This window comes from Juglans microcarpa x Juglans regia, chromosome 1D (genome assembly GCF_004785595.1).
Source record: "Juglans microcarpa x Juglans regia isolate MS1-56 chromosome 1D, Jm3101_v1.0, whole genome shotgun sequence".
Taxonomy (NCBI): domain Eukaryota; kingdom Viridiplantae; phylum Streptophyta; class Magnoliopsida; order Fagales; family Juglandaceae; genus Juglans; species Juglans microcarpa x Juglans regia.
The window spans coordinates 28,748,115-28,820,203 of NC_054594.1; the positions used below are offsets into that span (position 1 = coordinate 28,748,115).

General features: G+C 35.4%; 2 protein-coding genes and 1 pseudogene across 2 annotated transcripts in view; all 3 read left to right on the forward strand.

Moving 5' to 3' along the window:
• The first annotated feature begins 31,634 nt into the window (after positions 1–31,634).
• LOC121246331 (plant cysteine oxidase 1-like) lies at positions 31,635–32,457 on the forward strand. Its single transcript, XM_041144450.1, has 3 exons — positions 31,635–31,788; positions 31,961–32,164; positions 32,351–32,457. Exons 1-3 carry the CDS (start codon positions 31,644–31,646, stop codon positions 32,455–32,457), a joined length of 456 nt encoding a protein of 151 aa, XP_041000384.1. The 5' UTR covers positions 31,635–31,643.
• Positions 32,458–32,645: 188 nt separating this feature from the next.
• LOC121246338 lies at positions 32,646–42,113 on the forward strand (annotated as a pseudogene).
• Positions 42,114–56,968: 14,855 nt separating this feature from the next.
• Positions 56,969–72,089, forward strand: part of LOC121265059 (probable E3 ubiquitin-protein ligase ARI7) — a 17,156-nt gene continuing 2,035 nt past the window's right edge. The window contains exons 1-13 of the mRNA XM_041168522.1: positions 56,969–57,386; positions 59,374–59,498; positions 59,629–59,734; positions 59,881–59,971; positions 62,325–62,497; positions 63,513–63,617; positions 63,720–63,808; positions 66,710–66,817; positions 66,939–67,029; positions 67,173–67,262; positions 68,757–68,804; positions 69,663–69,734; positions 71,958–72,057. Of these exons, the coding sequence (XP_041024456.1) occupies positions 57,168–57,386; positions 59,374–59,498; positions 59,629–59,734; positions 59,881–59,971; positions 62,325–62,497; positions 63,513–63,617; positions 63,720–63,808; positions 66,710–66,817; positions 66,939–67,029; positions 67,173–67,262; positions 68,757–68,804; positions 69,663–69,734; positions 71,958–72,057 (1,417 nt within the window). The 5' untranslated portion in view covers positions 56,969–57,167. The remainder of the gene's footprint in view (positions 57,387–59,373; positions 59,499–59,628; positions 59,735–59,880; positions 59,972–62,324; positions 62,498–63,512; positions 63,618–63,719; positions 63,809–66,709; positions 66,818–66,938; positions 67,030–67,172; positions 67,263–68,756; positions 68,805–69,662; positions 69,735–71,957; positions 72,058–72,089) is intronic.

A 72,089-nucleotide genomic window follows, 5' to 3' on the forward strand; every position in this document is an offset into this window, starting at 1 on the left:
ATTTGTGTTTGGATGATGTTTAGGAATGAGATAAGATGAGAATTTTAAAGTGTAAACTTTTTCTCAATCAAGCCCTTAACTTATAGAATGTGAGAGAGATAGGAGGAGAGAGAAAAAAAACTCTCAGCCCTCATATTTGGCCGTATAAATGAATGGAATTTGAGTGAGTAGTATGTGATCAAGTTTTGTTTATTTAGTTTTGGAAAAACTAGATAGTGAGTTGAAATGAAATTTGAATAAAATATTGTTAGAATATTATTTTTTTAATATTATTATTATTTTTATATTTGAGAAAGTTGAATTATTTATTATATTTTGTATTAAAATTTTAAAAAAACTATAATGATTGGATGAGATGAAATAAACTAAAAGGTTTTTGAAGTCCTAAGATTTGATTTTTTTTTTTTCAAAAGTAGCACCTCGTATTTAAAAAGTTTAGAACAAATACTTTTTAATAAAGGGTAATGCTACGGAGCCAACATTTTATACCGATAATCGATCGACTAAGTTTAACTGCAACACTTGACAATTTAAAATAAGGAAAAAACTACTTTATCCACCAATTATTATCGCTCTACTTGACCACTTCGGGAAAAAAAATACTTTTTTATTTTTTATTTTACTTAATGATTAAGAAAATGATTTTAAGTGTATTGATATATTTTTTTATTTTTTAAAAATATTTAAATATATTAAAAAATGTGAATAAAAAAATTAACAAAAAAAAGAGTTATAAAAACAACTAGCGGTCAAGTAGAGTGGGCTTCAGCAAAGTAGCCCGACTCTTTTCCTATTCTGTATCAGCATATTGACATTTGTTAAGATCATCATATTCAAGGCAATCACAATTAGCAGATTGCCACGTTCAAGACTAACACAGTTTGTCATTTTTTTGACTTAGATATGAACTATGATTTGGATAAAGGAAATGAGGGGCGCTTCTAGCCGGTCCGGCTGGTGTTAGTATAAAAACAACCGGACACTAATTATATGCCACATTAGATATTACACATAATAGAAACAAGGTACACCCACAGAGAATCACAACCTCACACAACCCTCTTTCACAATTCGATATCCAGTCTGTAGTTGTAGCTCACGTATAGACGACGCCCACAGTTCCGACTCCCATGGTTCCGATGCCCACCTGAGTCCTTAGTCCATCTCTTGCCGACGCCAACCTCTCATTCCGACGCCCATAGTTCTGACGCCTACCTCGACGCCCACAATTCCGACGCCCACACATCTCATCTTCAGAAGTTATTTCCATTCATAGCGATTTCTCATGGTAAATCGGCTGGATGAAACATGGGAATGAAGTAATGTAAGCTATTGTATTGTTAATCTTCATTGATTCGTTCTATTGAAATGCCCTGTTTTAATATTATCTATTGAAATGCTCTGTTTTGATACACACATAGAGAGACTCCCAGAAAATACTATCATAAAATCCCCAAGTTAAGAAAAATCAGACAGGCCCACATTCAAAGAAAAAACAATTTTTTTAGGTAGAGAATACCTTAGAAAATCATATACCAGTTAGCATTGACTGAAATAGTTTTTCCTAATATAAACGATTGGTCAATGCAATTGTATGAGTGAGGTTTTTTTTTTTTTTTTTTTTTTTGTATACTACAAATGAGTTACCACATAGATGAGGATATTTCATTTGAAAAACATCAGATGAGGAAATTTCAATAGGTTGGGGAGGATATTACATTGTGTGTTAGATGAGGATTTTTCTCATTATTTCGCGCAGTTCCAGATTTGCATATAAAGTAACTTGAAATAGAATATCTATCATTAGTGTGTATTAGAATAGTTAGTGTGTCAGTGTTAAAATCTCACATTGTTGGAGAATGTCTCTTGTATAAATAATGATTTTTTTTCTTTTTTTGTGTTTTGTATGGAATAAACAAATTTATTGATTCGATAGTGAACAACGTGAGGATGGGGTGAATGTTGAAGTTGGTATGAATGTTGAAGATGATAGTCAACAAGTTGAAGATGGTATTGATGTTGAAAATGGTATGAATGTTGAAGATGGAGTGAATGTGGATGGAGAAGTCAATCCAGTTAGTGGTCCGCTGGAGCCAGTCATTGGTATGTTATTTGACGATGTGGAAGATGTCCAAGCATTTTATAAGGCATATGCAAGACGAAAAGGTTTTACAATTCGGACGAATCATACTTGATTGTCGAAATATGATAAAAAATTATGTGCAGTAGACTATGTTTGTACAAGGGAAGGATTTCGACGGGTAACTCGGAAAGTAAAAGAATGAACTATGCTTGAACTTGCCGAGACTAAAATTGGATGTAAAGCTTTGATGAGTATAAAAAAAGATGGTGAAAAGTGGATAGTCAACAAGTTTGTGGTTGGGCATAACCATGTTCTACTTACACCGAGAAGTGCTAGTTTCCTCCGTGGACACAAGAGAGTTACTAAGATTAAAAAAAAACTTAACTTTGAATGAGTCTGGTGTACCGACAAGAAAGATTATGTCGGTGTTGAGTAAAGAATTAGGTGGTGACTTCAATATTGGTTATATTGGGAAGGATGTCGAAAATTACTTGGGAAATAAAAGGAGAAAAGTATTTAAAGAGGGGGATGCACAACGGTTATATTCTTTTTTTCTGGAACGACAACTCAAAGAACCTGGGTTTGTGTTCTCCATGGAAATAGATAAGGATGGGTGTATTGAAAGTTGTTTTTGGGCTGATGCTTGTTCAAGAGCGGCATACCAATATTTTGAAGATGTTGTCACGTTTGATGCCACCTACCTAACCAACATTTATAAAATGTCATTTATGTTGTTTTCCTGAGTTAACCATCATCATCAGACCATTATGTTTGGTTGTGCTTTGTTAGTTAATGAAACAGCCGAATCATATACATGTTACTGAGAACATGGTAAGAGGCAATGCTTGAGCGTGCCCCTTCAACCATAATTACCGACGATGACAAAGCGATGGCGACTGCCATTGCAGTGGTACTCCCTAATATAACTCATCGGTTGTGCTTATGGCATATTCTACAAAAGTTTCCTGGACACTTGGCTCATGTATATAACAAGTTTCCGGACTTTCAGAAATATTTTCGTCATTGCATCCATGAGACAATTACCACTAATGAATTCGAACAGGAATGAGCTTCGATATTAGTGAAGTATGAATTAGGAGAAAATATTTGGTTGCAAAATCTCTACATTCGACGAGATAAGTGGGTTCCGGCCTATTTGCGTTCAATATTTTGTGCTGGTATGTCAACAACTCAAATGAGTGAAAGCATGAACAAATTCTTTAAAGACTATGTCCGTTCAAGCACTATAATTAGTGACTTTGTTTATCAATATGAAAAAATTCTAGATGCACGTTACTTTAAAGAGAAAGAGAAGGATGTGCGAACAAAATCTACCCGTGTGATATTGAAGACACCTTTTAAAATTGAAGAGGAGGCAGCAAAAGTTTATACAAGAAAGTCTTTTATGGTCTTTTAGGATGAACTGTTCAATAGTCTATTGTTTGCTGCAAGAAAGTTGTCCAAAGAGAGTGATAGCAAGAAAGACATATGGAATCGCAACTTATGGTAAAGAAACACCTCTTTACCACGTGACATTGGAGGGTGATAAAGGACATGCCACATGTACATGCCATATGTGGGAATTTATGTGGATTCTCCATAGGCATATCTTGTGTGTTTTTGGCAAGAAAGCTAAGTTAAATAGATTATCACAGCATTATGTTCTGGAAAGATGGACTATTACTGCTAAGAGTCGACCCATTCATGACATACCATGTCCTCAAGGGCAATTTTAGCAATCACTAGATGATCCTATGCTGAGAAAAAACAAGATGATGATACAACTTTATGGCATTGTCGAGCTTGGATCGCAGTCAGAAGCAAAACACAATCACCTCACCCGTGCACTGGAGAAGGTTCACCAAAAATTACTTGCAATGGAAGATCACGTTGATACTCAGGAAACACATTTTTCAGATGGATGTGATACTTACAATGATGATCAAATGCTTAAAAGTTGTATCGAACTTTTCACAAACCGTCCAGGATCCTCCATGAGTACCAACAAAAGGTCGACCCAAAGCTTTGAGAGCGAAAAAACCCAAAGGAAACGCAAACATCAAAGAAAAGACGTTGTAGTATTTGCAAGAATGATGAGCATTCTAAAAACAATTGTCCTTCAATAAGGTATAGTTGTTTTGCAATTATTTTTGGTTTCTTGATTTTTAATTGAAGAAGTTAAAAAAGTTCGTGTTTTGTTGTTGTTTATGTAGAAATCTTGGGCCAACAACTGAGAACATTTCACAGCATTTGGATTCCTAGTGCAAATATTTATCTCACTGTATGTGCAATATTTATCTTTTCTCATGTCATAATGAAATAATTTATCCTCTAGTTTCATTCGTGTTAATTTAACTATGGTTATTTTTATTGTGACAGGGAGCAACGCAATGGATTGTGAGCTTTGAAGAGTAGCATTGAAGATTTTGCAGCCTTTATGTTGTTGTTTGAGTAGATGACATTGACTGTACTGAAATTATGAGATTTATTTTTGCAGAACAGCTACAGAGCGGTCAGTTCGATAAGTGTAATATAACAACCCTCCATTTAGCTCTTGACACCTTAGAAAATGCAACAATCTCAAGGTGGACTCGTTCACATAGGATAGAAGGGGCAAACTTCAACTCAGCCCAGCGTACGCGTTTGTGGTTCTTTCAGAAATTGCGACTATGTGCTTCCACGCTGAGGAGACTTCCACTGCCAGAAGCCAGCATCCACCGCCGTTAGGGGTGTCAAATCGTGTTAACAGGTGGTGGTCGTGTCTTGTCAAGGTATGTACATTATACTTAATGGGTCAACACGAACACGACCCATTAAGGATTTCATGTCAAAATTCCAAACCCGAACACGACATGATAAGATAACGGGCTGACACGACACGACCCGTTCCATTTCAACCCGTTTACGTTAATGGGTTGAACAGACACGATATGACACGACACCACCAGTTTGACTTAATTGATTTTATATAAATATTAAATATAAATAATATCTATAAAAAATAAAAAAACTAACTACAAGTCTAAAATTACAATCCAAACAAATATGATCCACACAATTTGTAATAATATTCATTATTAAAATTACATTCCAAATATAATAAACAATACATACAATGTAAATATATTAATGTTACAATTCCAAATATAATAAAAAATTTCAAACATAGATTTAAACAAATTTAGAACTTGAAGAAGGAAGTGGAGCGTCCTCCTTGCCCTTTAAGTCTAAGGGTATAAAGGTAAATTTAATTTTCTTAACGGGTCATAACGGGTTGACCCGTTAGTGACCCGTTAAGCAATCGTGTCTTAACGGGTCAACCCGTTTTGACCCGAACCCATTAAGGCTAAACCCTAACCCGCTTTTATCGTGTCGTGTTCGTATTGGGTTAACGGTTAACGGGTCGTGTCACATATTGTCACTCCTAACCATTGTCGGTCCGCCACCAGTCCACCACCACGTCCAGAGGCAACTGCCCAGCTCGATTTCTCCCAATTCTCCCAGCACTCCACTGCCGATTCCGCCCATCTCCATTTCTCCCAATTTCGGCCCACAAGTTATTTGCCCACTATACAAGCGCAGCTCCACCGCCCCACTCCACCAGTTGTTCATGGCTGAGTCCAATGGTTTTGGAGTTGCTGAGGTATTTCTCCTCTTTTACATTATATGCTTTGGTTGTTCATAGCTGAGTAGGGCTTTGATAAAATGTTTGAAAGGCACTGGATTTTAAGATTATTGCACAACTGAATTTTTCAAAGCAAGAAAACACTCAATCCCCAGGACCTACTTTATTTTATCTATTATATATTTGCACTAAAAAAAATTTTCATTTTCTTTTCAAGAAACATCATGAGTTTGCGTTAACAATAAATAGAACAGGGAAGATTTTTCATGATGGATTCATACCTCCATTTTGAAAATCTAATCCTTTCTTAGATTTGATGCGAGATTGACTAATTGGTAGAAGAACCCCATCATTGGAGATATTCAACCTTATATCTGAGTCAGAATGCACTAAAATCTTCTGAAAAGATGGCTTTACTGGCAACCCATAAGCAACAAAGACCTGCCCAGACGTAGGTTTGGTAATGGCTTGTAATGTTGTAGCAAATATTGTAGTTAATGCACCCTTATGATTTGTAGATGGAATATCCTCAAAAGATAATGAGACTTTTGTGGGCTTGTTATTGCGTAGCTCGTCAATGTTCTGACTGAACCAAAGATAACAAACCCCAACTTCTGAAATAGCCAAAACATATAGACCTGCATCACTGGCTTCCAAAAAAATTTTATTTTCTTTTAACCTTTCTTCTACTAAGAATAAAATAAACTCACAACCTGCTTACAAAAAAAAAAAAAAAAAAAGTTATGCTATTCATAAGTTTGCCCACTACACTTGCATATTAATGATAAGCTGCAATAATTTCTCCATTTGCTCCACTACACTTGCATGGGATTGAGCATTTAGATTCAAACGATATAATGTATTTTGGTGAAAAAGCATAACTAATGATTTTATAATCGTGTGATTTTGTATGGAAGGAATCAATTTATAATCTTGATAGCGATGAACTTGAGGCTGAATCTGATGTGAATGTCGAAGATGAGGTCAATGTCGAAGTAGAAGATGGAATGAATGTGATTCCCTCTTCGAGTAGTGGTCCGTTGGAGCCATATATTGGTATGGTATTTGAGGAAGTCGAAGACGCCTAAGCATTTTATAAGGCATATGCAAGGCGACAAGGATTCGCAATCTGGACGAAACTACTCGATTGTCGAAAGATGATAAAACTCTTTGTACAGTAGACTATGTTTCCACAAGGGAAGGATTTCGACGGAATCCTAGTTTGTGGTTGGACGTAATCATATTTTACTTAGACCGAGAAGTACTAGTTTCCTTCATAGACATAGGAGAGTTACTAAAGTACAAAAAAAACTTATTATGACCTTGAATGAGTCCGGTGTACCAACACGAAAGATAATGTCGGTGTTGAGTAAAGATTCAGGTGGTGACTTTAATGTCGGTTGTATTGATAAGGATGTAGAAAATTACATGGGAAGCCAAAGAAGAAAAGTATTTGAAGATGGGGATGCACAAAGGTTATATTTATACTTTCTTGATTGACAACTCAAAGAACCTATGTTTGTGTTCTCCATGCAAGTTGATAATGATGGGTGTATAAGAAGTTCTTTTTGGGCTGATGCGCGATCAAGAGCTGCATATCAATATTTTGGAGATGTTGTTACATTTGATGCCACTTACCTTACCAATATTTATAAAATGCCATTTATGCCATTTTCTGGACTTAATCATCATCATCAGACCATAATGTTTGGTTGTACCTTGTTAGTTAATGAAACGGTGGAATCATATACATGATTATTGAGAATATGGCAAGAGGCAATCCTTGGGCGTGCCCCTTCAACGATAATTACCGATGATGATAAGGCGATGGCTAAGGCAATTGTTGAAGTACTCCCGACTATAACTCATAGGTTGTGCTTGTGGCACATTTTAAAGAAGTTTCCCGAACACTTAGCCTTTGTATACAACAAATTTCCAGACTTTCAAAAAGATTTTTTTCATTGCATCCATGAGACAATTACTACCGATGAATTTGAGTAACAATGGACTTTGATTGTGGTGAAGTATGACCTATGAGAAAATATTTCGTTGCAAAATCTTTATAGCCAACAGGATAAGTGGGTACCGGCCTACTTGCGTTTGACATTCTGTGTTGGTATGTCAACAACTCAGAGGAGTGAAAGCATGAACAAATTTTTTAAAAATTATGTTCGTTTAAGCACTATGGTTAGTGACTTTGTGTATCAATATGAAAAATCAATAGATGCACAATACTTTAAAGAGAAAGAGAAGGATGTGCGGACAAAATCTACGTAGGCAATAATGAAGACACATTTTAAAATTGAAGAGGAGGCAGAAATGGTCTATACAAGAAAGTCTTTCATGATCTTTTAAGATGAATTGTTCAATAGTCTACGGTACCAAGCAAGAAAATTGTACCTGATTGGTGAGGCGAAGACATATGGAGTGACAGTTCATGATAAAGAAACACCTCTTTACCATGTGACATTGGATGGTGATGGAGAACATGCTACATGTACATGCCAGATGTGGGAGTTTATGGGGATTCTTTGTAGGCATATCTTGTGTGTTTTTTGCAAGAAAATGAAGTTAAATAGATTGCCACAGCAATATGTTCTAGACAGATAGACTATTAATGCTAAGAGTCAACCCATTCCCGACATACCGTGTTGTGATGACCAAGTGAGCCTGGAACAAGATGAGCCTATGATGAGAAAAAACAAGTCAATGATACAACTTTATGACATTGTCGAACTTGCATCACAGTTAGCAAAAAAACACAATCACTTCACACTTACATTGGAGAAGGTTCACAAAGAGTTGCTTGCAATGGATGAACTTGTAGAATGTTCACGAACAGTGCCTGGTAATGATGATCAAATATTAAAAAGTCAAGTTTTATCAAATTTTTCACAAACGGTGCAAGATTCTCCACGGGTGCCTACAAAAGGGGGTCCAAAATCTTTGAGAGTGAAGAATCCAAAGGAAACACAAACAATAAAGAAAACACGTTGTAGTATTTGTAAGAATGAGGGACATTCTAAAAATAATTGTCCTTCAATGAGATATAGTAACTTTGTAGTTATTTGTATTTTATTGGTTTGAAATTGAAGAGAAGCTAATAAAGTTTGTTGTTATTTATGTAGGGATTTTGGACCCACAACTGACAATATATCGGAACATTTGGATTGATAGTGAAACTTTTATTATATCTTGTATGTGATTTATTCACTCTTCTCTTTATTTATTTAAAATTAAATTGGTGGAAAAAAATTCTCTAATATTTATAATTTACTCTATTTTTGATGGAGCAGGAGGGCTTGGAGAAGATAAGAATTTTGACTCAACCGAGGAGAAGCTGAGGACGGTATTTGAGGAAGATGAAGAAAGCTTCATGGAGATATTATTAATTGTAACCATGTTATTTTAGGAGTGTAATTGTTATCTCATGTTCTAGAAACAAGAGAACTTGAGTGCATCTCAAAGTTTTAATACATTTTGTCTCTTTATTTGCTTTGTGCTTCGTGTCCAATGCATTCCTAATACAAGAATTTGATTTTTTCGTCTCTTTACTTGCTCGGTTGTAGCATTTGCTGCTAATGTACTCCTTTTATTCAGTTATAAGGGCAAGTGTCCCAACTGTGGTTACAATTTTCTACTATTAGAAGATAGTGCATGAACTGTTGTAAATAAGGTATACATTTGGATGTTGTCTTTGCGCAGATTTCATGTTCTAGACAAGTCACGTAATTTTTTATTATTAGAAGAGAGTGCATGAACTGATGTAAATAAGGTAGAACATTCAATTTCAAAACATCTTCAATACATTCAATTTGAAAACATATTCAAAACAACACAAACGATCATAACATTAAAGCGTTAAAAAAAGTACAAACGGGTTACATGAGTTGTAGCACTGACCGAGATACATTGGAATTGTTTGGATACATAAAAATTACACCACAAATTATAAAAAAAACACCATGACAAAATTAACAGTTTCAAGACTCCTTTGTACTTCTTATCCATTACTTTAAATTTGGATTCTTCTATGCACAGCCACTCATGAAGTACCCTGTCATTCTTCCGTTCAGCTAACTCCAACGCCATCTTACAACAACTGTTTTGCTCACTTTGAAGATCAATCCACTCAAAAAAACCACATTGTTTATTTGTCTTATAGTTTGGACAATTGTAAAATCTTCTACCAAAATTATTTGTTTTTCCATAAATTCATAGCTTCGCTTGGCAGCCACAATAGCAAAGTGATCTCTCCAAACTTGACCCAAAATGAGAAACCGAACTCATCATGCCCTATCATAAAATTGAAGCAAGTAAGTAGTAGCTGAAAATGACAAAACTAGCTAGCTACTATGACAGAGCATTTTTTAACTCCTGACAATGAAAAAGCAGTAAGCTAACCATGCAAAATGCGATTGCAGATAGAAGCATTGATAATGATGAAGTCTGTCATACTTATCCATTTGTATACACAATTGTGTAATCTCTATATATAGATTCAATAAATTATAATAACACGTTTGGAAAGTTTGAAGACTAGCACATTTATCATCATTTTGTGTTTTAATAATAATAATAAAAACATATATATATATATATATATTTATAAGAAAAGATAGGATTGTGTGATGCTGTTTAGATGAGCTTGTTAATGCTATTATCGTACAGTGCAAGCCGATCGAAACAAATGTTGTCTATCGATTCAGCATGCTAATCGTGCTGCTTGCTTAGCAGAAGTGGTTTTTGTTTTAAATATCACTTGGTGTTTGTCATCCATTTATCTGTGAGCTGCGTTTCTTCGTTACTGGTAGTTTCTATTAAAAAAAAAGGAATTACAACATCTTTTTTCAAGATTTTCATCTTATTTAAATTTGAAAATATGAAAATTATAAAACTCTACTAAGTACCGAATAATTATAGTTTTTACTTCTCATTTCCTGTAATAGTTAGCATTTAGTTGAGTTCTATCCATTTATTATTGGAAAAATCTTAAATGTAAGTTCAGACTGTAGAAAAATGATCTCCCTAATAGCTTACAAGTTATTGCTGCCTCTTGAAAAAATGACTCTACAATGATCAACTAATTTTGTCACGGAATTTGGTGAGAATAAATTGAAAAGACAAGTCTTTTGAGAAGTATAGGTTAGGTACCAACTAGACATTTTTTTTCTCTCAATTTTCCACCCTACCAAACGCAAAAGGTTAACAATAATTTCATAAAATATATTTTCAACCAAAACAAACACAACAAAATATTTGAGTTTTTTCAGCTTCACAGATGAATTTCACCTCTTGATATTTATTACAAACATTAGTTTCACGTTGACAATATATATTAGCAATCAGTTATATTGTGCCATTTTCAACTCACATTCTGTACAGTGGAATTTTATCAAACACGTAAAGTGCAAAGCAAAAACATCATTTGCATACCAGATGAGGAGAGGTGCCGGTTCTAATATTTTTTATACACGAATTGCTATTACAACCACAATTTTCCAAGAAAGCAGGAGAGAGTACGAAAACACACCAAAATCATATATTCCAGGAGACCTAGGGTACAGCATACCAAAGGAAAATATAATCCAGGAGCCGTGGCGTCGAGGGGAGTCAAGGGAGGTTGGAGATAGACAGAGCTTCAAGAGGGACATCAAGGAGTCGACAGTGTCTCGCGAGAGGGGCGTGCGACTCGGCTGTGAGAGGGGCGTGCGACTTGGCTGTGAAAGGGCGTGCGACTCGACTGTGAAAGGACGTGTGACTCGGTTGCTAGAAGGTGTGCGACGGAGGTGAGAGGGTGGTCAAGGCTTGCTGTAATGATGTTCATGAACCAGAGGAAAAGGGCTTGCTGAAATGTTTAGGGATTTCGGGAGGAGATGCAAACTCGCTCAGGATCTGATGCAACTCAGCTCTTCAATTCATCCATATAACTGCCTACATGTCACCACCTGATTGGTGGGTTGTTATCTCCAAATAAGCAGCCCGACCGGTCTGCAGGTTTTCTCTTATTTTTGCATGAATCTAGAGAATTAGAATGTAGTGGTGGTTTATTTGTATAGAAGTTGAATGCAGTGAAGAAGTATTTTTGTATGCATCTAGAGAACTTGAATACGGTGAAGATTTATTTTTGTATGAATCTAGAGAACTTGGATGTAACTAGGAAGTGATTCTGGGAAATGAAGATTTATGTAACTGAATTTTTAGCATTTCTGGGAACTTGGATGTTCCGACATGCAGATATTTGAACAAGTAACTGATTTATGTAACTGATTTATTGGAACATGAATCATTGATTTAGCAGTGATTGGATTGATCCATATATATATATATATATATATATATAACTGATTTATGTAAATTATTTTTCAATTGGAACTGTAAATGGGAATTCATGTTCCATTTACACACACATGCAAACACATAATGGCATCACCACCACACCCAACAACAACAAGAATTCATGTTCCATTGTAAAGCTGCACAATAACTCCAAACAGCAATTCATAAACTAAATTCATAAGCTTTTACCAATATATTCAATACATTCCAAACAGTCAATACATGTCCAAAACTTACCAATACATTATAAACAGTCAATACATGTCCAAAAGTTACCAATACATTAATCACATATTCAATACATTAGTTGTAGCATTGGCAGACACACATTGTCGTTCTTTGGCAACATAAAAAATACAGCACAAAATATGAAAAAAAAATAGCCATGATATGATCAACACTTTCAACATTCCCTTGTACTTATTTTCCATTGCTTGCAATTTGGATTGTTCGATGCCTACACGTTCATGAAGTACCCTCTCGTTCTTTCGTTCAGCTAACTCCAATATCATCTTACAGCAGTTGTTTTGGTTATTTTGAAGATCAATCCATTCAAAAAATCGATATTGTGTTTTGTTTTTAGAGTTTGGACAATTATAAAATCTTCTACCAAAACTGTTGGCTTTTCTAGAAATCCATAGTCTCTCCATTGGCACTCTGTCTTCCCCTCTTACAATCTAAGAACTTGAACTGAAATGAGAACCATAAGATGTTATTTTCTGTCATAATGTGGAAAAAAGTAAGCATTAATAGATTTTTCAGATAGTATTATCTACGGATTTCTAATGTACCTAATTGGAGACTGCTTGGTCAAAATTTAGAATGGTCTTTTTTATACTTGAGAGTATAAAAAGTTGTTTTTAAAACTATCTGATAGATAAATGTTCTGATAGTATATTGAGGGAGGTTGTTTTTAAAAGTTGATCAAGTGAATACAATTGATAGTATATCTACATACACAAGAGACAGTCATATTTGATCAAATCCCAGCAACTGGTACCCATAGCCCAAAACAATTCACACAAAGATTCCATGGCACCCATATGCCAAACAAATTATCAATACTTGTATGTGCTACTTACTTAGACCAAAACAATTCAATAACTAGGAACAACTGTGCAAACTATATATCAATATCACTGTGCAAACAATTCACATGGAAAGCATCCATTTTATTCATGGAAAAGCAGCAATCACGATAAAAAAGATCAATTTCTCTCCTACATAAAAGCAGCAATCACTAACATCCATCACTAACATCCTTACTAACGAAAAAAAAAACTACTTCCACACAATGGATTCATTCTTACTGATAAAAAAAAAAAAAGAAAAAACCACTAACATCCTTACAACTTATATAACTTAATCACTTTAAGTAAAAATGAAGAGTTCCATAAATGAATTACCTACTCATTCCGCACTGTATTTCCAAATTTTGTGGTATATTCAGCCAAAAGCTCAGCAGACGACAACACTAACAGATCGGTTAGCCTCTCTTCTTCAACAAAATCATGCTCAAAACTGCTCCACTCAATGAAAATCATGCTCAGCAGCCAAAATCATGCTCCACTCAATGAAAGGTAAAGAAGAAGATGAGAGAAATAAGAGAGATTACTTACTGTTCTGCCGCGAAATTATGGGGTCATTTCACCACCACTGTCGCGAGATGGGTTCTGTCGAGCTCACAGGGCCTCCATTGGGCGGGTCGTTTCACCACCACAGTCGCGAGATGGGTATCGGCCATCACAAAAAGGGGGTAGGCTGAGAGGGGCTTCGATTTATTTATTTATTTTTTGTAAGGTCAAACAGAAGAGAGGGGGGCACGGGGGGGAGACGACACAGAAGAGGGTATTGGCCGTCACATAAAGGGGGTGGGCTGAGAGGGGCTTCAATTTCTTTTTTTGGGAGTTAGGTCACACAGAAGAGAGGGGGCCACGGGGGGGAGACGAGAGGGATAGATAGATACTCTTCATCGTATGCATCTCGGTTACACAAGTGAATGTGTGTGCCTTATACGTGGCATCACAGGATTGACGGGCTGTTTTTATGCGTTTATTAGCCCGACTGGCTCTAAGGTATTTCCAAAGGAAATTACCTTGATGGTCTTATAAAAATAATTACTTTTTATAGTCTTATAAAAAATAATAAATTACCTTTATGGCAATTGCTAGTTGTGCTTTAGATGGAGGGAGGATGAGAACGTTCAGATTTGAAAAGGGTTTTCCTTGACACCAACTCAGTGATTCCGTACAAGATGGGAAAGTGGTATTCAGATTTGAAATGGGTTTTTCCTGACGCCAACTCAGTGATTCCGTACAAGATGGAGGGAGGGATGTGAATGAGAATGGAGGGAAGATGGAGGTATTCAGATCTAAAATAGGTTTTCCTCTAGAGTCGGGCTACTCTGGCATTCAGAGTAACCCGCTCTATTTAATTACTGTTGCTTTTGTAGTTTTTTTTTAATATATTCAAATATTTTTAAAAAATAAAAAATATACTAATACATTTAAAATCACCTCTTTATTTATTAAATAAAAAATAAATAAGATTTTTTTTTTCCTGAGCCATCAACTAAAGCGAAAATAATTGGTGGGTAAAGTAGGTTTTTCCATAAGAAAATGAAAATGAGTTCCTCCCGACAATCTTGTTCAATTAAGAAGAGATTGATCCGGTTCCAAACATGTGCTTTGGGCTAACGTTCAACTCTGTATTTTCCATTTGATTCCAAACCTCAACTCTGGCCAGTGGTCACTCTATTGGAAAACCCCCAAAAATATCCGAACTTTACTTTCTTTGTAGTTCTTCTCAGGTAACAAATAAGTGGTTGCGAAAGAAATTAAATTAGAAAAAAAAAAACAAAAATCCAGATAAATCTCGATAGTTTTTCAGTTTCAGCCGAGAGGTAGGTGTGAGAGGGACGGAGGAGTAGAAAGAAAGAAAGAGATAAGTTAGAGTGTGGTATTGAATTCATCAAAAGTATAGTTAAATATAAAATTTGATAAATTTTATTAAAATAAGACTGTGTTGGATTAGTCAAATAGATAAATATGAAATTTTGAGTTATAATAAATTTATAGATTTTTTCAAATTTAAAAATCTACTATTTATTCATTAAATCTATTTTTTATTCACTTTTAATCTCTAAAGATCTTTTTTATTCACATTTAATCTCCAACTGTCTTGTAATAATTATATAAAAATCAAATTTAATTATTAATCAACATATGATTAGTGTAATTGTAAAATATAAAAAAAATAAAAATATTTTTATTAAAAAAATAATATTATATTATTATTTTGATGAATTTAATGGTTAATTTAATATGGAGTTATGATTAGAGAAATTTTAGATTTATAAAAATTATGTATTTTTCATTAAATTTTAGAGATCACTTTGATGAAGTTAATGTCAATACTCTTATATCTGCATAGTTCTTAAAAAAAAATATATTATGTACGGACCATTCAAAAAAGGACATGTAACATCGGTCAAACTCTCGGTTCAAACTCTCGGTTCGTCTGCATTGTCATTTAATAAATGTTAAGTTCTGTTAGAATTTCATTAGTCTTTTGAAATAAGACACGATGAATACTGATACGACAGTTGACCGACCATATAGAAAAGAACACCTGGCTTGATATCTATAGTCAATATTTAAATTTTTTGAAAAAATCTCCTCCCTCTCTCTTTCATTTTCTTTCTCAGTTTGATCTTCCAGCACAGGCCATCCAGCTTGCCTCTTTTTTAAAAAATAAAAAAATAAAAAGTAGATACTTTTTAAGTTTGTTAAGATTTTTATTTTTATTTTAAGTTTTTATCAATATTTTTCCTTATAACATGTCTTTTAAGTTTTGAAAACTCTTAATATATTTTAAGTTTATTTTCGTTTAGGCTATATTTAGATGTTGAACTGAGTTAAATTAAATTAAGTTAAAATGATAAAAAATTATTAGAATATTATTTTTTAATATTATTATTATTTTAAGATTTAAAAAAATTAAATTATTTATTATATTTTATGTTAGAATTTGAAAAAATTATAATAATGAGTTAAACTTCTAAACGAAGCCTTAGTTTTCTAGCACATGACCTAGCACATTAGCATAGTTAACATTACAGTATTTATAAGAATTAGGAACCAAACTCAAAAAAAAAAAAAAAAACAAAAACAAAAAAAAACAAAAAAAAAAACAAATAGGAACCAATTTGATCGATAATATTAAAACATGCACTAGATAGTAAAAGGTTCAATTAAAAACCAAATGAAGCAACTAAAAAAATTCAATTAAAAAGAGCATAGATTTCTTTTTTATTTTTATTTTTATTTTTCTTTTTCTTTTTTAGCATGTTTTTAATAATTTCAAGTATTTTGTTTAGTATTCAGACAGATGATGGTATTTCATGTGGAATGCTACGTACGTTAATATAGTTAATAATTTATTAACAAATTTCTAACAAAATAACGAATTTTAAAGCCCCAAGCAACAATATATATGTTTCTAGAAAAAGATTCCCAAGTAACAACCAAATTCAACAAAAGAAATTGTTTGCTCGTAAAACAATTTATTGCATTAATTTTTTTTTTAACAAAACACTTTTTCTTATGTTTTAAACAAATGAAACCAAAATCGAAGAATATTTTCGATATAATGAAAGATATAGCTCTCAATCCATCTTAACTAATTATTACAATTTTTATAAATTTTTACAAAAAATATAATAAACAATTCAACTTTTTCAACTCTAAAAATAATAATAATATTAAAAAATAATATTATAACAATAATTTATTTAACTCTTAACTTTTATCTCAGTTCATCTCATCTTATGAAAATAACATATATATTTCATATGAATTCTTATGAAAAAAAGTCTTGCAAATTTAGATTGACCGATTCATATCTGTGTCACATTTGATTTTTGTGTTGTAACTAAATGTTAGTCAAATCTTGAACCCTCAATATTGAATCCCCAAGATGGAAATTCCAAAAAAAATTGAAGAACTACTACAAGAGAAGTATCAAAGTCCACTCAAGTCCGACGTCGTTCCACCTCAATCTACAAAAAAATAAAGAGCCGGCATATGCTATACTCCTTTTTTCTTATATTTTGCATAAATTTTCCTATTTTCCAAATTTGTAATAGCTGGCATATTATATATTAGGACAATGTTAAGGTGCACAGAAAATGTGCACGCTAGTGCAAATAATTTTTTTTTATTTTTTATTTTTAAGTATTTTTTAAACATTCTTAACTGTAGAGAAAAAAAATATAAATACACTAATAGTCACTTTCTTATCCGTTAAGAAAAAAAAATTAAAATATATGAGCGGGTATATTTGAGAGTCATACTAACAATATTTTCCTATATTATTATGGGTATTCTAATTTATACTTTAATTATGAAAAATCTAAACTTCTCAAATCTGTAATACTAATATATTCCTAGTTTTGTGGATGCTCTCATGTATTGATGCGTGTAGATATGATTGAGGAAGTGAAATTGCTAAATATTTCGCAAAGACAGATCACAACGGCCTAAGAATCAGGTAGCTAGGCAATCTCTTGGAGAATGAGATGATATAAGAATTTTGTGAATAATAGTAAAATAATTTGTGAATAGTAATGAGATAGTTTGAATTAATTATTTATAGGATTTTGAAAAATGAGAGAGAAAAAGTTAAAAAAAATAAAATATTATTATAATATTATTTTATTTTAGAATTAGAAAAACTTGAATTATTATTTTTTTTTTAGAAATTTGGAAAAGTTATAATGATAATTAATTTGAACAAGTTGTAATGATTAGTTTGAAAATATTTTTATTTTAATAATTTTTAGAAAGAAAATGAGATGAAATAAGATAAAGATTATTTTCAAACATCCAGTTAATTATCCCATCAAATAAGTGGAAGATTTAACTAGACACAAGCAAAAGCTCCATGATTCATGGAGATATAGAACAACATATCCATTATTGTACTTTTGCATATTCACCATTTGAGTGATCTCAACATTTAGGAGTAGTTTGAATTGAGAAACATTTTCAACTCATCTCATCTCATCCTATCATTATAACTTTCTTAAATTCTCACAAAAAATATAATAAACAGTATAACTTTTTCAAATTTCAAAATAATAATAATATTAAAAGATAATATTATAATAATATTTTACTTAATTTTTAACTTTCATCTAAAATCATCTCATTTTATCTCATCTCACTATCCAGAAACCTACTTATTCTATTTATTATCTATTGACTCATCATCCTTGAGATCATTATTCTCGGATATGTAATGATAAAGTAATGACTTATCTTCAATTTATGTGTAACATTTTAATAAAATATCATTTTTTTAAATAGTTAAATAAGTTCTTTTAAATACAATTCAGAGATTTAAAGAGAGAGATCAATACATTTATTTATGTCAAAAATTTCATGTCCCTATTACCATGCATATACAGTATAATGTACCACAAAGAAGTAGGAATAAGTTATTTCGCTTTGAAGCTATGTGGGTGGAAGATGCAGGATGTAAAAATGTTATAGCTAATGCATGGAGGGGGAGTGATGGAGGTAGAAGTATGGAGGGTGTGATGAGCCAAATTAAAAGATGGGGAGCAATTAGACTCTTGGAATAGAAGAAGTTTTGGCAACATCCAAAAGAATCTGAGTAAGGCAAAATTGCAGTTACATTTATTCCAAGAGTATGACCCAAGGGGACATAACCAAGAGGAGATAAAAAAGGCACGTGCAGAGGTGCATAAGTGGTTAGAAAGTGGTGAGATAATGTGGAAGTAAAGATCAAGAGTCTTATGGCTGACAGAAGGGGATAAAAATACTTATTTCTTTCACCATAAGGCTTCACAGAGAAGGGCAAGAAACCTGATTATGGGTATACGTGACTCCTTGGGGAATTGGCAGGTGGATGAAGCTAGAGATCAAGTGATTATTGATTATTTTCAAGATATCTTTACTGCTTCAGAAGATAGAGGCAACCTGCAATTTCTTGATAGTTTGAGGGGAAGGATGACTGCTGAAATGAAGGAAAAGCTTGAAATGGGTTATGCTGCTGAAGAAGTAGAAGTAGCCCTCAAGGAAATGCACCCCACCAAAGCCCCTGGACCAGATGGTATGAGCCCTTTGTTTTATCAAAAGTATTGGTCTGTTGTGGGTAGGAATGTTACAGCTACTGTTTTTAATAGTGGTACTTTCCTTGCTCAACTAAATCATACTTTTGTTACCTCAATACCAAAAAAAAAGAAAGCTGAATTGGTTTCTGAATTTAGACCAATAAGCCTCTGTAATGTGGTTTATAAATTAGTGTCTAAAGTACTAGCAAATCGACCAAAGAGCATTCTACCTGATCTAATATCCAAGTCTCAGTGTGCATTTGTCCCAAGCAGGTTGATTTCTGACAATGTTCTTATTGCATATGAGCTGGTGCATTTCATTAGCAGGAAGAGGTAAGGGAAGAATGGCTTTATGTCACTCAAACTTGATATGAGCAAAGCTTATGATCATATTGAGTGGGATTTTCTTGAGAAAGTGATGCTGAAAATGGGGTTTGGTGTGAAATGGATTGGCTTAATTATGCATTGTGTTGAGTCAGTTTCATTTTCTATTTTGGTGAATGGGGAATCGAAGGGGCCAATATTTCCTAGCAGAGGGATAAGGCAAGGGGATCCCATTTCCCCTTATCTATTCTTACTATGTACTGAGGACCTTATTTCACTATTAAAGCAAGCTGATGTGACTGGTGCAGTAGAATGAATTCGAGTATGCAGAGGGGCTCCAAGGGTTAATCACCTTATGTTTGCAGATGACAGTGTTTTATTTTGCAGGGCTAATCTACAAACAAACATGAATATTCTTCAATTATTGGAGAGATATGAACAAGCATCTGGCCAAAAAGTGAACAAGGAGAAGACTTCCATGGTTTTCAACAAGACAGTTCCTACAAGTTTGCAAACTGAAATTATGCAGTTTTGGAGAGTTCAAAGACACCAACAGTATGACAGATATTTGGGGCTTCCTTCTTTGATTGGTAGAAGAAAAAACCATACTTTTTCTGAGATAAAGGCAAAGGTTTGGCAGAAACTAAAAGGGTGGAAAGAAAAACTCTTATCACAAGGAGGGAAATAGGTACTTATTAAAGTTGTTGCACTATCTATTCCCACTTACTGAGCTGCTTTAAGCTTCCTATGTCTTTGTGTCATGAGCTGAAGAATTTGATTGCTAAGTTCTGGTGGGGTCAAAGGAATGAAGAAAATAAAATTAGATGGGTAAGTTGGAGAAAACTTTGCAAGTCAAAAGGCCATGGTGGTATGGGTTTTAAAGACTTGCACAATTTCAACATGGCTCTTCTAGCCAAACAGGGATGGAGGATTTTAAAGGAGGAAAACTCACTGTTGCATAATATCTTTAAAGCCAAGTATTTTCCAACAACAAGTTTTAAAGATGCTAAGATAGGTGCAACACATTCCTATGTATGGAGGGGTATATGGGAGGCAAAAAGCTTACTGTTACAAGGATGTCAATGGAGGGTAGGTGATGGTAAGGCCATAAACATTTGGACAGATTGCTGGCTACCTCATCACAAACTTATCTCAGTCCCAGAATCTGTCTCATAAGCACAAATGGACTGGACAGTTTCTGAACTTATTGATGACAACACTAAGAGATGGGATATGGATAAGATTACTAGACTTTTACCCCCAAGAGAAGCATATAAGGTCTTCAAGTTACCACTTCCTGATACTATAATATGGGAGCCTGAGAAGAATGAGTTATTTAGTGTTCGAAGTGCATACATGTTGCTTTCAGTATCTCAAGAAGAGAGGCAGTTAGGGGAGGTATCATATGGAGAGGAGCAAAGGAAGATGTCGAGACGAATCTAGTCATTGCAAGTACCAAATAGAGTCAAAATTTTTGTTTGGAGAGTTTATCATAATGGTTTGCCAACTTAAAAAACTTACAAGCAAAGAAAGTGCTGACAGATGCAAGGTGTAGATGGTGTTACAAGGAGGAAAAGGACATAAATCATGCTGTATTATATTGTTATAGACTTCAAGATGTTCTGCTTTCTCAGCTAACTTTTTAAAAATAAAATGTGGTGCAAACAGACTTTATACGTATTGTGGAGAGAGTAGTTTGAAGGAACAAAGCTGGGGAATTGGAAAGGCTATTCTTATGTGCTTGGGGTATTTGGTATAACAGAAACCAGTTAATTTTTGAGAATAAGCAGATAGGTCCAGAACAAGCAATAGATCATGCTCTCTCAGTTGCAAAGGAATATGAGTGTGCAGTAGCAGAAAAGCAGATGGGTTCTAAACCTCATTGTGGCTGGCTCTACCCACCTGTTGGCAGTCTTAAACTAAATGTTGATGGGGCTATATTTCATGATCAAGACAGATCTGGTGTGGGGATGATACTACGAGATGAAACTGGGAAGGTGCTTTTTACAGCTAGTAAACCCGAACATGAGGTCATTGATCCTATGGAAGTGGAATTGCTGGCAGTTCTCAGGGGCTTACAGTTATGTTTGCCTTTGGGAATTCAGGACCTTCAAGTGGAAAGTGATGCTCTTTTGGTTGTGCAAGAGCTTACAAAAAGGAAGGAGTCTATGTCTATTTGGAGAAGTCTAGTTCTTGAGATTAAAAATCAGTTACTAAGGTTTCTTAAAGTTGTAATACAGCATAAAGGTTGTATGGCCAATGCTGCAGCCGATTGTCTGGCTAAATATTTTTGGCATCTTTATGACTTAATGGTGTGGTGGAACTCATTTCCTGAAGTGGTTTCACATATCATTGAGCATGATACCTTGTAGTTTCTCCTTCAGAGAAATAAAGTTAGTCTTGTTATAAAAAAAAACAAAAAAAAAATAAAAATTATGTGCAGTTACTTTTATATATTTTTAACGTATTCTATTAATATTATTAGTATGTTATTTTTTTAATATAAAATAACTCTTTTGATCAATTACATCAATATAATACATAAAAAATATACAAATAATTATATACAATAAAATTCTATGCATGCTAGACACGTGTTCTTCCTTCAACAAAACCATCTCACCGTGCAACATGTTTTTTTTCCCGCTAATTAAGGATGTAGAATCGAAGTTTGCTTCGTAGGAGAAGAAAATCAAACTAGGCGGTGCAATAAAATGATGAAAACCGTACAAGGATATGGAAGTTTTTGAAGTTTGACGGTTTGAAATGATGGGTTGTCCCTTCAATTGAACTCAAATGAGAAGACGTTCACGTAACATGCTAACTTTCGAGGCCGACCACATCTCTTTATCCCCTTAGTTTGTCTCCATCCTCTGTTTTATGACACGTGGAAAAATTATAATGATTGAAATAAAAATTAAAAATTAAATAAAATATTATTAAAATATTATATTTTAATATAATTATTATTTTTATATTTAAAAAAATTAAATTATTTATTATATTTTATATAAGAATTTGTAAAAATTATAATAAAGAGATAAAATGAAATGCGATTTTAAATGATTTGTATTGATATGTGTAATCTGTGGGGGATGGGATGAGACACAAAATTCTCATTTCATCTCATCTCATCATTACACCTTTTTCAATTTTCTATACAAAATATAATAAACAATTCAACTTTTTCAAATCTCAATTTACCTTTTTAAATCCCAATACAATAATAATATTAAAACACAATATTTTAAACTCTCAAACAAAATACAAAATTCTCATCTCACCCCCAAACCTGCCTCTAAGAGTCTCAACACTAGTCATTGGTTTTCTCCGTCCTATCAGGAAAATTATATGCGATTTTAGATAATTTAAATTGATATGTAAATAATATATTTTGTGAATTCTATTAAAATATATTTAAATATAAATAGATTAAAATATATATTTAAATGTATGAAATAAGGTGATTTTAAATTCTAAATTTAGCCTGTATAAAGAAAGTTAAGATGGACATATTTTGTACATGGGTTCCTTTCATTATTGAACCACTATGTTCGAAAACTAGGAATGCTCACAGAGCATCTTTAATGAATTAGTTAAAAGTTAAATCTATCACATATTTAACTATTAGATTCTAAAATATCATTACAGTAGATTAGCTAAAATTCAAATATTCAGATTTTAGTTACAATAAACACTAAAATCATTTCTAAATTTACAAGTTATTATAGATACATCAAATGTATATTTTATTATTTATTTCTCTTTCTTCTTTGTTCCATCAGCTGCTTCTTCGTTCCCTCTCAAAAAAACCAGAAACCCTAACCAACACTCCTACACGCATATACCAACATCGCATCCAAAAAGACAAAAAAATTAAAGAGATTTACTCGAAAAATTATGTAATATAATATCAGCATTTGAAGGCCTAAAAGTATCCAAAACGATGAGAAGGTAGACATTGAAGATGAAGACAAGGATACACGTGACCATGGCAACGATTACGAGAGCGAGATTGAAATCGCCCATCGTTTGGAGCTCCCGAATCGAATAGATCAAGACCTTGATGCTTTTTCCTTTTTTCTTTTTGGGCCTTTGTAGATCTGGTTTTTTTGTTATTTAATTATTTTTTATTTTTTGAAATGACAATTAGCATTTAATGAAAATTAAAAAAAATATAATTTTTTAATCCATAATTTAATTAGAATATAATTATTAATTAACATATAATAGGTAAAAATATGATAAAATATGATCAAATAAAATAAATTAATAATTAAAAAAATTTAATATTTTTTAATTATTAATGACTCATTACTATATAATGAATAAATGGATAATTCAATGTGAGGATTTGATATGAATAGTCAAAATCAAATTTATCTTATATTATTTTATTGTTATATAATGAAAAAATAATTATTCCAATGTAGAGACTTATATGAATGGAATAGTCAAAAATTAAATTCCTCTCACATTCATCAAAAGTATCATTTAATTTTGGCTAATCCATTAAGAATGCTCTTAAATGGATCTACAATTATATGGACGAATACAAATATGATTTTTTTTAATTGAATATATAAAACCACATGATCAATATAGTCTCATTAATTAATAAATCATGTTGGATTTAATCAAATAATATTCACTCAATCCGTTTTATATAAAAAGGTAAGTTATCTAACTTAATTAACAAATTTCTCATATTTTTATGCATAAATCACTCTAAGGAAAATTACTATTTAGATCTATTGGGTTTAGACATTTATAAACCGATACTTCTGACTATAAAAGTCTGAAATTGACTGTGTAGTCAGGTGTCTATTTTAAATGAGTAATGATATATATATAATTTTTTTATAATTTTTTATATAATCACATTTTAAAATGTTTATGTTGTAAAGTGATATTACTTTTATAAATTATTTTATAAAAATACTCCTCATTTAAAAAATAATTATAAAAAAATTTGTAGGTCTATCAATTTTCAATTTTTTTAAAAAGATCCATCCGTCATATCTCTATTAGTTTAGTTAAGGAAACGTGACACACTATTTACTATATATTAATAGCCAGTTATAAAAGGACACGCGTCGTTTTAAAAGAAAAAAAAAAGTACAATCAACATGTAATGTGAGCATAAAATATTAGAAGACATGAAAATTTAAAATTATAGTGCATAGAAAATAAATAAAATAAAACTTAAGAATTTAAAAACAACTAAGTTTTTTCTTTTAAAAAAATAAGAAAAAAATTAACCACTAATTTTATAAAAATCAAAATAGTTGAAATTTTTAGAAAAATAAACGAAATAAAAAAAATCAATTGAAACTAATAAAATTTGAAAAAAAAAAAAGCCTTAAAATTTAAAACATTAAAAAAAAAAAGGGCACCGACGATGGGTTGGCCCTTTGACAGCCGTTCCATTGGGTTGACGAGATCGAACTACCCAAGGGATGGCCACCATCGACCCCTCCTCACCCTGCCTGGGTTGGCTAATGAGAGGACATCAAGCTCTCAATCATTCTCATAACTATTATTTATTTTATTATTATTTTTTATTTATTTTTTTTATTATTCATTACTTTTCACCTATTTTTTACTACTATTTAATATTTTATTATTACTTGTCTACATTAGGAGGTTTGGAAAAGTTTTTATCTCATCCCATCACGTCTTAATCATCTCTTTTCTCAAACATCATTTAAACATAAACACTTTCAAACTAATTATTATAATTTTTTCAAATTTTCAAATTTCAAAATAATAATAATATTAAAAAATTATATTATAATAATATTTTATCATTTCAACTCAACTTAGTTCAACATCCAGACGAATCCTAATGACAGATTTAAGAATCAGAACATGATTATCTTCCATCCAAATCTTCTTAGAATTATAGTTGAATGCTTGTTTGGCAAGCAAGCTGCCTCATTAGCTTCTTATGTAAATTGGACTCTCCACATAGGTATGTTGAAAATGAATTTTTTGGTATCTTCAATAACTTGCCCATGCCATGTCTAGCATTCCTCTCTACTATCAGTAGTTTTGACGACATCTTAGCGTCTCCTTCAAAGGTAACCCTTGAGAAACAGAGCTAAGCACACAACTCCGTAGCCCTTCTCAGAGCAACAGTTTCGGCAATTCAGGGTTGAAACAGAGTTTATTTTTGCACATAAAGTCACCAATATCTCCCCCTTTGAATCCCACAAAAAAAAATATCAATTCCAACTCTTTTTGCCTTAGTTGTTAAGAAACAGATTGTAGGAAAATATTCACTTGCTTTTCATTGATGTCATTCACGTACATATAAACTTTGAGTAGAGTTATCTACACATGGAAAGGAAAATAATTTGCTGTACAAATATATCGTGTAACGGTCAACTAGCTAAATCTGTGGGATTGCTGAAATTGTGGAAGTTTGCTGTGATGGGGGATCTTGATTCGGTAATATTAGTGTCTACCGCAACATTCCAATTTACGAAGCGTTTCGTTAGGTTACTAAATCTATCTCAATTCATCTCAACTCATCATTATAATTTTTTTAAATTTTAATACAAAATATAATAAACAATTCAATTTTTTCAAATTCTAAAATAATAATAATATTAAAAAATAATATTCTAATAATATTTTATTATCTCAACTTAACTCAGTTCAACATCCAAATGCAACCGAATGTTCTCCCGGCTTATTCCATTTGCTAACACCGCCAGCAGTACCTGATGGAGGAGACTGATTCTGCAACCTGTGATGAGCTTGTTTGAACTCTTGTATTCCTTTTGCAGCAGCTAAAATCAATTGTTTGGGGTCTTTAAATTGGTTCTCAAATACAAAACCATTTCTCCATGTGGTTTGGGGTCTTTAAGTTGAAAATCAGTGCTCATTACTATAATTAATAAACACAATCCAAGTTTTTAGTAAATATCAAACCAAAAAATCATTCTTCTGATTAATTACAGATTGAGTTTGACAAATTTATTAATCGAGTCTATTAGGTTAGACTCATTTATTAAGTAAGTTATTCGATACAATCTAAACACTAGCGATCCATGTGGTTTTGTGGTTTCTTGGGCTAAGGAACTGGAGTCCATCCAAACGTCCAGCTAGAAACGGGCGGCAAGCCCAATCTAAATTGATACTCTTAGTTTCTATTAATTTTGCAATTTTGTTTTAAGGATATATTATTTGAACCAAACAGGAACAACCATACCAAGCTTAACTTCAATTGAATTTATGTTATTAAGTTCTACATATTTTAATATTATCAAGCAAATAAGAAAAAGATCAAAACTAATAGTTTTAATATTAATCCCAAAACAAATTACTAAAATTTGAAAAATAAAAAAAAATCTGAGAAGGTCTTGATCTTCAAGTCTTTTGCCAATTTTAAATGACTATAACTTGAGGATGGGTCATTTTTACTGACAATCTTTTTTTTTTTAAATATTATTGTGATTTCTTTGTGAAAATATATAAAAATACTTATACATTTAGAACTTGTACCAAATGGGGTGTTTCCCTTTACGAAAGACCCATGCGACCTCGGCCCAGAAATCCAGCCCGATGGGGTTTTTATCCAAGCAAGGAACAAAATGTCAACCAGGGAAAGGTGCTATCTAGTCGACAAGACAGCTTGACCTAACACAACTTCGGCTGCCCTCGAGAACAGAATGTGCACAGGTTGCATGGGAAACACAGATGACTTTCGATTCATCGGCATCAGACCATCACCAACTCGTATAAATAGGATTCAGGGTTAGGGAACCACTCCACATTAATGACGTTGTTAATTAAGTCACATGCCACAATTATGAAGTCGACACAAAGTCACGCCACATTAAAGAGAGTCTGACAGCAAATACAAAAAAGGGAAATACAGACTTTGTGGAAAAGACTATTTGCACCCTCCTAGGCATGGTATAAATAGCTAATCCTAGGTACAAGGAGGCTCTTTGATCCTTAGAATCTCTAACTTATTTACTACACTTTAAGAATATTTATTGACTTTGGCATCGGAGATTCCCCGACCCCAAGGTTGCCCTCTTGAAGCCATATTATATTCTTCTTTGTGCAGGGCTCGTTATCGAAAACTTGAGTTGTTGGAGCTTGGCCCAAGGGTGTACGAAACACAACGGAGTCAGGCCGATCAGGCTTGAATCCCGCAGAGCCACCACCAAGCACTCAAGATGACTTGTCGACCGTGGAAAATGACAACAGAGTTAGGGCATAATAAGCAAAAGGGTGAGAACAAGAAAAGGAGATGGGGGACCCGTCAGCGGAGGATTGGCAAGGAGACCCATCTGTAAAGTTCGCCCTCATAAGGTGGGTTCATTCCCTCTAGGACTGTGGCCAAGGCCACTCGGGATTAAATCTACCCCGAGAGCGTCGTGTCGCCGCAAAGACACGTCACGAGAAGGAAAGTTGCCCATGTTCATAGCCCGAAGGTCACGTTGGGGGTTCTGAAGAAGGAAGGTTTTCATCCACTACAAGCCTTCATCATACCCGAACCTCCATGCATCGTCGCGAACTCCCCAGACATTAGATAACTCATTTCACAGACTACAAATGGTTGCTTCCCAGCCCTTGAGCACCAACTGGTTCATTGTTAGGGTGGTCTCCGCATCTTTTCTTCTCTGCCTTTCCTCCTCCAAACCCTTCCTCTTCGTCGCCATCAACTCGGTAGACTCTTTGACCTTAGAGTCGAGTCGGCTGATCTTCCAACCATCTGTGTCCCGTTGCCGACAAACCTCCAGAACGTCAGCCTGCAATTGCTCCAATTCTGATTGACATTGGTCTAAAGATTGCTGCAATATCTCCCTAGCCTCACAAGATAGCAAGGCCTCAATGCAGAGTTGACCGACCTGCCCTTGGGAACTGACCAGGTCGACTAAGGCTCCTTTAGCCACCTCCCTCTTAGAGGCCACATTGTCCATGGACGCATGTACCTTAGAGTGAAGGTCTTGGTTCTCTCTCCCCAGCTCCACTAGGCTATCCACATGGAAGGTGGCTAGACGTTCCAACCCCTACAACCAAAGGCCATTAAAAAAAAAAAAAAGGAAGAAGGAAGAAAAGATGGAAAGAAAAAGAAGAGGGGCTGGCGAATAAAGTTTAGCCTGGTAAGTAATCTCTTGACCTTCCCCTCTGCACTATAAAGACGACCGATATGGCCGCGCAGCGTGGTCGCCTGAAGGTCCGTATGAACTTCTCCAGCCACTCCCCCATCGACATTAGGTACATCGGGATCGACGACTCCCACGCTGGGAACCTCGTCCGCCATCCCCTCGACACCACTAGGGAAGGCAGTTTAGGCTATAGGAATCACGCCGACCACTGCTCTTTTAACCAACGGGGCTGTGATTGACATCGTCTCTCCATGCTCTCTTGGGTGTGTAGGGAGATGAAACACCAACACGGAGGGGCCTCTAGAGGGATTGGAAGCGTTATCAGAAGGGATACTGCAGGGTCTTTTCCCCTTCCCCACGATTGGCGGGCTCGAAAAGCAATTAGGAATTTGCACAGCGGTTGGATCCAAGGAGATCCCTGCATTTGAATCCTGGTTGGCAGGAGGAACCAAGTATCGACAAAGGCTATCCTCCGACAACAAAGCCTTCGAATACACGTCGTTTGGATGCACCGCCACCCAGGACAAGACGATCCCAAGTCTCACCTTCTCATGGGAATTCAGTTCGGGGTGGTGGATCGAGGCGTCAAATACAGTGCCCCAGTTGGCACAGACATAGAACAACCTCCTAATGGCCTGCCCGGCAGAATACTCCCACCCGTCGACTGGCAAAAAGAACTTGTTGTTGTATCCCTTCACCACCTTATGCCGCCTCTCTATCCAGGCCAATTCCTGAATAGGTTGGAAGTTGTAGATATGCTGACCCTTTTGCACTAAATTCTGAGTAATGAAGAATTTGCGAGCCATAAGGTAAGGATAATCCGACCCAGCCTCCTCCAAGGCACGACACCAGATGACACAACACGAGACCAAGATCCTCCATGCAATAGGAATGAGCTGAGCGAGAGCCAGTTCAAAGAAATCTTATACTCCATGCACTAGCAGGCAAATCAATAACCTTAGGCCGCAGGAGAACATGGCGGGGTATACTACAACTCTATTGTCATAGCTTTCTTGATCCATTTCTCCACCAATAGGAGAAGGCACTGCAAGCTCTAGCTTTGAAGGGATCCTATAGGTCGCCTTCAGTTCCTCCAATTCCTCAAAGTAACTGTCGACCACCATGAAAATTCTGTAAAATCATATGTAAGGGAATCATCACGGGTGGCAGCAGCTTGGATAGCACCAAAGGGCACTGCGCGAGCACCAGGATGCAAAGACATCTTCGGAGCCATAAGGTGCGGAAGAGATTTATGAAACACTTAGGAAGAAAGGTAAGAAGATGAAATCACGGAATAATAGAACAAAAGTAGAGAATAGGGTGGGCTACTTAACTGGAGGGGAAATCCTTATATATATAAGGCAGGGTGACGATTCCATTATCAAGGCATCATAACTTCGCCAATCTCACACGTGTCCCACTCAAGTACCAAGATCCCTTGATTAATGCAATTGTTGTAAAACGTATCCCCTGGAATGACGTGCGAATTAATGACTACAGAACACGAAGACGTGGTGACAAAGTCGGAGAGGCACCATACAATGCAAAGACGTGGCTAACGTTGTGTTGCCATGTGAGCAGAATATAGGAGATCACTCAGCATGCGGCCAAGCGGGCTGAGAACTTGATTAGGCATAAGGACAAAGGAAATAAAAGAAATTGCTCCCGGACCTGTCCAGAAAGAATTGGCTAGGTAACTGTAAGGAAAATTTTTCCCTTAGGAAAGGCCTATGGGATCTCGGCCCAGAAATCCACCCCAATGGGTTTTTTATCTAAGCAAGGAACGAAATGTCAACCAGGAAAAGGCACTGTCTGGATTCATCGGCATCAGACCATCAACGACTCGTATAAATCAGTTTGAGGGTCAGGAAACCACTCCACATTAATGGCGCTGGTAATTAAATCACATGCCACAATTATGAAACAGACAAAAAGCCATGCCACATTAAAGAGAGTCTGGCAGCAGATACAGAGAATGAAATATAGACTTTGTGGAAAAGACTATCTGCACCCTCCCCAGACATAGTATAAATAGCTGATCCCAAGTATAAGGAAGCTCTCTGATCCCTAGACTCTTTTACTTATTTACTACACTCGAAAAATATTTACTGACTTTGGTATCGGAGGTTTTCCGGTCCCAAGGCTTCCCTCTCAAAGCCGCATTATATTCTTCTTTGTGCATGACTCGTTATCGAAGACTTGAGTTGTTGGAGTTTGGCCCAAGGGTGTGTGAAACATGACATTAACAAATCAAGCTTAACTTCAATTGAATTTATGTTATTAAGTTCTATATATTTTAAAAGAATCGAGCAAATAAGAAAAAAATCACTAATAGTTTTAATATTTATCCCAAAACAAATTACTAAAATTTGAAAAATATAAAAAGATCTGAGAATGTGTTGATCTTCAAGTCTTTTACCAATATTAAATGACTATAACTTGAGGAGGGGCATTTTTATTGACAATCTTTTTTTTTTTTTAAATATTATTGTGATTTTTTTGTGGAAATATATAAAAATGCTTGTACATTTCAAACTTGTACCTAAAATTACTCACACACACACACACACACATAATATGAATAGGAAAATCACCATTTGCGGTGGGATGAACAAATTCTATAGGTAGACTAGGTTGCCTTGTATGGATTAAGATCTCCTTAATTTTTTGTTCAAACTTGAAGGTTTTCAAATGAGAGAAAAATTAACATGTAAAGTAGACCCTATAACATTTACTATTCACAAAATATTTATATGGGCAACACTAAATATTGTATGACTTAATTCATGTGTCTATCTCTCTCACTTGAGATCTTAAAACTTGAACTAAAAATTGAGAATCTTTTTCTACTTCAATCTTTGGCACGTTCTCTATGGATATATATCTCTTATATATTAAAAGCCGCTATCTGAGATGAACAAAAATTAATAGTGTTTTTTGTTTGACACTTTTTGTTTCACTTATGCCCTTGTGTGACTGAGTGTTATTTGGATTTTTGAGCAGATGGGCATGTTTTGCTTCCCAGCAGGCGGGGTGCTTCCTCTTCATGATCACCCTGGGATGACTGTCTTGACCAAACTCCTTTATGGATTTGTTTATGTCAAAGCTTACGATTGGGTGAAAGTGATGAATTCTGGCTGCCAAACGTGTAAGAAACCAATTAAGAATCATACATTCTGCAATAACATTACCATTTTCATTTTTTACGCTCTGTCGACATCTACCTGCTTCCAAAATGCATGAGTTTCCTGTTTAACTTGAGTGAATTAACCTGGTGTCTGGTGAGAAACATTGACATCATATTAAAATGGTAGGTGCAGTTGGATTGACATCCAAGGCGGTAGATGGCATTTTCAAGGCGCCATGTGAAGCTTTTGTCCTCTTTCCAAGAAGCGGTGGTAACATTCATTCTTTCACTGCGCTGACTCCTTGTGCTATCTTGGATGTGTTATCTCCACCATATTCTGAAGAGCTTGGAAGACCTTCCACTTATTTCTCGGACTTCCACATCCCATCACTGCCTGGTAATTACATAATAAGCGTATTCACGATTAGTAGGAAAAAAATTTCCAATTTCAAAGTACTTATTTCATGTATCTAACTTTCTCCAACTTGAAGCTCCAAATTTGAGTAGATCGAGTAGACTCTTCACTCGTACAGTACGTGCATATTAAAGTATAATTCGTTTGTTTTCGTTGTGGCACGTACAGGCTATGCTATGCTCGAGGAAAAGGACCTACCAGACGATCTAGACAATCTAGTGAACAAAAAGCACAAAAATTATGTGTTTTATTCTTTAGTTGGTCCTATGGTGTGATGTCATCCCTAGCTGACCGAATATGATCTCTATTTTTTGTGTTCCTTGTGCACTTGCATCGTTTATTTAGTTCTTTAGGGACCAAATTTGCTTCTTCTTCGTTGGGTTCTTCACATCTGGTTTGTTCTACAGTTCCGTGCTATGACATTGTTAGGGTGAGGGGATGTTTTGGCCGGTTGATGGGAGGGATGGAGGCCAGAATTCTTGCTCCTGCTTCTTACCCGTCAATTGCAGGGATTTCGGATGAGAGGTCTAAAGACGAAGAAAAGCTTTCTCTCTCATGGTGTATTTTTTGGTTGTTCTTCTTTGTTTTTATTGCCTACGCATTGTGGGTATGGTGCATTGTGCGATGTTGGCTTGGTCGGCTGCTGGTGGGAGGGGTAGAGATAGGCTTCTGGAGGGCAAACTAGCGACAAAAATTTGGGAGAAAAAATTCTATGTTCTTAGTTCATCAAGCTTGTTCTTCTTCGTTCTCACTCTCAAATTTAAGGTTGGCAATCTGTTTAAACAACAAGTCTGTGTTATCCATTCAGCGTCTTCTGGATTAGAGATTCTCAACATTTTCGAGGGATAGTGGAATTGGTCATCCCTTTCAAGAGTAGTTTTTGGGCTGAGAATATGATAAGAAAAATCCCTACAAAGGCCTCCAGGATCGTTCTCACGACTCGGTCTCAAATCCCTTACTACACCCAGTTTGTGGTCTCTGACGACATGCACTTACCCTGAAAAGTATTTTGTTGGAATAATTCATCTGTCTCTCTCTTTCTCTCTCTCTCTCTCTCTCTCTCTCTCTCTCTCATTTGCTATGTGAACTGAAGGGATTGGAATGGTGGAACATGTTGTGTTCAAAGGTGAGTAACAAAGTTTTGACCTCTAAAGTGGAAGTTAGCGAGCCGTCTCAGGAGGGAGATTGGGTTAGAGTGCAATAAAACGGAAAATTTAAGGTAGTATTTACGAGTAATGGAGTCAATAAGGAAAAGTTTAAGTCTTGGAGTTTTGTATTTTCAACGAGTGTTTTCTTTATGTCTCGAACCTCTCCTTATGCCTTTTTTTCTTATGTTTCTTTTGGTTAGATAAAAAAAGAAAAAAAAAAAAATAGTGTTTAGGCTAGCTTGTCAAATTTGGTCACCGTCCATGAATTGAATTCCGAGTCTCTTTTATTCTATTAGATCTTCCATATATGTTGATATTTAACTCAAACAAGACCCAAATGTGTAAACTTAGGTTAATTTGAGATTGACTAGATAGATCATCGAATTTCGCATGGCTTGTGTGATTTTAATGTGCTTCTTTTTTTCTTGTCCTTCTCAATCTTTCTTGCTACCTTGTATCAACTCTTTTTGGGAATCATAATTTTACACAGTTGATTTATGAGATATGCTTTGTGATAATTTCTTCTGTCAACTTGGATTAGGATACACTTGAACTGGTTTGTTTATATTCTCTACTTATCCTCATGGAATCAATTTTGAATTTATAATTCCGATGATAACTTGGCCAGCTCTTTGGTGAAGAACCTGATTAAGTTCAGAAAGCTGTTCATGAATGGAGAATTTGTTGATTCTATAATATGAATGGAGAATTTGTTATGAATGGAGAATTTGTTCACAAAGCTGTTCATTCTGTTCATGAATAGAGAATTTGTTGATTCTATAATATGTCTCATCAGTTTAGTACTACTTGTTTTTGTTATGTTTTCAAATATCCTTTCTCACTCCTCTTTCATTTTTTTAGATAATTTATGTAATTTTAATTACCTCAAAATAAGAAACAGAACATCCAAGAAAGCATATATTTTTTGTGCTTGGCAGAACAAAACATTAAAAAGTTTTATGAAATACATTGTACTATAGTGGAGATATAGATTAGGAAAAAGCCAAGTCATATATATGTTTTCCATGCACAATAATTTTTATTTTTTATTTTTGCAATTAATAGATGAAAATTTACCATTTTCTCATTTTGTCGAGGCTGAGGTAATGTTAGACAACCCCTTTTTTAACTTTTCACCATTGAAATAGGAAAAATGTTTGAGACAATCGATCCAAGAACAAGAGAGGTGTTAGCCAAGATTGCAAAAGAAGACAAAGAAGATGTTGATTTAGCAGTGAATGATGCACGTCGGGCTTTCAACCACAATCCATGGACACGTTTGCTTGGCTCTCTGTATGTACATGTTCCAACCTCTAAGTTAAACAATATTGTTCTAGAATGATTTAATCATTCATGATGGGTAAAACAATTTACCAAGAAGCTAAAATAAGTTATTACTGTTTTTTTCTTTATCTTAATTGTTGTAGGAGAGAGGGAGAATAATGATAAAATTTGTGGATTTGCTTGAGGAAAATGCAGAGGAACAATCTACCTTGGAAACAGTTAATGGTGGTAAATTGTTCAGTATGAATAAGGTCGTTGACATTCCTTAGGCAGCAAGTTCTTTTCGTTACTATGCTAGTGCAGCTCATAAAATACATTGAGGTAATAAAAATGTCAATAAACTTCATGGTTATACTTTGCAAGAACCTATTGGTATCATAGGACATATCATTCTCTAGAATGTCTCTTTGATTATGTTCTTTTTTAAGGTTAGCCCTACTTTAGCTGCCTTAGCAGCTGGTGCACCATGGCTGTCAAGCCTACTGAGCAAACTCCTCTAAAGCTCTATTTTATGCTCATCTTGCAAAGCTAGCAAGTTTGTGTTACTACTTCATTCATTGTTCATATTGCAATGTGGCTCATAGACATAGTCGCTGGCCACTTTCATTTGGTTTTTATGAGGTCAAACTGGTATTTTTGTTTATTTTACCTTTTATTTTTCTCTTTTCAAAGTTGGTATCTATAATGGAGTGCTCAATGTTGTAAGTGGATTAGGATCAATCGTAGGACTGGCACTAGCTCTCACATGGATATTAATGCAGTAATTGTTGTTTTTGTTTGTTTATTCGTTGAATGGTTGCCTTGTTCATTTTAGTATTTTGAGAAAATGTCTTTACCAACTTCATTGCCTAATTTTTGTGTGATATTGAATCTTTTGTATGCTTGCACACATTATTTCAGGTTAATTTCACTGGTTCCACAAAAGTAGGACATAAAGTAATGCAAATGTCAGTTACAAGTAATTTGAAAGTTGTTTCACTTGAATTAGGAGGCAAGTTGCCCCCATAATTTTTAACAATGTCGATATTAATATAGTTGTTGATCTTTCTCTCTTTGATATCCTATATAACAAGGTGTTTTTTTTTTTCTTTATTTTTTGCTTTCTTCTGATAGACATGCAATTCAGATGTATTCTTTCTCCAAAGAGAAAAAATGTAGTTTTAATGACATTTCTTTTTATTGGTAAACAAATTTTTATTGATCATAAGAGTAGGCATAAGCCCAAGTATACGAGACATATACAAGAGCAATGCCTAGGCCTGCTAGTTTAGAGATACAAAGAATTCATGAAAATTCATGTCATGAAAATCAATTACAATTGACCAATGGAGTAAAGTATTGAAAAACAAATTTCAAAGCACATCCATCAATTGCTTTTTCTCTTCAAAGCTTCTTGCATTCCGCTCCCTCCAAATGCACCACTATAGACATATAAGTGTCATCTTCTATATGGATGCAATTTGAGAGTTGCCCCAAATACCTCTCCAAGAAGCTAGAAGGTCATATACCCTTTCCGGCATCACTCAAGCTAACCTCAATCGAGTACAGACTTCATTTCATAAGATCATGACAATCTCACAATGTAGTAGTAGGTGGTCAATGGACTCTCCGCTATTCTTGCACATTAGCACCAATCCATAACTATAATACCGTGTTTCATCAGGTTGTTCGTAGTAATAATATTTACCAAAGAAGCCGTCATACAAAAAATGCTGTCTTTAAAAGTGCCTTTGTCTTTCAGATGCTCTTCCATGGGAACGAATATGTGTTGTAACGGTTTAGTAGAAAGAGCGGGACATGAATAGGGGCACCTATAGATCTTGTCTTCCCCTCCCCCAGACAAACGAGTGGAGTACACTAGGTCAACGAACATCGAAAAGTCATCCATTTCTCGGTCTTATGCATCTCTAAGGAAAGTAATATTCCATTGAGGAAGGTCATTGGAGATGATAAATAAATCCGCAATTGATGCTTCTTTCCTTCTTGCTAAGCCATAAACTTGTGGAGAACTTCCTTGAGTGCCCGATCATCACACCATATACCAAGCTAAAATTTTACCTTCAATCCGTTTCCAAAATTGAATCGAGTATGTGCTACATATGTGGTCCACCCTCATCTTATATGTTTCCATAGCCTAACTCCATAAGGCCCACGCACCTCATTAGAACACCATCCTCCCTATGATTTACTGTGCTTCAAAGCAATGATGGTTCACCACAAGGCCTCCCGTTTGTGGTGATATCTCCATAACCATTTGCCAAGCAAAACTTTATTGAAATATTTCGAATTTTGAATTCCCAAACCTCATTCTTTGATGGGAGAGAAAATTGTGGCCCATTTCACCAAGTTGAACTTAAACTCATCATTTATCCCTCCCCATAGGAAATCACGTTGAGTTTCTCCATGCAATGAGCCACCTTTGCGGGGAGTGAAAATAATGAGACGAAATACTTTGGTAAGTTAGAAAGAGTGCTTTTGATTAAAGTCAACCGACCCCCTTTGGATAAGTACATCCGCTTCCAACTAGCTAATTTCCTCTCCATTTTTTTCAGCACATCATTTCACATGAATTTTGATTTGAACGCTGTACCCAATGGGAGGCCTAGATATTTCATGGGCAGCTGAGATATCTTACAATACAAGATGGACGCCATACTCTCCACATTGGGCACATAGCCCACTGACATTATCACTGATATAGCCAAATTCACCTTCAACCCTGACACGACTTGAATGCATAATAGGAGAGCCTTCAAAACTTGAATTTGCTTATGTTTGGTCCACAAAAGATTAGGGTATCATCAGCAAACAATAAATGAGATATGTTGAGCGAATCTATAAATGTCTCACCCATTGAGAATCCTAATAGGAACCCGCCCGCCACAATCCCTGAAATCATCTTACTAAAAGCTTCCATCACAAAAACAAAAAGAAGCGGAGAAAGATGGTCACCTTGTCACAATCTTCGAGAACTTTTAAAAAAGCCTTTTGACCTACCATTCAATGGCAATAAGCATGGAGTAAAGGATTTTCCTGCATTTAACAATGGCATTTTAAGGCTTCAAAATCAAGTTTTCCATCATCTTGCTCAACCTATTTGCCAAGACTTTGGATAAGATTTTGTATAACCCACCCACTAGGCTAATGAGATGATAATCTTTTACCTCTCCAACGTCAAGCTTTTTAGGAATGAGTGCTATAAAAGTTGTGTTTAGACTTTTCTCGAACTGCCTACTTTTATGAAATTCATGGAAAACCCATATGATATATTCTTTAAGCACGCCCCAACAAGTCTTAAAAAAAGCCATGGAGAAACCATCCAGGCCTGTTGCTTTGTCACCCGCCATATGTTTTAATACTTGCCTGACATGTACCTCATCAAACGGTCTTTTAAGTTGTTCCATTGCCTGTGGATCAAGAACATCGAAAGCCAACCCATCAAGTCTCGGCCTCCACGGAAATTGTTCCAAAAGAAAACTTCCATAATAATTGACAATGTAATTTGTGATCTAGGTTTGGTTGGATGAGGCCACCCCATCTATCATCAATGTTTCTATAGCATTGCTTCGCCTATGCAAGTTGGCCACAGGTGGAAAAACTTGGTGCATATATCCCCTTCTTTCAACCATAATACTCACAATTTTGTTACCAAGATATTTCTTCCAAAAGAGAAATTAGTTCATTGTACACAGTCATTTGTTTTTTGAGAGCCTGCTCGGTTTCAGATAGTACCCTTTCCTCTTCCACGCCCTCCAAGCCCTTAAACTCCTCCAAGAGAACATTTTTTTTTTTTTTTGTTTTCCAAATCACCAAACACTTGTGCATTCCACACCTTCAAATCTCTTTTTCAAAGACTTTAATTTACAAGCCAAAATCTAACTAGGATTGCCATGAAATTGGTAAGAAGACCACCATTGTCGTATTTTGTCTCTAGAAATCCATCTGAATTCAACCACATGTTCTCAAACTTAAAGTACTTTGGACCTCTTCGAATGCCTCCGCAGTTCAATAGGATGCGAAGGTGGTCCAAACACAACCTAAGCAGTCTCTTTTGAATGAGGTCTGGATATTGTGCCTTTCAACTAGGTGAGATTAGAAATCTGCCAAGCCTTAACCAAGATGGATGATCTCGGTTGCTTAATTAAGTGAATGAGCCACCTGCAAAAGGAATATTTTGTAAATTTTTTTTAGAGATGAAGTTAGAAAAGTCTACCATTGGTGGGTTGAAACCGAAACTATCTGATCTTTTACTCGGAAAACGAGTGATGTTGAAATCGCTTCCAATACACCAAGGTAGGTCCCATAAGCTGCTAATACCGGCCAACTTGTCCTATAGTAAACTTTGGGCCCAGTCAAGATTAGGGCGAAAGCCCACAGATAACTATCCATGATACTCTTAAACGAGCAAGCTGCCACATAATCCCTCAAACAATCTTCCATTTTTTCCACAACTCTTTTCTCCCAAATTACTAAAATGCCCCCCGATGCTCCATTGGACTGTAAATAGTGCCAACCCACTTGACTACATCCCCACAAACTTCTAATAATACGAAGGGAAATAACTGCTAGCTTCGCTTCTTTCAAACATACAATGTCTACATTCCATTTATGAAGCTGAATTCTAACTTTATGGTGTTTATCCTACTCATTCAATCTCATTCAATTCCAAGATTAAAATTTTGGTTTCATAAAACTACCTCCTTTGCCCTTCCCTTCACTCTTCCACAGCTAGAGCATTTTTCTCTTACTCTATTATTTATTGTCTAGGTAAGTCTTTGGAGTTCTCTTGCTTTCTTCTTAGCTGATGTGAGCTCCTTGGGTGATCGATTATTCTTTCCAGCTTCCATAGCTATAAGAAGGGCTATGAACTGATCCTCAAAGTTGTCGCATAAAATCCCTACACAGTATTGAATCTCATTTGCCTTGTTTAAGACCTAAGTTGAGGCTTGGATGTTGCTGTTCTTGTTCAGATGGAGAGACAACAGTGGAGTTGGTTCTTCCCTAGCAAGCATATTCACACACCAAAGGGGCTGCCTGTGCCACCCCCATTGTCTATGCCCAGAACTAGTGTCTGCATATACTCTCATTTAGTCTCATTGAAGTCAAAGGCAACCATCGCAATGAGAGGGCTTCCCGGTGCCTCCCTGTCAGCCTCACAACCCCTCACCTCTGTTAGATCCTTGTCCCGACTCAAGAGGTCCACTATTTCCACTGTCGGCATGTTCTGGGGGTGAGTTCTCATCTGTTTGAGCTGATCCACCATTGTTTTGTGTCTCAAAAACCAACCCAACCAAGAGTCCGGCCACAGGCTCGCATTCCCCATCGGTCGATTCTATGGTGACCTCGTCAGGTGGGTGTCAGCCACTGGTAGATTTTGTGCAGTGCCAGAGGAGGACCAACCTTGAACTTAGATGGGCCTGTTGGTTTGGCCCACTATCGCAGGGCCTGATGTCCTACTAGATTGTGGACTTTCTATTTTTCTTTTTTGGTCCAAGCCTTTTTGGCTCTCCCCATGTCCACCTATGTACCTAAAGGCTTAGGTCCTGCCATATTCTGTCCCAGACCCTTCACCTGCTTACCCTTCACGGCCCAAATTTTGTTGTTAGCTCCCAATCCCACTTGAGTGCCCAATGCCTCAAGAATACAATAGGCCACTTCAAGTCCCTGATCTAGGCCCATATCTTGATCAATTCTATTTATTAAGCTCATGAGCCTTTCCCTTTCAGTTATTAGTTCCTCCTTTAGGGCTTGTTTGGAAATAGATCTAATAAGGAAGTTTTCTCAGCTACACTCCCCTTGATTATAGAGCCTTCATCCCTTTTTGTGTAAGCTCCTTTGACTGACAGTGCAATAGAGCTTTCCTCTCTACCATTCTCTCTAACAGATACACCATTATCCTTGAAATTACAACACTGCCCTTCAATTCAAAGTCTAACCTTATTCTTCTCTGTGTCAGTACTACTAGTCTACCGGTGGTACCTCTCGTGGCTGGAGCAGCACCCAATACGATCTCGACATAGGTCTTGGCGGTGGTTGTCTTCAAAGGTCGTTGGCAGGAACCTCAGCACTCCTATAATTCTCCCTTACTACGTTCACCACACCACCACACGTCTCACGAAGCTTCGTAGCCAACCTTCTCCAGCCTTTGCCTCCAACATCTTCTAGGACGATGATAATGCTTCTCCTGCCACCACCTCTATATTCCACTATGGCCAAACGTCTTCCAAAGTCATTATAGGGCCTCTGTGCAATATAAACACTGCTGCCATAAATGAAATTTTTGATAAATTCACTCTTATCATCCGATCGAGCGTATCCTTCAAAGGATTGCACAACCCAACTCGCAGTAGTGAAAATGATTACCAAGTATTTAGTCACATTCCTTCCCCTCTCTATGATGTGTAGTGCTCGACTTCCCGCATGTTCAATCTCAAATAACTTCGTTTCTATAAGGACTGCCTCCATATACTCCATCCTTAACTATTATACTTCTTATAAGATGTTAATTCGTACTAGTGTAAATTGCCATGGGAGTATATGCAGAAGAGAAATGCACATGTACGGAGAGAAAAAGTAGAGAAGAGAGTTTAATGATATTTTTATGATGGTTTTATATTAATAGGGAGAAATATGCATTACAAGTTCTCATGTTTACATTCAAGAAGGAATATATAAGGAATTTGTGAAGAAATTAGTGGAAAAGGCAAAAGTTTGAGTGGTTGGGATCATTTTGATCCTAAAGTTCAAGAAGGATCGAATCTCATGTACGAAGATGGCTAGGCTTTAATCTCTCTTTTTGTTTTTGTTCGTAGGGTACAAAGTTCCGGCCCAATCATCGCTTGTCTAAAACATTTAAATTGATAGAAGAAAAAATTTTAATTATTTGATTTATATTTTAAGAGCAAAAATAAAGCATATTTATTTTAATTGGCCCCGTTTGGATTCAGAGATGAGTTGAGATGATTTTAAATGAGTAGAATAAAATATTGTTAGAATAATATTATTTTTTAATATTATTATTGTTTTGAGATTTGAAAAAGTTAAATTATTTATAATATTTTGTGTGAGAATTTAAAAAAGTTGTAATGATGAGATGAGATGAGTTGAGGTGAGTTTTCAATTCAAACCGGGCTAGTCTTCGTATGTATAATCACTTCTTTTTCTTTTCTTTTTTTTTTTACTTGCAGGTAGATAAGAAGCAATTTGAAAAAGTTCTTTCCTACATCGAGCATGGCAAGAGAGGAGCAACACTACTAACCAGGGGCAAGCCCTTGGGTGAGAAGGATTATTTCATAGGGCCTACAATTTTCTCCAATGTATGTGTTTTTCTTTGTAAACCATGCACATGGGGGAACTTTCTTTTTAGTGGAGTTATTTTTACTCATTTCCCTTCATCTATCACTTTTATGGACAACTTGCTGGTGATTAAATAGGAAGAAATGCTGATAGCAAAGAATGAAATATTGGGACCTGTTATGGCGTTTGCCAAGTTCAGGTGAGTATCTTCCACTAAACAAACTTTAGTCAGTAAAATACAATAAGCTGGTGTGCTCACCTTGAGTGACCATACTAAAGGATCAGCAATTTACTGCTTAAATAACCAAAATGTGGAAGGATGTGTACAATTTGTATTGATAGGTGACCATGTGTTTGGGTGCCACAATTTATAATTGTTGTAGGAGACAGCTTGTTTGAGAAATTAGCTCAAAGATAAGTATGTAGTGCAGCCAAAAAAAAAAGGCTTTAGACAATACATGCTTAACTTCATTGGATTTTTTTGGGGTTATATTCCCAATTTTCCAGATATGCAGTTCTTTTAAAATCATTGATGTGTTTCTTTTGTGAAGTTCCATCTGCTGTCAAGTGTTGGTTTTGTGGTTTCGGCTTTGTTAAGTGGATCTTTGAACGTGAGTTTAGGGGTGTGTGACTTGCAATGCATGGTTAGTTAAAGTGGGTATTGTATGCGGTATGTTTATAGTGGGTTAGTGGTAGAATGTGCGGTCAGGTCATGGGCGAGGGAGTAAAGATTATGGGGTGTTTGCACTTTATGTAGCTATCTAATTAGGTGCGTTGGTGGTAGGCTTTCGCCTGAAGAGGATCTTGTTTTTATTTTTTGTATTTTTAGATTTTCTATTCTAAAAAGTAATGATAAAATATTAAAAAATAGTAAAAAGTAATTAAAAATAAATAATAAATAATAATAAAATATTATGAAAACACTCCTCTATCGAAATGGAGTGAATTTACCTATCACAAAAAGGCTTTCTGATTTTTTATACCTTGGTCTTGTCTAGCCCCCATCAGAGAATCATCAAACCATAAACTTTTCAGCTGAGCTGTACCTTTTCTTGCCGTCACATTTGTCTTTTTAGCATTCTTATTTGGCAAGATGGATTTGTATATGTTTGACGTGGAAAAATAAAAGTTAGATATGCTCACACAGTTTCATATTGAGAGCATCCAACTGTTATAATTGTTTTGTTTTTCCATATTGAAAATACGTATTAAAATACAAAGGTCGGGGAGACAATGACAGTGACCGAGAAAGGGTTAAAACTCTGAATGAATTAAGTATTACTTCAACAATGAGAATTTTGGAGATAAGGCTCTTTATAATATTTATGCTGACTCTTGGAATGACGTAAGACTTCTTTCATTTTTTAAGTTACCTCTTTCATATTTTCAGAGAGTGTTACATTGTCACCTCTACATGAATAAGCAGTGACCTCTTGCTACAAGTTGCTTCCAAAAACTGTTTATCATTCAGATCATTGTTTAATCAAATCTGATAGTGTTACTAGACCAAACCAAAAACAAAGTGTTGTAATGATTTTATTTCTTTTTGAGTTTTCTGGCATTCATTGAAAATTGAATGATATTTTGCTGCCCACATATGCTCTGTTGAGAGTATGCTGTAATTAAATGGGGTTTTTTTTGGGAGAGATTTGGAGTGAGGTGTCAGAGAAATTTAACATGAATAATTTCCTGTAGAATTTTCTTCTAAAAAATTTTACAGCTAACTAATTCCTGTGGAATTTTCTGTGGAAAATCAGTTAGTAATCTGTTTGACCTTGTGTTAGTTAAAATATTAAATTATTAGTTAAATTCAACACTCCCAATTAATAATTTGTTAGTTAAATTGTACAGTGAAATTTAACTAATTAACTAAATATTTTGTTTGGCCTTGTGTTAGTAATTTCCAGTGGAATTTTGCTTGAAGAAATTTAACTCAAATAATTAGTTAGTTAAATTTCTAATATAAGAAATTTCTTTAATGCCTTCTTACCCTCACACAGATTTGGTAAGTAGGATGAGACACAAAATTCTCATATTATCATTATAACTTTTTTTAAATTTCAACACAAAATATAATAAACGATTCAATTTTTTTAAATCTCAAAATAATACTAATATTAAAAAGATAATATTTTAAACGTTCATCTAAAATTAAAAATTCTCATCTCATTTTACTTGGGATATATTGAGTTTATACAACAACAGAACACTCTAAGGTTGCAAACATGCTTAACCAGTCCCAACAACCTTTTTCTATTCCCAACCTCACCTGTACCATGTTATTTTCCATTCCATCCTGTGAAACAAAGAAAACAACATGACCTGCAAAGACTCATCACTCCTAAATTACTCAACCGCCGTTTTGAGGGTGGAGTAATCACGGAGGAGTGATATTAGTTTGAGCAGTGTTGAATATGGTGCAATTATATTTTTCATATTCTTGCCTAAAGGAACCTGCCATCTTGTCCGCTGTATTTGATATCTGTCGGTGACTGTTAATGTATTTGTGAGTGTTTTTTTTTTTTTCAAATGCAGTGGGTCCTGTTATACAGTTTGCTACTCTGATGATTAAAAACTGTACTTTCTCAATATATATATATATATATAAATATTACTTATCATTCTCAATTAATATTATGAATATCAATTTTTTTTTATATATTTATATGTTAATATATAGTATAAAAAATGATAGAAATATTTTTTTATCTATATATTAAAAAAAATTCTTCTCATCAGTTACTATTTATTATTTTATACTCTTTAAAAAATATCATTATATCTTATGAAAAATACTCTATACTCTATAAAAAAATTATAATTATAGAGTATGAAAATAAATAGTAAGCAAAATTTTTCATATATATATATAATATTAGTGGCTGAAGTTCGCCTCAATACCAAATTTGACTTGTGCAATCATAATTTTTTTTTTTTATTAATAAAGCTATACAAATATTTAATGCATTGAAGGGCAACTATAAAATGAAAAAAAATCTAAGAGAAAGGGAAAAAATGGGACCACAAGAATGAGTCTTGAAGTTTGACTTCAAAGCCAAGACAAAGATTAATTACATAAAATTAAATTATCTTATCTCATCTTATATAATTATTATAATTTTATCAAATTTTTATATAAAATATAATAAATAATTTAATTTTTTAAATCTTAAAATTAAAATAATATTAAAAAATTATATTATAATAATATTTTATTCAATTTTTAACAAAATATCACATCTCATCTTATCTAAACTGCGCAACAAAATAGACCTAATTTTTGCGTGGATTAACGTGTAGTCATTGTTGGATTACCAAGTTTTGTAGTATCTAACAATTTTGTTGCAATAGTTAGGATGCATTGGTCTTAACAGATTATTAGAACAATCAAAGAAGATTAAATATTTTCATAAAACAAAAGAAATAACAAAATTCTCGCCAAAATAATTTATTTTTGTTTTAAAATTTAAAAAAAAAAAATTCATAGCCCCATTAAATTAAGTGTATAAAGACATTTTGCCTCCGAAAAAAATATTAAAATAGATTATTTTATTCTTAAATTATAAACAAAAGTTCAAAATCAGATAGAAAGATCACACCTACTAGAATATGAGGTTTGCAAATGGACAGTGACAAAAGTGTTAATATAAGGTAGGTATTGAAATTTGATATAGACGCGGTGCAAAATAGGAGGCAGGTAGACACGGGCCCAGGTGGAGACTGGGGTTGCCTTGCAGTTGCCACCTACCGCTGCTATTTTAAAACTTTTAGGGTAATGTATATAATAGTTTGCATATATATTTTATTATTAATTTTATATTTCAAAAGTATTTTTTATGTATATTTTTAATATACTTTGTTTAATATATATATATATATATATCTCCGCACACACATTAATATCATGTGTAACATCTACAAAAGAATTATATAAAAATAATCTCACAAACTTACATAACTTCATATGATCCGTTAGATCTACTTGACAATAAAAGTAATTTTACAATCTGAATTATATCAAACCATCTAAATTTATTAAATTATTTTTGTGTAATTCCTTTGCGGCTATAGTATTTCCCTTAATATATATATATATACACACACAAACACATATTTGCTTAAAAATTAAGTTTGATCCCAATTAAAATTAGGCTTAACCCAAGTCATCTACTATAATCCACAACTGATTTAAATAAACAATAATTAGGAAGATGGAATTGAATTATTTCTACTTTGGTGTCTTAGGCCTCATTTGGAACCCATCTCATATCAATTTTTTTCTCAAACACAATTATTTTTTAATTTTAAATCTTTAATTTTTTCATCTAATAATTACTGAATCATTATAACTTTTCCAAACTCCAAACTAAACATTAAAAATAATTCAACCTTTTCATATTTTAAAGCAAATATAATATTAAATAATTTATATTATAATAATATTTAACTTTATAATATTTTTATTCAAATTTTTCTTTCTCATTTCTCAGAATCTAACAAAACATTTTAACTCAAATGAGGCCTTAGAATCATTAGGTTTTTATTATTATTATTTTTCACTTTTTGATGGGCATCTTCACAATTCATATTATCTAATCATTACAACTTTTTTCAAACTCATACACAAAATAAAATAAGTAATTTAATTAAAAAATAATATTAAAAATATATATTTTAATAATATTTTATTCAACTTTCATATCAACTCATCTCATTTCATCTGTAAAAAAACAATAGACCTAAATGTTTTATTTTTCTTGATAAAACTTTTTCTTTTTCCAGAACTCTATGATTCTTCTTAGTTAGTTTTTCTAAAGCTTAAAATATATTTGATCTGTTGACTTCGGAAAGTCAATGATTTTCCTTAAAATTTAGGATTTCCTATTAATAATTTTTTTAAGGTAACTGAGTTTTTGAATTTTATACAACCGTTACTGCTGCTATCAAGGCCGGCTGGAGGCCTTAGGTCCCCTAATTTTTTAATAATTAATTTTGTAATTAATAATATTATTATGTGACAAAAATTATTAATTATCTAATGAAGAAGAAAGAAGAGGCCTTATTTTGATCATAAACATTATTTTTAATACAACGATAATTTAATATTTTTTTTATCATGGATGTAATATAATTTATAAACTACTAAACATTGAGAAATATCTAATATATTATTATCACAACCACCATATAGGTTATTCAAAGATTTGTTTTTGGATTATTTTCAAGATGTGTAATTGTTTATTTTAAATCAAAATTCATAATACTCTACTTGTGGTTGATTAATGTGTCACAAGAAATATTAAGGTTATGTTTGGATGTTGAGTTGAGTTGAGTTGAGATGAGTTCTTTATGAATAGTAGTGAATTGAGATGATGGAATGAGTTCTATAGGGCCCACCTAAAATGAGTTTAGATGTTAAGATGAGTTAGATGTATTTATGAAAAGTTGAAAAAGGTTATGAGTTTCGCGTGTAAAAAAGTGTTGAATTGAAAAAGGTTGTGAGTCTCACGTATAAAGAGATTTTGAGTTGAGATGAGTTTATTGATTTAAGAGTTGAGTGTTTGGATATTAGACTCAACTTAAAATTAGACTGAACTGAGTTCGTCCAAAATCCAAATGGGTCCTAAATGGTGTTAATATTAATATATGAAAATAATATATTAATAAACCTTGAACATAAAAAATTTTATTCAAGATTCTAAATCAAAAAACTGGGGAAGATAAGTTTCTAACAAATTAGTTATATTTCTTATTTAATATAAAATTATATTCTAAGATATATTAAAAACAAATTAGGTCTCAATTTCTTTGATACACATGAAGAAATAATTTGTACAAGTTCTATACAAGTCTCACACAAGCCATTGTAAGTTCTATACAAGTCTCACACAAGCCATTGTAAAAAAAAAGACTCCACTTAAAAAAAAGGTTAAAAAAACTATTATTTTATTAGTGAGACTCACTTTTTTACAAAGATCTTGTATGAAACTTATTTATTTGAGACTTGTTATGTAGTATTACTAAATTTCCAATAGCTCACGCTTTGTGCATTAAAAATAAAGATTTCAACTCCCACATGATTGTGATCTAAATTGATCACTTGTAAATTGGTTTGTTTAGTAATATATCTCTCTTTGATTTGATCTAAAAAACATTATCCATCACTTAATTATGTACTCAAGCAAAATTATAACAAAACTAGGAGTGTAAAATTTCTCCTTCAGACCTAGAAAATCGACCGGACTGACCAGTCTCGATCGATCTGGAAAGGGATCAGCTAGTCTCAATACAAGAAATTAAAGAAATTGAATTTTGGGTCTGGTCTCAGGTTAGGGTTTTTTTCACCCCAACCAAATTGGACCAAATTTAATATATAAGTTTTTAAATAAATTTTTATATGATATTTATTTTAAGTACTTATATAAATTAAAAGCAAATAATTATGTGATCTTCTTATAACTAATTATAAGTAATTACTTAATTCTCTTCTAACCTAATTATTTATGCTCAGATTATATAAAAACTAAAGGTTAAGAATTTTAAGACAAAGTATTAACTATTAATTGTTGATAGTATACATACTATTAGCATTATTAATTTATTATACTTAATTAAAATACTTAATTAGTTAAGTATAGTTAAGTATATATTTAGTTAGACAACTTAGATTATTTCCTTCACTTGATATTTTAACCATTTTATATCATTTTTTTTTTATCAAAAACTTGAAAAAAAAAAAAAAGAAAAAGGAAAAATGGCTCGGACCGAAATACCTCGATAAGACTGACCAAACCGAACCGAACCAAGGCGGTTTGGTCTGATTTGAACTTTTGGTGGACCAAAAAAATCAGTTCAATCCGAAATTCTCCTTCAAGACTGATCGGATTAGTTCGATTACATCCCTTAACAAAACATCTCTTGGTTTTGTCACTTTTTTATAAATGGCCAATGAATTTGACAATTCATCCTCACTTTTTTGGTGGCCTACTAGTCAAACAAACCAAAATTTCTCAAGTTAAAAAAATTGTAGCTTTTTTATTAATGTGAAAATTATAGACTAAAGAGAACATTCATGCCATGATAGAAGGAATCTTGAATGTCAATTCTCTTTTGTTTTAAGCGTCCTATAATTCTAGCGGCCCAAAGTCCTACCATTCAAACTTTGTTTTTTGTTTTTTTAATTTTTTTATAATACAATTTTCATTGCTAACTAAATAAAGCAATTACATGGTAACATTACAAGAGTTCTTTGTAAAATAAAACCAGAGGGAGTATTCCACCATACAGAAGCATCGTTGATAGATTTTACAAAAATAGCAAGTAAATGAGCAGTTTCATTGCCTTCTCTACCAACATGGGTTACTTCATAGAAATCAGAAGTTTGAAGTGGGAATTTGATCTCTGTTAGAATAGGGCCTTGACGAGATGAGAGCATAGGATTTCCACTCAGACAATTTACAATCCATGAAAATCGCATTCTAATGTAATCTTTGAGAAACCCACATTGCACAACATCTAAAACCCTCTAATTGTTGCAATGACCCTTACTGTGAAATCACTGCTTATCTCAAAAGTTTAAATAGATTAAAAGATGTAGACTTTATTATTTGTATTATATTCATAATACTCTCCCTCATGTGTGGACTGGTCTCTTCCTCAATAAGTAGATCCAACACGTAAAATATTTAATTAAATGAGTAGAGTATAGAGTTAGGATTCAAACTCAGGATCTCTGTTCTGATACCATATGAAATTACTATTTGTCCCAAAAACTTAAACTAATGGAAAAAGATAAATTTTATTATTTGTATTATATTCTTAACACCCACATCGTCTACCTCTACAGCAACCTCTTCATTTTTACTTATATAGCCATAATAACAACGCCTCTTGCATCTCGTAAGATAGTACCAAATCCAGCTTTAAGTGAATCTTGATTCCCATCAAAATCCAGCTTAAAATAACCTTCAGGAGGTGCTTGCCATTTCAGAATTTTTTCCTTTGCAATTAAACATCTGACTTCAATGTTCTGTAAGCATGAACATATGCTAAACAACTATCAATGATCTACAAAGTAGTCCAATTAGTGGCTTTGTGCAAGCTAAGATTCCCGCAGTGCCACATTCCCCATGCAATAGTTAAGAAAGTTGAGATAAACTAACATTTTCATAGTTCATCATATCCCGGAGCATCAAACCAAAATTAGATTGATTTAGCATCCAAGCAGCCTCCATGTTAAAGCTTTTATGCCAAAAGGCTTAATTTTAGAACAAAAACAAATAGCGTGACTTAGGCCTCATTTCGTTACACAAATCATTTCAACCCATTTAATTTTCATTACAATTTTTTCAAACTCCCGTACAAAATACAATAAACAATTCAACTTTTTCAAATCCCAAAATGAAAATAATATTAAAAACTTACATTCTAACAATATTTTATTTAACTTTCAACTTTCATATTGTTTCATTTTATCTCATCTCGTCTCATCTCATCTGTGTAACCAAACGAGACCTACAGTCTCAGAAAGGCACATATACTATTAAGATTCCTCTTCTAAATAGATTACATGTTGTTGGCAAAAAAATTTGAGGAGGCTTTCTAAGCAAAATTTTTAATTTTACTTGGTAGATTCATATTCGAAATCTTTTTCCAAAACTCATGTTGTTCACCATTGTTAGAACTTTTAAGCAAAATTATGTTGAACAAGTTCTGCTTTACAGATATGTGTTTCCTTGTCAACTATTTTTGCAACTGAATTAGTTTTGCTCAAGAATTTTGCAAGGAGATATAACCATACTACTGTGTAACGAAGGCAACCACTTGTGCTGCCAAATGTAAATATTTTTCTCATTTCCATCCCTCCAAATACACCCTTGTTGCAAGATCACTTTTATCGAATGTATAATTTTCCAAACATATGAAGGCTTTGATCCCAAAGAAGATTGTAAGAAATCATTATTTGGAAAATATCTTGCTCAAAAAATTCTAGAACAAAGAGAATCACAGTTATGTAAAAGCCTCCACCCCTGCTTTGCTAATAAGGGTAAGTTAAAAGCTTACAAACTTCTGACATCCATTCCTCTCATGTGTTTTGACACAGATAATCTCTTCCGGCTGGCCCCATGTATCTTCATTTCAAATCCGATTTGTTCATACCAAAATTTAGCCATTAGACTCTCTAGCTCGTTTCATAATTGTTTTGGTAATTTAAAACAACTCATGACATAATAGGAATAACTTGCACTACTGCCTTAATTAGAATTTTATGGCCTGCTCGAGAAAACAACTTTTCCTTCGAGCCTTGTAATTTACGCCAAACTCTTTCTTTGATACTTTTAAAAGAATTTATCTTCGATTTACCAACTAAACCTACTAAACCTAAATATTTATCATGTCTTGTAGCTTTCTATACACCCCATAACTCCTTAATCTTTCTTTGCTCATCAAGATTGGTGTTTATATTGGAAGTTGTTTCTGTTCCCTTATTTATCATTTGACTAGAAGCAAGTGCATACATTGAAAGTATTGTCTGCATGTGATTATTCTCAACTGAATTTGCCTGATAAAATAAAATATTTTTGTTGATGTCGTATTTCACACGCCCTTGGGTCAGGCCCCGACAACTCGGGTCTTCAGAGACGGACCTCGATCGAGCTGCGAGTGAGCCCTCGGCAACAGTTCAGTGCGGCTGACGACATCAGTTCGTACATCCTTGGCGATGAACAATATTTGATTACAGAAAATAAATAGATGAACACACACATATTTTATGTGGTTCGGCACTAGGCCTACGCCCACGGGGGTTTAGGGAGGGGAGATTCTACTATAATAAACTTGTTTACAGTCTCTTGTAGTCTCTCATTTCTCATTGTACAATAGGACCTGTAGAGTTGCTTATTAGAGAAGAAGCTTTCTCTAGAGATCTCTGGATGAAGAAGAAGTTCCCCCAATTAAAAGAAGTCGAAGGATTAGAAGAATGTGAAGAGCATAAAAGATCTCAGCATCCCAAAGTAAAGAAAAAGAAGAGTCCTCGAATCTGTAGGTTCCCCCTTTTATCTTCTGTCCTTTACTTGCTTTAAGCCACTTCCATACTTTTCTCTCCTGACACCTTACACCTTACTTTATGTCACTTCTCCTCTTTTTTTCTCCTGACGCCTTACACCTTACTTTATGTCAATTCTCATATTTTCCTCTCCTGACATTACTTTTCCCTCATTCTCCGCTTACACCTCTATACCTCTCATTTCTTGTCCCTCACTCTTTTCTATCATTTAATCTTCTAGTGAAGCCCCCCAAAGGATGGGCCTATGACATTCTATAGGTCGGGCAAAAATCCCTTTAACATTACTTCGCCAATTCCTATCAGACTTGTTCGATGGAAATTTTATAGTTTGTTTTTCCCGTTGGTCGGCCTTTAGGTGGGGTTCTACCCCGCCGAGCCTTTTATCTCTCCTTTTTCTTTCCTTTTACTTTGTCCTATCGCTTTTCCTTTCGCTCCTATTTTGTACCCCGCCGCTTTTCCTTAGCTTTTTGTTTCGTTCTCTCATTCCTACATTATAAGAGTGTTAGTCTCCGTCTACAAAGATTCATCTTGATGAAGATTCCGCTGATAAATATTTTGTAGAAGATCCCACCGATAAATATTTTCTAGAAGATCCCATCGAATAATATTTTGTAGATAAAGATCCTGCTGAATAATATTTAGTAGATGAAGATCCTGCTGATAAATATTTTGTAAAAGATCCCACTGAATAATATTTTGTAGATAAAGATCTCGCTAAATAATATTTAGTAGAAGATATCGCCAATAATATTTTACAGAAGAAGATTTCGTCGATATAAGTATCGTTGGGCAGTCGAAAGACTGAACCCGCACTTTACTTTGAGGCTGCCCTCAGGCTGGTCCCGAGTGTTGATCCTCCCGGGAAGGTAAGTAAGAGATGTTCGGCCGTGTTGTTCCATCTCCAAAGTAATGTCGGGCAGTCGAAAGACTGAACCTGCACTTCACCGTGAGGCAGGCCAGGCCGCCCTCAAGCTGGTCCTGTTGATCCTTGTGGGAAGGTAAGTAGGAGGTGTTGCACAAGTCAAACATGTTAGTGAATTCCCAAACCTAAGCTAGTTTGTCGGGATGTAGTGAAGGTCTGAGGCGCTGTTCGTTTGACGTTCTGTTGCTGGAGATGACGTTTTGTTGATAAATATGTTGGGTGGCCGAAGGCAGACTCGCACTCCTCCACGAGAGGGATCGAGCCGCCTCTAGTGTGACTCATCCATTTTGCCTTGCGGGGAGGTAAGTTGGAGCTGGTGGAGTTTCCTTTGGTGGTGATTAAGTTGTTGGAAATTCTTTTGTTGAAGTAAAGTCCGTTGATGGAGATTTTGTTTTCGGGCGATCGAGAGCCGACTTGCACTCATCCGCAAGAGGGATAAGGTAACATTTAAAGCCTACCTTTCCCTATATGCCCCCGCGGAGAGGTAAGTTTGGACAGTAGTTGGCTGACCGCTCCTTCACCTTGAGGGGCGTCTGGGTAAGTAATTTGGGTCATCTCGAGGTTGGTCCTGCTCTCCCGGACGAGGAGGTTGAGCCACCTGCTTGCCTATCATCCTTCGTGGGGAGGTAAGTTGCTCGGGCAGTTTGTTACTAAACCCACTCCCGCCTGCTAATGCTTACGAGGAATGTAAGTTTTGTCTTCGGGTGGCCAAGGATAGACCCGCACTTCTCTGCGAGAGAGATAAGATAACCTTTAAGGCCTATCTTTCCGTATACAACCCCGCGGGGAGGTAAGTTGTTGATGGAGTTCCTGTTTAAAGTTGACTTTGTTGATGGAGTTTGGTTATTTTGTCGTTGCAGTGTCGGGGCGTACAAAACAGAATTCACACCATATGAAACAATTGCATTAATGAAATAGAATTCATACAAGTTTTGAAGAAGACAAACCGGAGTGTGTAGTTGCCACGACTGATTTTTGCCCATTATTGTTTGACCGAAATGGCCTGTAGTGGTTTTGTCATTTCTTCTCTTCTTTGCTTTTCATTTTTATTTTCGCTCTTTTTTTTTTTTTTTTTTGTGTGCTGCTTGTGCCCTTCTGTATGCCCACTGTGCATATGGCCACAGTGCATGGCGCATATGCATGTAGTGACCGTGGAGAGTCCATTAAGGCAGTGGAGAGTCTTCGTACATGACTGGGGAGAAGCACTGGCTGAGGAGTAGATCCACTGGCTGTGGAACACATGGCTGAGGAGTGGAGAAGAGGCCGCGTAGAGTGGCTGCAATGTATGGAGGCCACTATCTCAAGGCTGTGGAGTTACCTTGGCATGGTGCAAGGCCGTGGAGAAGCTCCGTGGAGAGTCTGTTGAGGCTGTGAAGGTTAGCTGCGAAGATTAGTTGCCGAGGAGGCCTGTGGCCAAGGATAAGGTGTCGCCTCGAGCTGGCCGTGGAGGTGAGGCCGTGTGGTTGCTGGTGGAGGAGAAGTAGCCAAGAAAGGTGCTGCCCGGTGGAGTTCATGCACGCAAAGAGCAATTGGCCGAGGAGTTGAGGTCGCGGTGTTTGACCGCGGTGTGGGATGCCATGGAGCTTTGTCTGGGGAGTGTTGTCCTGCCTACCTGTTGGCAGCCCTGTAGAGCGGAGAGGAGGCAGAGGCCGCATAGAGTGGCCGCGTATCCGTGGGAGTGTACGCAGCTTGCGACAGAGCTGTCGCTGCCCTGGGGTGGTCGGAGGCCAACCCAATGAAGTCTTTAGAAACCGACGAGTCAAGGTGGAGCCGTCGTTGTCCTCGCTACTCCGTAGCCGGGCTGGGCTGAGGAGAGAAGTGGCCACGGGTGGCCACGGGCATGGGATCTGCATGGTGAGGTCCCCGTTGTGAGGGATGATACGGGGACAGACGGGGCCGTGGCACTTCCATTGGTGTTGCTTCCGCACCATGCCACGACGAGGCCGTGGCACTTCTAGTTGGTTGTCGCTGCTTTGAGTTCCCGTGTGTGACAGTGAAGTTTGTGCGGCGTCCGCTGGCTTATGGCGTCACAACTCACTACCGTCGGTGACAGAGGGCACTGACGGACCTAATGGTGGCCACCGACAGGTCCTACGAGCCACTCTTCGCGCTGCCGTGTGTAACCCATACTATGCATGCCATGCACAGTTGGGACATGAGTTTTATGCGGGTAATGTCTGCTCGCTGCGCATGTATGCACCTAGTGTGCATTTAAGTTCACGTGGCCGAGGAGTTTGGGACCCTGACCCTACATGTTGGATGTATAAAAAATATTTAATGCAGGCGCTTTAATCACTCCTTCTCGGCAGTAGCTATTTTGTACAAACAAAATGGAAAAGTCGAAGATACTTATTTGGAAAGTTTTTATATGCTCCTTTGTTATGAGCTTCTCGTTTTTTTTGCAGAGCGTTTGCACTCAGTTGGTCAACTTCGTTATCCATTCTTCCTTGATTTTCAGCCTTACCTCCATGGCTTTCTTTGTGTCTCTTTTGAGTTGCCTAGAACGGGTTGTCGTAGACATACGAAGGATACGTAAGATTTATTATTTTTTCACAGACGGCGCCACTGTTGATGTCGTAAAACACGCCCTTGGGCCAACCCCCGGCAACTCAGGTCTTCAGAGATGCACCTTGATCGATGTTGCATGTGAGGCCCTGGCAGCAGTCTGGTGTGGTTGTACGGCGTAGGTTCATACATCCTTGTCGATGAACAATATTTAAATGCAAAAAATAAATAGATGAATACACATATTTTATGTGGTTCGGCACTAGGCCTACGTCCATGGAGGTTTGTGGAGGGGAGATTCAACTATAGTAAGGTTGTTTATAGTCTCTTGTAGTCTCTTATTTCTCATTGTACAATAGAAGTTATATAACTATTTATTGGAAAAGAAGCTATCTCTGGAGCTCGCTGGATGAAGAAGTTCTCCTAATTGGAAGAAGTCGAAGGATCATAAGAATGTGAAGAGTGTAAAAGATCTCAGTGTCCCAAAGTGAGGAAGAAGAAGAGTCCTCGAATCCGTAAGTTTCCCCCCTTTTATCTTTTGCCCCCCACTTGCTTTAAGTTATTTCTTTACTTTTTTTCTCCTGACACTTTACACCTTACTTTATGTCACTTCTACTATTTTCCTCTCCTGACACCTTACATCTTACTTTATGTCATTTCTACTCTTTTCCTCTACTGACACCTTACACCTTACTTTTCTCTCATTCTCTGCTTACACCTCTATGCCTATCTTTTCTTGTCCCCCACTTTTCTCTATCATTAATCTTCTAGTGAAGCCCCCCAGACGATGGGCCTAGGACATTGTATAGGTCGGGGAAAAACCCCCTTACACCTAGTATATAAAATAGATTTTACAACATTTATAGCTATTAGAATAAATTTCTCAAAAAACGCTCAATAAATGTTATAGAACACATTTCATGTGTTTATCTATCTCTCACGATCAAGAATTGATCAAATTCTTGAGGTTTCAATTCCTCTTGCCTTATCATAATCATAAGATGTTGCATAAGTAAATTTAATAATACAACATTTTAGGACTACAATACGTTACCAACTATATTATTCTAGATTACTTCATAATTAATAGTATCGGGATGAAACTATAAACATGTATGATCAAATTTATCTTTAGAGAATATTTGTAATTCTAGCCGTCTAGACCCTTTTAGAAAATAAATTCCCATAAATAAAAATTGAGAAATGATAGTTACAGTCTTGAATACGCAAATACTATGCAATCACTTAAAAAAAATGAATAAATACGATATTCACATAAAAAAAATTATTTTTTAATAGTAGATTCTGTTCTTTTTTAAAGTGATTACACGACGCTTACGTACTCTACGATTATATATAGCATTACTCATAAATTACAACAACAATTAGTCTATACCAAACTTGTCTCCTTCCTTATTTATTCCTCGGAGGAAAAGTTTCTAAATGAAGTAACATGTTTAGAACCGTGTTATTTTTCTAAGTGCAATACCAAGTTTCGGTAATTTTATTTATTTATTTTTTCATGTTTTAATCATCACCCCATGCCCATCGGCATTACGCATTAAAGAAAGAAAAGTTGAAAACCCCATAACCAAAGCCTGAACCAATCAAACACTCTCTCACCTTTTCAGCTACCTTTTCCTCTTTTTTTCCTTCTTTTCTTTCCAACCAAACACTTCCTCACCCTAATCCCTCTCCATTCTCCTTCGATTCTCTCCTCTCCTCTTTCTCTCTCTTTCTCCTATTGCTTTGCGATCTTCCTCCATGGACTCAGAGGAGGATATGCACGACGCCAACGACATCGAGTCCCCCGACGACGGCTTCTATAGCGGCGAGGCCGAGTATACCCCCCTGGAATACTTTTGCAGCGACTACTATAATTATGATGATGACGATGATGCCGATGACGATGAAGACGCCAATTTCGACTTCGTCGAAGACGATGCGGATGATTCAGCTGATATCATTTCTCGGCGGCTTGAGGTTAATTCAATTCTCCATCTGAATTTTCTGTTGCTTAAATTAGAGCTTGCTAAATTAATAATAGGGTATTTGTGGAATTTCTGTCATTTTGTTGCTGAGAAAGTTTGGAAAATGGAAGGAAAGCTTGATCCTTTTAGTCATAGGATTTTTGGTTTTCAACACATTTGTGGCTCGGGTTATATTGGTTTCCTTAAAGCGCTGTTTGATTGCGTACTAAACAGCAGGAAAACTAAGGTAAAATTTGAATACGGTGTGTTATGTTATTGCGGGTTTTCCAATCATGAAATGCTCAGCTCAACTTGGTAAACAGGAGAAAAAAAAACATTTCGCGACTAGGTTCTTTAGGATTGATGGGGTGAAGGTTTTTTCCAGGGGGAGAACTGATTTCAGTATTTCCAATCGATTTGTTTAAGCAATACGATTGGGTGGTGGAAAAGTGATTACTTCCCCTCCTCCCCCCTTTCAGTTCTTGTTATTCTTCCCATCTTTTATAGGGTTTTGTATCTTATATTCTTTAATTTCAAGGCCTTGTTGTTGTTTTAAAACTACTACTGAAAATATTTATTCTATTGATGTCATTAGAGGCCGTGGACTAGTTTTGCTATGGTTTACAGACTCGATGGTTGTTAATTTCACGGGTTTGGTAGGCAGTTGTCCTTTTTCATAGGTAGTAGGGTACTGTTCTGATCTCATTGCAAAATAAGCTCTTTTCTGATAATCATAATTCCTGTGAATCTGATGCTGGTGTCATCTAATGGAGCATAATTAGAAAACCAACTTTTGATACCCCATTCGATAAGTGATAAAGGTAGGTGGTGTATGGGATCCCATATTGCTTGGAAATGAGAAGTTGTTGCTCTTTTTAATGTTTCAACGTGGCTCCAATTGTATCATTGACTATTCCTTTTGAAGCATGGGCCATGTGGCTTGGGCCTTCTTCCATTGGGTAGTTACAAATAGTATCAGAGCCTATCCCAACAAAAAATGTGGGACTTGAGCCGTGCTACCTACGGCGGACTGGCCGGACGAGGACCTCGGGAATATAATGGGGGGAGATTGTGAAATTCCATTCCGATAAGTGATAAGGATAGATGGTATATGAGATCCCATATTGCTTGGGAATGAGAAATTCTTGCCCTTTATAATGTTCTAATGAGGTTCCAATTTTATCATTGACTAGTTCTTTTGGAGTATGAGCCATGTGACTTGGGCCTTCCATTGGGGGCGCTACAAAACAAGTGCAAAATCTATGTATATTATATAGATGATATGGAGCCTCTTTCGAGAAAAATGCACAAAACGTAATCATCTGTTCTTAATGCGTTCTTATCTAATCATTAGTTGAGTTTTTGGTTTTTTTTTTAAATAACAACGTAGCAATATTTAAACTTACGAAGAAAACACAGAATTGTAAACATCACCTTTTTATTTCAACTTTACAATTCTCCCCTTTACTTTAATTATATTTTAATTGTACCTCTATAAACTGTAAATTGTTGCATATGCGCCTCATGTGTCTAGAGATGCAGATATATATGTTAGCTTTTGTACACAGCTTGGAACAACACTCTGAATATAAAACCTTGAAGTTGGAAAAGGAGTTTTACTTTCACTATTATGCATGCGTTATTGTTAGAAGTTAGGATCCGTTCTTTGGTACTTTTGTCAAATAAATAGGTCATATTAGCAATTGCTTACCAAACTCACAGCTTCAACTTAGGTGAGTAGGTCTCCACCTTACAATTTTTTTTTAAAGCCCAAAAGTGAAAATGGATCATGAAATAAGACAAAGGATTGAAATTGTTATTGTTGGAAATTCATGTCTCTTAGGAACTTTGGCCTTCAGAAGATGCCTTATTTTCACATATATCACCATGAAATTAAGTGTTGTTTTTTTGAAATTTGATGCTGTATGGCAGTTGCTTAGTTTCTGTGTTTCTGTTCTTTTTCTTCATAATTTCACATATTTTTTCTTTTCTTTTTTCAGCAAAACTATACTATCTTAAAGGAATCTGATATACGGCAACATCAGGAGGATGATATCACAAGAGTATCCACTGTTCTTTCCATATCTCGAGTTGCTTCAAGCATCTTACTCCGGCACTTTAACTGGTAAACCAATATCTCTTTCATTTTTCTCACCTATATGACATGAATTTCTCTCAGGGTATGGAATTGATAAGATTGGGCTTTTGATTTCAATTGTTTGATGTTAGTATTCTGAAGAAAGTTGGCATTGCAGGAGTGTTAGTAACATACATGATGCATGGTTTGCTGATGAAGAACGGGTCCGTAAAACTGTTGGGTTGCTAGAGGAGCCAGTTTTTCAATTTCCCAATGCTAGAGAAGTAAGCTATGTAGACATTATGTTGTGACTTTTGTTTGATAGGTAAAAACATTCAGTGTGAAATTTAGGGTTGACCATGGCTGGCTTTCTTCTCTGAATTCTGCTATCTATGAGTTACTAATATTGTACACATGTTATCCATTTCAGCTTGCATGTGGCATTTGTTTTGAAACCTTTCCTCGTGATGGCATTAAATCAGCTGCTTGTGGTCATCCATTTTGTACTGTATGCTGGACAGGTTTGTCTGATAAACTCTTATTTTGATGTAGTTTTTTTTGTTATTTATTTATTGTAAATCTGCATCATCTATTTATGTTTTGGATATTTGTAACTCTTATTTTGGTTTCAAAACCAGTTCCAAAAATACAAATAAAATAAATAAAGTACAGAAAAGTCCTCGTTACCTCATGTTAGATCCTGCATTATACCAACAGAATATTTCCAGGTGTCATCCTCACATCAGATCCTAAAAAACATATTAAAAAAGCAGGCCCTACCTGTCTGCCTCTTCACACGTTGGGTTTGGTGCAGAGGGGGAGGGGGATCTACCTTGCAAACCTTAACGGGAGGAAGGGGTGGGGTTTGACCCCTCCTTGATTATTTTCCACAACCCAAGATCATTTTATACTATGAATGTTTTGGCTGTCAGAATATTGATTACATTTAATGATATTCATTTTGTGAAAGTTGCTTTGGTGCTATGCTAGTGATAGATAAAGTATAGTAGTACATGGGGGTGGATGGTGCTCTAATGTGGTGGATGAGAGCTGTGGGATTAGGTTGTGGAAAAATGCCTGATGAGTATAGGGGGAGTTCTCTTAGTATACTGATCTGAGGTGGCAAATGGATCCAAGTAGAGTTCTGGTGCAGTGATCGGCTCCTCAAATGAGCTTTCCTGAATCCATTCAACCTTGTTAGGCCTAAGGAAGCATTTGTGGTAGACAATTTGTAGCTCTCCAATGGCTCTCGTCGAGGGAAGTAGTAGACTTTACACTTGCGGCACAAGATTGGGAGGTGAAACCGATTTTGTTTCAGCGGATTATCTCGAAGGGGTTAATATTTGTTTCATTCTTATAGTAATAATGGAGTAGTTCTGTTTGTAGGAACAACAGAAGTATGTATTTAGTTTTCGTCTTTTAATCTCAGTGTCAGCCTAACTGAGTGCTTTTGCCATTGGGGTTCTTTCTGATCTCTACGGGTAGTAAATTTGTTTTATACTCCGTCAGTCCCCATGATAACATCTTATTTCCATGGAAGACCATTTGGATAAGACACCCCCTAAGAGAGGCTATCTTTTTTTGGATGGTTGCATTGGGAAGATTTTTACCCTAGATAATTGGTGGAAGAGACGTGTGGTAAAATGGTGTTGTATGTGCAAGTGGGATGGGGAATTGGTGTATCATCTCTTACATCACTGCAAGGTGGCTAGCTCTGTATGGTATGCAGTGCTTAGTCTATTTGGGTAAGATGGGTGAGGACTAGATGGATGGTGGATCTGTTAACGTGTTGGAAGGGGCGGTTTGAGAGTTATCACAATGAGACCTTATGGAAAATAATGATCTTGTTCCTGGGTCCATTAGAAAGTGTTGTTTTTTCTCCTTTGTTCTATTCCTAAATTGGTATGAATTACAAAGAATGTTTTTTGGCCTGTTGATTTTTGTGAAATAAAAGTTATATTGTGAAATAAAGCTGAATTTGTGATGTTTAGAGAAAAGTTAGAGAATCTACAAGACAAAACCAATAATGATGTCAAGATTGACTTGGGAGACGACAGTAACTACATTTGGAGGCAGAGGTGATGGTTGCATTTATGTGAGTGGTCAGCATGCTTTAACTTGGTGGTTGCACGTGGTGAGATTGCTGAAGTGATATTTGGTGGGATAGATGGTCCTGTTTTAATAGGTTTTGTACTGGCTGGCATCTAACTCAATGATCAACAATTTGAGGAGAAACTGTGGTGGTGTCATGATGATCATAGCTATTTGTATTTTGTAGGTGATGATTGTGACTGTATATGACATTTAGTAATACAATTGATTTATTAAGGGGGAAGAATGAAGAAAAGGGAGAACATAAATTCTATCTTCCCTATCCTTGATTACGATTACGCAGATTCTGTCTCGTGACTTTTCCTTATAAAACTTGAATGAAAAAGCAAAAATGTAATCAATCAAGTATGATTTAGGAAAGGGATTTTGGGTACAACTCATATTTGATGATGTTATCCTCACTCCTCATTATTATCAACAAAGGTTAGAAAAACTGCCATGTAGTAAGCAGAAGATAGAGAGCCAAATGTTATTTTTGAGATGAGGGAAGGCTCTATCTTTTCCCAATGCTTTGAGTAATGGTAGTGTAATTGTCCTTTCTTTCTTTCCTTGTCTCCCCCGTGGGGACATGATTATATATACAAGTTTGTGGCCTGTAGACGGGTATCCCATTTATGACTTGCTGTTAATTGGATGCATGCCTTATTTTTCCCAAAGGAATACAATTATCCTGTACTGTATTATTTTTTAATACTTCCCCTCTTTTTCGATTTGAGGATTTTGCTTATAACTCATTTCCGGAGTATTTTACTTATATTGCAGGGTACATCAGGACATCCATTAATGATGGTCCAGGATGTTTGATGCTGAGATGTCCTGATCCATCTTGTGGTGCTGCTGTTGGTCAAGATATGATCAATTCATTGGCTTCTGATGAGGACAGGGAGAGGTACTCACGATATCTTCTTCGGTCTTATATTGAAGACAGTAAGAAGGTATGTGATGTAATTGAGACCTTGCCATTATGATTACAATGTATGGATTTTTATCAATCATTAGTTCATAATGTGATTCTAAGTTGCATTCTTTTAGAAAAACCGTTCTGTTCAGAAATGGAATATGTGTTTTTAGACAGTGATCTCTACATTATATATGGTGTAGAGTTCATTAGAACTTACTCATAGAAACAAGATAGAGGGTGGGGTTATTTGTTCAAGATCCACTGGGGATATTTGTAACTTAATGGTAATAAAAGTCTGATATCGACCATAGTATTGGACACTGGACTGAGATGACATGAACTTTTTGTGCTCTCTAAGTGTTGTGTTTTATTACTGGAAAAAGGGTTTGGAGGATGCTGCATTTTTTTTTTTTCAATTTGGATCTATATGGATATCACAAAATTCTCTTTACCCCAAGTTCGTCTCTTGTACATGTCATGATCTGCAGTTTCCTGTGTATATTTTTATAATGAATTGGTTTCAGCTGGAGCTTCCTATGTTTCTTAAGTTTATTAAATTGGAAATGTGATTTATAAGGTTTTAATGTCTTGTAATGCTGTGGTTAATGCTTTTTCTTTGCATAAATATATTTTTAAAGCATGGCAGCAGGCCAGTCTCTTTCCCCTTTGTGCTCTTTATCTCTGTCATCATCTACTTTTTGTATGTTAGATTTTCTGTTGAATGGTTAGAATTCTTTGCATGCCATTATTTCTTGCTTGCACCTGGTTTATTACTCTTGAGAAGCGACTGGCTATTACGATGCATTGGCGCTGATATTGATACTTGTAACATTGGTGTTCCAATGTCTAGTCATTTACTCAACCATTCGGTCTTTAGCCCATTCAATGGGTATATGAGAGGAGATTTGCTTGTTAGAGCATTCGATGGATATATCCTAGATGATATTTGCTTGTTAGAGCATTTGATGGGTATATCCAGTCATGTTATCTTGCTTTCTTTCTTGTTTCCTGAGTTCTTATCATTGCTTTTTCTACTCCATTTTTGCTAGACCAAGTGGTGTCCTGCTCCAGGTTGTGAGTATGCTGTTGATTTTGAGGCTGGTGATGGAAACTATGATGTTAATTGCCTCTGCTCATATGGCTTTTGCTGGAATGTAAGTTTCATCTGGCTTACTTGTAAATATTATTTTACAAGTCCAGTTTCTGCAGGGATTATTCTGTATGATATCAGTAATCTCATTCTGGTGGATCTGCAGTGTACGGAAGAAGCTCACCGGCCGGTGGACTGTGGTACCGTTTCAAAGTGGATTTTGAAGAATAGTGCCGAGTCTGAAAACATGAACTGGTAGAGATTATATTTTAGCATCTATAATCTGCCCTTGGCTATGCTTCCTGGATATATCTTATAGTATATTTGTATCTACTTTCGTTGCTTCCCTTCTAACAATTGGCAGTTTCATGCTGCATCCTGTTCTGGGATTTTTAAATAAGGAGGTGTACAATATTTGCTGATTTTGTGCAAATCTTAGTTTATGGTTTTTGGCTTCTTGAGGAGAGGCTTTCTTTCCTGCCCTTTTTCTTGTTTGCTTCATTTTGGTTTGCACGTGGGTGCTACTTTCAAAGCGATGAGTATTTGGGATGCGATGAATGAAAAGATCGAGCGAAGATTGGCTAGCTGGAAGAGGTTTATACCTGTCCAAAGGGGGTAGAGTTACCTTGATCAAAAGCGCTCTCTCTAACCTACTCGCATACTTCTTATCTTTATTCCCACTTCCAATAAAGGTTGCTAACCATATTGAGAAGCTACAATGAAATTTCTTGTGGAGTGGGATGAGGATGAGTTTAAATTCTTTCTTGTAAATTGGGTAAAGGTATGTACTCCAATCTCCAATGGAGGAATGAGCTTTCGCAACTTGGTGATGTTCAACCAAGTTCTTTGGGAAATGGTTGTGGTGGTACCAATAAGAAATGGAGGCTGTATGGAAGACCATTGTAGATTCAAAGTATGATGAAGCATGGGGTGGGTGGTTCTCCCGCCACAATAAGAAAGGGAAGCTTTATGGAAGACCATTATAGATTTGGAGAACGGTGAAGCGGTGGTGCTCAAATGAGGTACGTGGACCACATGGGGTGGGTTTGTGGAAGTACATAAGAAGAGGATGGGGGGGTTTTTTAGATACACTCGTATATTGAGGTCGACGATGGTGATTGCATTGGCAAAGAAAGATTCAATAGCAGATCTCAGGAACTCCTCTAGTGGTTGCCCTCAATGGAATGTTGATTTCTCCATAGCAGCACAAGATTGGGAATTGGATGCTGATATTGAGTTTTGTACCTTATTGTACTCCCCATGAGTGGCAGTTGGAAATGCAGACAAGATCATTTGGAGCCCTTTAAAGAAAGGAAAATTCACAATCCGATCGTTCTACCAGATTCCGACTAGCCAGCGCATGGCTTCTTTTATGTGGAGTAATATCTGGAAGACTATTGCATTTGGATAGTGAGATATTTTTAGGTATTCTGTGAATAGAGTGAAAAAGTAATGATAGAATATTGAATAGTAATGGATAGTATTGAAAAGTAGGTGCAAAGTAATAATAAAATAATGAATGGTAGTGAGGTATTCTGAGAATATTCTCATGTATTCTCAGTACCCAAATCAGGCGTAAGCTCCCTTGAATGTAGCTTTTTTGTTTGAACAGCTTCCTTAGGAAAGATCCTCACTATAGACAATCTAAGGAAACACCGTATCATTGTGGTTGATTGGTGTTGTATATGTAAAAAGAATGGTGAAACAGTTGAAAATTTGCTTTTATATTGTTTTTTTTTTTTTTTTTTAGAAGTTGCCTTTATATTGTGAGGGGGCTGGGACCTTATGGGATGATTTTTTTACTTTTTTGTGAGTGGGATTAGCATGGGTCATGCCTAGAAAGTTGATAGACTTTCTAGTGAGTTAGAGAGGTCTCCAAGGCAATCCACAAGTGGTAGCAATCTGGAAGATGGCTTCTCTCTATTTGTATTGGTGCTTTTTGGAGGGAGGGAGGGAAATGATAGAAGCTTTGAGGGTTGAGCCGACAATGTCGGCTCCGACTTCCGAACTCCGACTGATATCTTTGCTCTTTGTTCTCTGTATTTCCTCCACTGCCTTAATGTTTACCATTCTCCTAATAAAGAAATAAAAGTGCTCATTTTCCTATGAATGTTTCTCCTTTTTTTTTTTTTTCATTTTTTTCAGTCTTGCAATTTGGCTTTCAAATACTTTCCTTCATTCACTTAATTTATTGTTTCTAATCTTTGTATTCTCGTTCAACTGAAACAATTTTTTAAAAAATAAAAATACTCTTGACACCATCTATTTGCTTTACTACCTAATGGCTAATGATGAACCAAAGTGACAGTGACACCATGCTTTTTATCTGAAGTTCTGAAGCAACGCAATATTTATTTCACTTTTGGTCCCTCAGTAAGCATAGCTTGAGAGATGGAAAGCACATTGAAAAGTATTTAATTTTTTACTCACTTGAGTCTTGAGCCTCTTAGCCTTTGGCTTCAAATCACCATCGTTTTCTTTTCTTTTTTAATTTTATTTTGATTTTTGGTTGATACATGCATGTCTAGTTTTATAGTCGTTGTTAGCTTCGAAATACCATTTTCGTTCTCTTTTTACAGTGTACATGAACACTATTTTTTGAAAGATAGACTCAATAAAAGCAGAAAAGGAAATGAGAAGACTGAGAGGAGACTCGGTGTTGAGGCTTGGAGCAGTTGAGAGTCTTGAGATTGACGACGAAGAACTGCCATGATTAAAGAGGAGGTGGGATTGCCACTGTTTGACGGCGACACAAACGTGACCGACCGAGCTCTCTCTCTCTCTGACGCTCCGCCTCTTGAACTCCGACTCCGACAACTCCTATTGGAGTTGGAGTCTGCTCCTGATCAAAGTCGAAGTTGGAGTTCGGAATTGGGCTTTCCGACTTCGTCAGGGTCGGAGCCCAGCCCTAATACAACCTGTGTTTTTGGGTTATGCCTATTATCTTTAATGAAATTTCCTGATTACCTATAAAAAAAACTTATTTTTGATGTGCATCTTGCCACTTGAAGTGCTTGCTTGTGTTGCACTTTTCTCTACAGTTGGAGATGTGTTTTCTATATCATTTTTTTTTTTTTTTGTTTAGATAGCTTTATAAATATATAGTTGCAATTGTTGATATTTTTTAACTTTACCTTTTGATGTAATGAAAATCAGGATACTAGCCAATTCCAAGCCCTGTCCTAAATGCAAGCGGCCGATTGAAAAGAACCAAGGGTGCATGCATATGACATGCACACCTCCCTGTAAATTTGAATTTTGCTGGTAAGTGCCATAATGAATGTTTACACATTCAGAGATCTGTTGCTGTTATGACTTAGTAATAATGATTTCACTTACATGTGGTCCAATGTAGTTGCCTGAACTTCATTTGTTGTCAATGCAGGCTGTGCCTAGGTGCATGGCAAGATCATGGTGAGAGGACAGGGGGCTTCTATGCTTGTAATCGTTACGAGGTTGCCAAGCAAGAGGGAGTGGTAAGTGGGCATAATACCTCCTTTTGGTCATTCAGTCAATGGATTGCATGGTGGTCCTGGTACTGATAATGTTTATGCTGTCAACTGTGATTGGCTAATCTTTTCTTTCCTAGCTTTGATAATTTCATATTGCTACTTTTTAGTATGATGAGGCTGAGAGAAGAAGAGAAATGGCAAAGAATTCGTTGGAGAGATACACTCATTATTATGAACGTTGGGCAAGCAATCAATTGGTATGTGCAAGTTTCTCAAATTTATCTCTGTTTAATATCTTGTGCAATGGATCCTTATATCTGTTTGGTTGGTTATTGCTTGTTTTTCCCCCCTTCTTGGTTGGGATAAATAGCTGATTGCTAGAAATTTCTTTAGAACTTGTTAAGTTTTCGTCTATGTATTAAAGTTTACCACTGTTTATTGTCTATTCTTTCATGTCTATTTCAGTCTTTAAATTAGCTAGTTGCACACCCTAATAATGTGCACGAAAAAATTGTTTTTTTTTTATTCTGTTTATAAACTGATTTTGGACTTGTTTGAAAGGTTTTCCTCAATTACTAATTATAATAAATGAGATACAGAGGAAAGAGGATCAAGTGTTATAGAGGGGAGAAGTATTCCCAACTTTTAAAATTCCAAACTGTATAGTATTTATTGACATGAACTCTATTTCAAACCCAATTATGGTCATTTAGCGCAGGAAAAGATGGCCTGACTCAATAGAGAAAAGTTCTTGGTTTGAAAATGTTATGGCCCAGGGAAAGCGCTAGTTTCATCTGCGCTGTAACTCCAAAACTAGTCAATTTGAAGCTTCCCAAAGATCAGTTATAAAGCTGTGTTTTACCTAGTAAACAGCCTGTGGAACTGGAGTGTTACAATAGGAAGGTCACTCGAAGAATTATGAGGGCAAATATGAACTGTCTTGTCACATTTCAGAGGTTGAAATGAAATCGAAGAATTTTGAGGATTTTTCTCTCTAGTTGCTTCAGGGAATTCGAGAGGTTAGACCACGGTATACTGGCTGTGAGAAGTTATAAATATACGAGTGAATTCAGTGTTGGAAGGCATAACAATATGGTATAGAAGTCTGGGTTCAAGGGGTTGTAAAGAGGTTCTAAGAGATACTTTTTTTGGATGCTAATTGTTGGTGGTTTGTTTTTGAAATTTTAGATTATTATATCTAGCCGTTAATGGGGACCCCTGAATGAAGTTTTCTTGTGGCTTAAACTTGATCAACTTGAAAAGGAAAGCAGAGAAGGGAAATTGACGATAATGTTGATGACATCTCCTTACCTAAAAAAGCAACTGTTGCTATAAAGCTTGTGTAGTAGTGTGGGCAGTAAAAAGTTTTTATTATTTTGAAACCAAATTATCAACTATGATTTTTGAGATCTTCAGAGCTCTCTATTAGTTTATTCGTTTAAGCATGCTCTTTGTTATCAAAGACTCTACATAGCAATGTATTGTTAATTCTTCCTGAAAAAAGTTTTTGGTGGTTATTATTTCAATGTTTTTTCGTAATGAAAAGGTATAGGTCATTTTTGACAGAAACTACTATGTTGCAGTTACTAAAAAAAAGTGGTATCATGTCATTTGAAATTGTTTGGTTATTTTCCTCAGCTTTTTGTTATCCTTGTATTCAAAATGTTGTGTGCAAACTGAACATGCTTTTATTCCTAAATTTAAATTTGTTTTTTAAGTATAATCTGCAATTCTTATGTTCTTTCTGGCAGTCGAGGCAAAAAGCTTTGGCAGATTTACATCAAATGCAAACTGTGCATGTAATCTCTCTCTCTCTCTCTCTCTCTCTCTCTCTCTCTCTCAATATATGCATTGATATAAATATATACCAACACACACAGACACACACACACACACACACACACACATATATCTGTCTTTTTTTAGGGGATTATAGAGTGGGTGGGTGTTGATGAGTTTGTGTATGCTATTTTTTGTTGAAACATTTTTAGATGCTTTCTTTTTAATATATTTTTTCAATATTGACAACTTGGTTAATGTATGGCAGTCTGTCTCCAACTAAAAGAAAATTTGTGATTTTTTTTTTGTGTTTGTATTCTACTTGGATAAGATTAATTATGCTGGTTTTCTTTTGGTGCCGTTCTACAAAACATGCCATGGAGTGAACACTGGAGTCATCCTTGAAGAGAGAGCACTGGAGAATGGAGAATTATGTGATAAGAACTGTTTAAGTTAGGCCTTGTTTGGGAACCCATCTCATCTCATCTCCTTCCCAAACATCACTTAAACACAAACACTTTTCAATTTCAAATCTTCAACTTTTTCATCTAATCATTACCTAATCATTACAACTTTCCCAAACTTCCAAACAAAACGCAAAAAACAATTCAATCTTTTCAAATTCCAAAATAAAAATAATATTAAAAAAATTATATTCTAACAATATTTTAATTTTGTAATATATTTATTTAACATTTTCTCTCTGCTTTCCCAAAACCCAATAAAACATCTTAACTCAACCCATTTCACTACTATTTGACCAATGTGCAATCATCTGTTTATGTTATTCTATTTCTTATGACCTTTGAGCAGCCTTATTACTATAACTGCTTCTGGAGGTCGTTTAATGACTGGGTTGAATTACTTGGTTTTGGCAGCTTGAGAAGCTTAGTGACCTACAGTGCACACCTGAGTCACAGCTCAAGTTCATTATAGAGGCCTGGATGCAGGTAACTTCTTTGCTCACTGCTAGGTGCATTTACAATTGTAGGACTATTTCTTATTCTATATCAACTGAATTATGTGGAAATACACCTGCCGATAAGCCATATAATGCATGTGAACTGATTATATGAAGATCTAAATATTTTGTGATTTGATCCCCAGTTTTAAAATACTAGATACATCAAACCAAAGCAGGATGATCAGGCATGACCAGGGAGAAACATTATGAAGTTCATTTCACCTCCCTCTTTATTTCAGATAGAAGAAATTGCTCTTAACCTCATGAACTACCATCCCTTTTGCAGAGTGACCTTCGAGTGATTAATTTGGGCACTGGACATCTCAATTCGAAACTTTAGTTGCAATGTGCACCCTCTAGAGCCTGAAATGTTCAAATTGCCCTTACCTAAAATTGAAGTTTCCGAAGTGCCCATAAATGCATAGTTGCCTTCTGTTTTGGGTGTGGATAATATATATTTTTTTTTTTTTTAAGTTTTTGGGTGCGGATAATTTAGACATTTCAGTTTTAGGAATTTGGCTGTTGGGTTATTTCTTGCCTAGAGGGTGCATATTGCAGCTGAAATTTCAAATTGGGTTGCTAAGCGCCGAAATTTGTAGTTTTGGAGGTCACATTGCAAAAGGGGTGGTAGTTCAGGGGTTGAGCATAATTTTTCCATTTCAAGTACTTGGCACTTTGGGCGTAGTAATAATACCTCCACCACTTAAAGAGTTATATTTTTATTTATACATGCAGCATGGATGAGTATTAAACAATACTCATCTGATGGGGTATTTGTCCTAACATAACTTAAGTGGACCATGTTCTGAATATGGTTATGTATGAATGTTTTTGGGCTCATTCCCTGCAAACTATACCCGTCAAGCAACAAGAAGCCTGATGTTGCTCAAGCTTGTTTGCTAGGAAATTGCCATGTAAATGAGTATTTTGATCAGGGTGACAACCATGAGTGTTAAACAATACTCATGTAACGCCCCAATGGAAGGTCCAAACCACATGACCTATATTCCAAAAAGACTAGTCAATTATATAATTGGAGCCCCATTGGAACATTATAAAAAGCAAGAACTTCTCATTCCAAAGCAATGTGGGATCCTATACATCGCCAACCCTCATTTATCATATGGGGGTATCACAATCTCCCCCTTCCCCCCACCCCAAAAAAAAAAAAAAAATCCCGTGCCCGTTGTAAGTGGCACGGCTCAAGTCCTACATTATTTCTAGTTCGAATAGGCTCTGATACCATTTGTAACGCTCCAATAGAAGGCCCAAACCACATGACCTATACTCCAAAAATACTAGTCAATAGTATAATTGGAGCCCTATTAGAACATTATAAAGAGCAAGAACTTTTCCTTCCCAAGCAATGTGAGATCCCATACACCATCTACCCTCACTTATCATACGGGGTATCACAACTCATCTGATGGGGTATTTGTCCTAACATAACTCAAGTGGACCATGTTCTGAATATGGTTATGTACTAATGTTTTTGGGCTCATTCCTTGCAAACTATACCCATCAAGCAACAAGCCTGCTGTTGCTCAAGCTTGTTTGCTAGGAAATTACCATGTAAACGAGTATTTTCATCAGGGTGACAACCTAGCTGATGACAAAAGAAAAGAAAAACACTTATTGCTGAGCTGGCTTAAGTGTTTTGATTTGGATGCTTTCTCTTGGTAAATTAAAAATAAAGGAACCTCAGACAGTCGACATCTATTTCTGCACTTTATTATTCAGAGGTGCAATCGCTATTTCACTCTCAAGTACTTAATCGGACCCCATATAATTCTGTACTTGTTCTTGTTGTTAATCTTTTCAATTGGGAAAAATGATCAGCATATGAAAGCAAATTAGCGCAAAATTTGACTCTGTAATTAGAACATTTCAGTCATCTTCTTCCAATTCGTTTGAAATGCTTGCTTTGAAGACCGGGAGCGTTCCTTGGAAGTGCTGAAGAGATTCTTTTATAATATACTCTTTTCAGGGTCTTCGGTCATTATTTGTAATGAGGAAAATTTTCATAATTTGCTTGTATCCATCCCTCACTAGTGCTTAGTGGTACTTAGGCATATTCTCTGTATACTCCCTATGTACTTGGGCTATGCCTTTTCTATTAATAAAGTTTTACTTTTACTTTTAAAAAAAAAAAAATGGTTTGAAATGCTGACAATATACATATTATGGCCTTTTTGTGGCATGCTTGCAGATAGTTGAATGTAGGCGAGTGCTGAAATGGACTTATGCATATGGCTATTACCTACATGAGCATGAGCATGCTAAGAAACAGTTTTTCGAGTACTTGCAAGGTATATAGATATAATGCTTGAAATGTTAAAGA

What these genes read in the sequence shown, in the direction of transcription:
- LOC121246331 (XM_041144450.1), top strand. Translation starts at nt 31,644, where the DNA reads ATGGGCATGTTTTGCTTCCCAGCAGGCGGGGTGCTTCCTCTTCATGAT. An exon ending in GAATTCTGGCTGCCAAACGT is followed by an intron (nt 31,789 to 31,960) that starts GTAAGAAACCAA and finishes TGGTAGGTGCAG; the next exon opens with TTGGATTGACATCCAAGGCG. An exon ending in CCACATCCCATCACTGCCTG is followed by an intron (nt 32,165 to 32,350) that starts GTAATTACATAA and finishes TGGCACGTACAG; the next exon opens with GCTATGCTATGCTCGAGGAA.